This window comes from Equus przewalskii, chromosome 13 (genome assembly GCF_037783145.1).
Source record: "Equus przewalskii isolate Varuska chromosome 13, EquPr2, whole genome shotgun sequence".
Taxonomy (NCBI): domain Eukaryota; kingdom Metazoa; phylum Chordata; class Mammalia; order Perissodactyla; family Equidae; genus Equus; species Equus przewalskii.
In genome coordinates this window covers 25,561,273-25,631,778 of record NC_091843.1, presented here as the reverse complement: position 1 = coordinate 25,631,778, position 70,506 = coordinate 25,561,273, and the positions used below count along the sequence as shown (strand labels likewise).

The window sequence follows — 70,506 nt, the reverse complement described above, 5'->3', positions numbered from 1 at the left end:
ATGCACTCTGTATGTACCACGGCCCCTGGATGAGACCTTCCTCCTCCATCACCTCCCACCAGACACCCCCCCCCCACCCACCCACCCACCGGCCTTCTTTCTACTCCTGGAAGATGACACACTCGTTCCTTTCTCTGTGCTTCTGAAATTGCTGCTCCTTCTTGGAATGTTTGTCCCGGCTCACTATCATTCAGGTTCAACTCAAAGTCACCTCCTCAAAGAGGCCTTCCTTGACTACTCTAACCAAATCCCCCTCCCCCCCCCCCGTTGCTCACCTCTCCATCACATTCCCTTTTTTTTTTTATCATCACAGCACTTACTAGTAACTGAAATTATCTTAATTATTTGTTTTTATGTCACTTGCCTGTCAATCTCCTCCCACTGGAATATATGCACCTTGAGGGCAGGCTCTCTATATTGTTTTTTTTGCCACTATCCACCTAACCCCTAGAACCCAGTGCACAGTAGGGTCTCCAAAAATTTGGGGGGCCTCATTAATTAATCAGCACAGTGTTCAGACATAGAGGCATGGAGAGGAATGTAGAACTTGAATCCATCTACCCATTTATCAGATGGGGAAATGGAGATGCAGAGAGAGACCAAAGTCATACAATGAGTTTGTCCAAAATCATACAATCCATTGAGTCATTCACATAAGCTGATACATGGATAAAAAGAGGTAGCCATGGGAGGATATGAAAGGAACGGCTAGTGCAAAGGGCCTGTGGTAGGACCTGCACAGGAAAGCAGGTAGGAGACCACTGGGACTAAAGCAGACTAAGGAGAGACCTGTGAGGTGAGGAGGCCAGGCAGGCAGAAGCCAGGCCATGCATATGCAGCTTGGATTTTATTCTCCCTCAAACAGGGATACTAATTATTCTGCCCACTTGCATAGGATGCTCAGAGAGCATGGAATCTGGGAGACCAATCAGGCACCCGCGAGAAGCCCAGCCTGAAGATTCCGGGTTGAGCGTGTCCCACCGGGTATGTTTGCCTGCACATGGAAAGGGCAGTGGGCAGTGGCCGCCTGTCAGAGCTCCATTACCACGGGGGGACCCCCCCTCCCCGAGCCCATTAGCGCAAGCACTGCGTCCGCTGTGCAGTCACGCTCCGCGGCCGGCTCACCACATGCCAAATCGCCACACAGTTACTCTTGCCACAGGCTTTGAACCAATTAAGTGAGCAAAGAGGGTGGTTAACGAGGAGTAAACAGTCCAAATGCCCGTAATTACACTGAGGCTTTGTGCTCATACATCTGAGCCAAGAGGTGGGAGCAGGGCCGGAGGGAGCACGGTCTCCTCCTCTTTGTTCTGTGTGGTCTGCCTGCTGAAACCCCTTCCACCCAGCCCACCCATCCCATACTCTGATGCGGATGTCTGCTGAGTTTCTCGTCGTTTTCCACAGTGGAGAGGGGCGTGCATGCTAGGTTCTAAGTATTAGGATTAGAACGGAGCAAGGCAAAGTCCTGATCTCATGGAACTGACATTTTAAGGTCAGGTAATCAACAGGTAACAACCATAAATGCATACGTGCTAAGAGGAACATTGATGTGGGGTCAGGGCAGCAGAGAGCTACTGGGGGTGGGACTTTAATCCATACGGTGTGAGAGGCCTCTGATAAGGTGACGTCTGCGCAGAGACAGGGAGTCAGCCAGGCAGCTACCTGAGGCAAGAACCTTCGGTGCACAGGGCGTGGCAGGTATGGAGGCCCTGAGACAGACTTGCAGGGGCAGGCCAGCGTGGCTGGAGCAGAACGAGCATAACCTAGGACCATTCGGGGTTACACAGCTGCACGGAAGGGTCAGAGCACTGTCTGGGTATGGGGAACAGCGTGTGCAAAGGCCTCAGGAGAGAGACAAGTGCTTTCTGTTTTTCAGTGTTTTACCTTGTTTGACCCTCAAAACAAAGCTGTAAGGGTGAGAAGGGTAGATTTCTTTTTCCATTTGACAGCTGAGGACTGGAGCTCTAGAATGTCGAACAGCTTAGCCAGGATCACAGGAATATCCTGATTCAGGAGCAGAAATCTGTGGTCTGTGCCTCCCTTTCAGGTCAGGTCTGAAGCTCGTTCCTTTTGAGGCGGAGCCATTGTGAGCTTCCAAAACAAGATCGGCTCTCAGGCAAGCCTCTGAATGGGTCACAAAGTTCAGAGTGGAGCCAAGGAAAGCCAAGTTGCCAAGCGTGATAGAATGCTCTGTGGTGAGTGGGTGCAGAGAATTAACCCCCGCCCCCACGGCTGTAGTAATTTAACCAGTGCAGCTGAAATACCCAGCTCTCATCTTTTGAAGAAACCTTTATGGAATCACTGAAAGTTAGAATCATGTTCGTGTCCGATCGTAACTTAATATTTCTGGAATAAAATTCATCTCCAATGTATGTCCTTCGGAATTCCTCTAAGAAGCTTACAGAATTCCAGAGAAAGAGAACAACCTAAAAGATCACGTGAAAGGTGACGCGCCGTCCAGAAGACCCCCTGTAAAGGACACTTACACAGATGATGTGGACATTGTCACAATTTTCTCCAGATCTGCCATGGTTTGGCATTTGACTCCATGCCGTCCATGTTCACCGAATTCCTGCTATCACTGTTAGCGTCGTTTTCATTATTCAGTTTCTATTTGTCACCGTATCAAGTGAAAGTGACCAGGTGGATCATCCCCAGACTGGAAGGGACCGTTTGTGAGCATCGTGTGTGAAATGCGGGCTTTGTTGGGGGTGCTGATCAAGAGGGACACGCTGTAGCGCTCAGGAAGCTGTAGAAAGAGAAAAGCAGAGCAGGATTTAAACTTTAACTCCCACATTGCGGGTCACAGGGCGACGCTCTGAATCACAGGGGCTGAACTGTGACTGTGCTGGTTCTCACAGGGGCCGCCCCATGGAGCGTGATCCAGGCATCTGCTTCTTAATGCCAATGAGCCCAGGGGCAAGGCCAGGACCGCACCTCCCACAGGCCTCTCTTGGGGTGTTATCCCCGTGTGACATTTCTGCTCACCATTGTACAGTGGTTCTCAAGCTTTTTGGTCTCCGGTCCCCTTTACTCTCTTACCTTATTGGAAATTAAAACTGAGAAGAACGTTCTAAATATTTATGTGGCAATTTATGTTTAAAATAACAATAAACCTATCGCCTATTCACATAAAATATTCTTATGAAAAGTATTCTCAAAATAACAAAATAGAAGAGTGTCATTGGTCTATATTTTTGCGTATGTCTGTGAGAGACACCTGGATTCTCCTGGCTGATCGTTGTGATGTCACAAGTCATGGGGCTTCTGGAAAACTCCATGTGCACTCGTGGGAAAATGAGAGTAAAAAAGGCAGGTGAGTTCTTAGTACCCTCGCAGAAAGTTATTTTAACCTCACGGACCAGGTACAGGGTCCCCAGACCTCTCTGTGAGAAGCACTGGTGTGGTGACTGAAGCTGAATTGCTGGAGCCCTTGGGCATGTCAGTTAACCCTCCATGCCTCCATTTTCTTGCCCATAAAATGTGGATAACAATAATTGTCATCATAAGACTCATGTCAATAAAGTGACTAAATATGGGTAAAGTGCTGGAAACATAGTAACAGCTCAATAAATACTGGCTGTTGTTATGAGCCTTCAACAGCAGGACTCATGGGTTTGTCGTTCCCCAGGTACAGACCACGGAGAAGGCACTCAAGGAGTCTTTCACAAATAAATGAAGGCACACATGAACAATTCCGTCATGTGAGAGGACTCTGTAACCCTTTCCAGGATGGAGGAAAGTCAGTTTTCTTGCCCCTGTTAAATAAGTGAAACAGATCAGAGAGGCCAAGTGACTCGCTTGAGTCACTCAGCAAATCCCACTCGCAGCTGCTGCAGTAGATGAGCTGGGCCTCCCCCACCTCGCACACCCGGCTACCTCTGAAGGCCCCTGAGCACGCGTGGGATGGAGCTCCCTGTGGTGTCTGATTTTGTCCTGAGTGAAATGCACTCCATCTGCAGTCTCGTGGCCAAACCGTGCCCCCAGAGGACCCCTGTCTCAGGTGCCTGAGCTCTCGCCTCCCTCTGCCGTGCCATCCAGAGAGCACTCAGGTTATCCGGACACAGGAACTTCTCTGATTATTCACTGCCTCCCCACCCGGGTCGGGGCCCTCTTGGTCTTTGTTTTGACGGCTGCCACGCCTGGGATGTGGTAGGAGCTGTGCACACATTCGGTTGTTTGTTGAAGGAGAGAAGGCAGGAATAAAACCGTGTCTTTTCATTGACCAAAAAAACAAAAGAGACAACTTGGACAGTTTTTCTAGATAATAGATGTCAGGGGAGGAGAGACTGGTAAAATGCTAAAACAGAAAATCAAGCAAAGACATAGGGTCTTAAGAGTGAGGGTGTTGTCACCCAGAGCCCTGTTTCCACTTAGCTTTTCAAACGATAGCCACCAGGATGACTGCAGGAATGGCTCGCCGTCACTGCGAGATCCCCGCTGGCCGGGCCTGAGCCAAGCACCCTGCATGGAGCATCTCGCAGCAGCCTCGTAGCAATCCTCATCAGCAGATGATGATGTCACTTCCAGTTTACACCTGGGGAGTCCGTGTGCTTGAGGGACTTGCCTGAGTGCCGCAGCCAGCGAGTGCACCACATCATGACGGTGTTCCATTGTCCCGCAGGGCTTGGCGAGCAGAATGCACACTGGAGAGGGGGGAGGAGGCTAGGAGGAGACTGCGGCAGGTTGGGGCGCCAGGCAGCAGGGGAGGCCCCAGTGCAGGTGCTGGAATTCCATGTCTCTGGGGCTGGGCACGGGAGAACCAAGGGAAAATGCTGCTGACTTGTTTGTTCAGGGACTCCAGACGGACTCAGGGGATCAGGCGCAGAACCTGAGCAGGCCTCATTTTACAAAAGGGAGCCATGAGGCTCAGAGAGGGGAGAGGTCTTACCCAAGGTCACACAGCAAGTTAGAGCCCAGCCCAGTCCCTGTTCCCAGCCCAACAATTTTGGTGCTCTGCCAAATGCTCCTCCTCTGACTAACAGACTCACACACTCCACCAGCCACAGGGCAGCTCTCCTGAGTCCCTGGCTCCCTGCAGAGCAGGTGGCGTGGGAAGGAGCAAAGTATGGCCTTTACTCCAGGCTTCCCCTCCTGGGCAGGAAGGAGAGAGCAGTGGGGGCATGACCAGGCCTGCACCCCACCCCCCAGAGCAAAGTGCAGTTAAGAGAGCAAATTACAAGGGCTCTGAGAGTGGAAGGGGCCTTTGATGGTGGGGGTGAGGGCTGGCATGGGACGGGGCCCTTCTCTGTCCTCTTGTGCAACCTCCTTCACCATGGAACAAGCTGGCACAAGATGGTGCCCGTAGAAGCATCCGTCACTGTGGTCGATGCTGGGGCTCTGGGTCGGGTTTCTACCCCAGTTCTCCACCCCCAGTACCAGAAAAGTGAAGATTTCTGATGGCCAGGCAGCTTGGCAAAATTCCCTAGCCATTCCACCCTTGGCGCTTAAAGGAGATTTTTGTGAATTTCTCTGAGTCACAGAGCTGGTTAGTGGCAGAGCTGGGATTTGAACCTACATCTGTGGAACTCAAGAACCCAGTTATATTATAATATATAATAATATACATTATAAATATATAAAATAAATCATAACTTCCTCCAAAGAGAGTCGGGAGTATTAAATGAACATATATATGGAATATGTATATCTATGGAGGAAGTTATGGTTTTTCCCCTTTACAGATAAGGAAGTCTAGGCCCAGAGAGGTTAAGTCACTTGCCCAAGTTCACACAGCCAAAGCATGGCCAACCGGAAAGGGAATCACTAGAAAGGATGAATGAACACTGTAGTTCCAAGTTCCCAGCAGTAGAAGACTCCTCCTCGATCAGCTAGAGGGGAAAGGCTGTGACTTCCACGTTTGTAAAGGCAGGGACAGTGTTTATCCTGTCGGCTGTGGGGCAAGGGAGGCCGTGGGATAAGCAAGAAGCTCAGAAGGAGGCAGCTGAGATACAGATGAAGGCCAGTGGATTAGCCATCAGGGGACCTGGGTTCTAGTCTCAGCTCTGCCTTTTCCTAGCTGTGTGGTGTGGACAGGCCACTTTACCTTCCTGACCCTCAGGGTCTTCATCTATAAATAGCAGGATTACAGTGGGACCCAAATGACAGTGCATGATAAAGCATGCTGCAAAATAGGTAAAGCATGCTGTTAGTATGGGGAGTTACTGAGGACACACACAGTGCTGGTGACAAACCGTGCCTGCTGACAACTTGTCTGCTGCTCTTTTCATCCCAAATGCAGTGTGGGGCCGAATCCATGCAGGTCGCCCTTGCCTATTAAAGGGGAATTAACTGTGCCATCTCCTTGCGAGGCTTTTGCTGACCTCTCTTCCCCAGGGCAGCACTTCCCGCGTTCCTCTCCCACTAACAGCTCATCGAGGGCAGTGACCAGGCAGTGTTTGTGCCTTCATCCTGAAACCTAGGACACAGTGGTCACGGTGGACGCATGGACACATGGACGCATGGACAGTTGAATGTTTTCAGACCCCAGAGGAAAGATACTTGTGATTTTAAGAGAACGCGTCTGAGAGAAGATAGGTGTGAACGCAGGCTTTCAGGGTGGCTAGGATTTCAGCACAGAAAGAACGAGACATCAGAGAGGAGGAGGTGCTGGGGAGGTGAGAACAAAGGCAGGGGCGGGGACGCTACAGATGCTCGGCACTAGTTGCAAGTCGTCTGGGGTTCATGGTGCACGAAGACGACTGTGGCCCAAGCCGCAACTGGGAAAGCGGAACCAGGCCGTGGCGGGCCTTGAAAGTTGGGCCAAAGTGTCTGGACTCCTCCGTCCTGCAGGCAACTAGGCACCATGGAAGGTTTTGTAAGGGAGGGGTGACCTGCTGTGCCCTGTGCTGCCCAAGGCATGTGACAGGACCGCCCCAGGCCAGAGCCGGGCCCCGGGAGGAGGCCTCCCTACTTCCCGCTGTCTGCTGGCCCTTCTTTAGAGCCACCTGGGACCTGGGTCAGCAGGGTTCCCAGTGGGGCTGTCCCGTTGCACATGGGCCCCTCTGCCTCCCAGCTGTGCTCTGGGACCAGGTGTAGGCGCTGTGGACCCTCCTGCAGACAGGCCTCCTCTAACGAACAGCTGGAGTGGACCCCAGACCTCCTGGGGCTGCCTGCTGGGCCTGTACCCATCCAACGAGACTTCCCCTGTCCCCTCCCCAAAGCCCCCCGACAGCGCTGCCTGGGCTCTCGGTTCAGGTCCTGACTCCTGCAGGGACACAGGCTGGTCCCTGCCTGTCTTGCGTGGGCCGTGTATTTCACAACTCCAGGAAGTGACATTCACATGGAATGTAAGGAAATGATGTCCCAGGGTTGTACAGCCCTGCGGCCCCGCCTCCATCCTCGTTTCCTCAGCTGTACAAGCGAGGATGAAGGTTGGTGGGGACGGTGTCTGAGGGCTCTGCCAGGCCTCCCCTTGCAGCTGTCTGAGCAGAGTGTGGGGCTCTGGGCAGGACGAGAGATGGAGCCGAGGCCTTTGCCTGGTGCCAGAGATGGAGACAACGGTGAGGAGCTGCCGGATAACCATCCCCCAAAGCAGCGGGACCTCCCCCTCCCAGAGCCAGACCCAGATTTGCATCCCTGACCCCATCCCTACTCCTCTTTCCAACTGTGTATGCAGCCGTGCGTCACACAAGGACGTTTCAGTCAACGACAGGCCGGGGTCGGCCCGGTGGCACTGCGGTTAACTTCGCACGTTCCACTCGGGTGCGGACATGGCACCGCTTGGCAAAAGCCATGCTGTGGTAGGTGTCCCACATATAAAGTAGAGGAAGGTGGGCATGGATGTTAGCTCAGGGCCAGTCTTCCTCAGCAAAAAGAGGAGGATTGGCAGTAGTTAGCTCAGGGCTAATCTTCTTCTTCTTCAAAAAAAAGACAGGCCTCATATACGACAGTGGTCCCGTAAGCTTAGTACCATACAGCCTAGGTGTGTATCGGGCTATACCACCTAGGTGTGTGTGAGTGCACTCTGTGATGTTCGCACAGCAACACAATCAGCCAACGACGCATTTCTCAGAACTTATCCTGTTGTTAAGTGGCTCATGCCTGTAGTCTAACCTCTCTAGCCAGGTTTTCTGCAGGAATAAGCCCAGGTGAAGAAAATATATACCTCGTTGGGTCGCTGTGAGCATTAAAAGAAGGAATGCCTGTCGAGCACTTAGCAGAGTGCCTCGCCCCAAATAACGGCTCAATAAACATCAGGTTCATCACCGCTGTATTTTTGTTTTATTTTGTAAAACAACTTAACTGTATCTGCCCCCAGGCTTGTCACCTTGACCTACCTCACAATCAGGCCCAGCAGGGATGACCCCAGAGCAGAACTCAGAAGTCCACTTGAGAAAAGCATGGAAAGGGTTCTGGGGAGTGAGCCAGAGAAAAGCAGGATACCTTCTAGCCCCACAAACAGAATCAATCTTCTAATGAACTCCAGAGGTGGATGGGAGGACCCAAGGAATTTGGCCAAAGCTTAAGTTAAAGGAATGAAGCACTAACTGTGAAATTTCAGGTAGGACAAGGCACAGATGGTTTATCATCCAGGCCCCGCAAAGTCTGGCTCTGAGAGTGGCATGTATAGCCCCTGGTCCTGGGGCTAGCCTCAACTCGACTTTCCATGGGGGATGAGAAGGAACTAGCAGGGAAGGCTCAGAGCCTGAGTGTTTTGCTGACTGTCATCTGGGAGTCACTAACGCCTGCTGAGGAGCGAAGTCAAGCCCGGCCCTGCCCTGCCTGCCCTGCCCAGGCTGCTAGATGGAACGAAGGGCCAAGTGTGGGGCCCAAAGGCAGAGAGGAGAGCTCCATGTGGCCTCTGGAAGATTCCTAGAACAGGAAAACCAGCACGCAAGCCCACCAGGCGCGCCTCCTCAGGCTTTTCTGTATGTTCAATGTTATATATTTCTTACATAAGTAGAAAGAATAACATTATATAGTAAAACCCAATATTGGGCTGGTCTGAAATCCACACCTCATAGTCTCTAATCCTGACCCTGCCACCAGGGGGCATCTATGGGCCCCCTCTCTGGGCCTCAGCTTCCCCAGCTGGATAGTAAGTGAGGATTCCTTCCTTGTTTGACAGCCTGGACCTGTCAGGTCGGTGCCAACATTAGGGCATTGTTGATGCCTTTGCTATTTGCTGGTCATTTCCCTATTTTCCATACTTATAATTTTTCTGTTACTTTAAATTTAGGAGAAAGGCAACCCTTGGAAAACCACCACCTCCCTCCTTTCTCCCCAGCGGGAAGCAAACCCCATACACCAGACGGTCTCATAAAAATGAGAAGGTTAAGCTAGAGGGACCTCACACTTCTCAGGCACCCATGGGTCACCTGGGTAACCCTGCGATCCCACAAACCCAGACCACTAGGTTTCCAGGAAGCCAGAGCAGATCTGGCTCACCAAGGCCATCTGGCGCGGGTCTCCTCCCCTGCACGGTCGGTCAGTAGAGCCTAAGGACCAAAGGGAGACAGGAAGCTGCCAGAAATCATAAGGCTCACCAGCGTCAGAGCCGACACATCTGAGGCCCAGGCAAGTCTCAGGAACAATTACATCCTGTCACTTTGTACCAGGTTGTAATTTCAAATTTATTCCAAAAAAGTTGAAAGAATACTACAGGGAACTTGCATAAACCCTTCACCCAGACTCGTCATTTGTTTACATCTCGCCCCGTTTTCTCTACCATTCTCTTCTCTCCATAAATATGTATATATTTTGATCTCAACCATTTGAGAGTCAGTGAAAGACAGCCTCCCTCAGTGCTTCAGTGTGTATTGCCTAAGTAAGGACGTTTGCTTGCATAACCACAGAACAATGACCAAAATCAGGAAATTTATCTTTGATACAATACCATTATTTAATCCACGGTTCTGATTAAAATTTCCTCAGTCGTCCCCCCGCCCCCACCTCAGAACTGGATATTATTTTTACTCATTACCCCCATGCTCAGGCACCCCTCCCTCCCACCCAGGCAAAGTGAGCAAGGCCTTTCGTCCTTTCCCTTCCACCCCTGCCTCTTGCCTAGTGCCCCTTTCCACTGCCCTCTCCCCGGGGCATGCCCAGACCAGACAGACTCGGGAGCAGCTGCTGTGAGGAGCGCTTAAGTTCTCTTCTTCTCTGACCTAGGGTGCAGGACACTGAAGCCTTTGCCTCCAGCAGCCCAGGGAGGGTAGGGAGAGGGGAAGGGCCCATGGGCACACTCCTGGTCCTCAGTCACGCCCACTGGCCTGCCCTGCCCCAAGGGGCAAGGAGCTCAAGTCCTGTCTAGTCCTAGAGACAAGACTCGCTCCTGTGAAAAATCCACACACTCTTGGGGCTGGCCCGGTGGCGCAGCAGTTAAGTTCGCACATTCCACTTGTCAGCGGCCCTGGGTTGGCCGGTTCAGATCCCGGGTGCAGACATGGCACTGCTTGGCATGCCATGCTGTGGTAGGTGTCCCACATATAAAGTAGAGGAAGATGGGCACGGATGTTAGCTCAGGGCCAGGCTTCCTCAGCAAAAAGAGGAGGACTGGCAGTAGTTAGCAGAGGGCTAATCTTCCTCAAAACAAAAACAAAAACAAACAGGAAAAAAAAAAATCCACACACTCCAAAATACATTTCAGTTAAGAGGGATCTATGACTGGGAAAGGGCAAAAGGAACTTTCTAGGGACACCAGAAATGTTCTCTAGTGAGTGGTTACAGGGATGCATCCAGATGGAAAAGTTCACAGAGCTATGCTCATGAGGTGTTGACCGCTCACCCTGCATGTATCTCAATAAACAATCACGTCTACATAAGTCATGGATGTGTCTGTGTGTGCACAGGTGTGTATGTGTGTATGCAGTGAAGAGTCCACAGGGTAGAACACAGTGCAGGGGAGAAATGCTGTGAGCTCCAAGAGGAAGGGACGGCTTCTGGTTTTTCCCAACCTGCCTGGAGTAATTCACACCTGTCACTTCTTAGACATCAGACAAACTGTTGAATAAACGAATTAATTAATTTGAAGGAGTGACCATATTCCTTACCATAGGAAGATGTTCACGAGACCTTGCTAAATGGAATAAACAGGTTCTAGAAGAGTATGTGAGAATGATCCCATTTTTGTAAACATTTATATTTGTGTAATTCTTATATCTAGTCTGGAAGAACCCACCAACTTCCTAACAAGGGTTCTTGCTGGTGAAAAGATAAGGACAATTTCTTTTTTATTCTTTTCTTCTGCTTTGTACTTAAAAAAAGGGTTTTTTTTTTTCACAACGAATATTAACTGTTTGGGTAAAAAAAGCAAATACTTTCTTAAAAAATATTATCTATAAAAAGTGCCAGGGAAGCAGTGCAGGTCTTAAGCACGTGGGGGTTGAATGTGAATCTCTGAAAAGGAGTTACAGTGTGTAGTGTGTCCCAAATTTATCTGACCAAGGGTCTTGGGGAAATGCTCCCCTAGAAAAAAAAGATAGAAGGATTCTGGGTCCCCAATAATTGCATGGTGCTATCACATCAACCAAGGGCTCCCCATGTCCGAACTTCTTTTATCCACAAGGAAAGCAAGCCTTCCCACGTGCAAGCTATGGTTGTTTGGTTTTCTTGTTATGCCGTTGGGCTGGATTCTAGTTAATCCCAGAGCTTCGCACAGTGCCAGGCATTCAGCAAGTGATCAGAGACTGAACGGATGATATTTTCGGCTCTCCAGTGGCGTGCCAGGATCTTATCCCCAAGACAGAAGCTGCTTTCCCGAGCCTTCCACGCAGGATTCCTGAGGTGGTTACTGAGCACATACCAACTCCTCTGCTCGCTAAGCTCCAGCTGGACAAGTTAGGGATGGAGTCAACTCTGGGGCTGCAAGTGTGATCCCAGGCCGGGTGTGTCGGAACCCAAATGTGTGTGGACTTGATGGATCCTGGAGAGTTTATGAAACCACAGGTGCCCTACCCGCATGGGGATGGCTCTCCCCAAAGGGTGAGGCCCACTGGCTCTTGGAGTAAGGAGAGACCTTAAAAGGCAACCACTTCAACCTCCAAGTTAATGTATGTCCCCTTCATGGCATCCCGTCCAAGTGGTCCTCCACTCCCTACCCGAGAACCTCAGTGAGGGACGCTCAGAACCTCCCCAGGCAGCCTGGCCCTTCTTCAAAGGCTCCAGAGAAACTTATTCCTCATGTTGAACTATGGTTTCTACCCTTTGGCCCTGGTTCTGACCTACGCCATCATATGAAGCAAGTCGTCTCCTCAAAATCTTTCATGAGGTAAAGGTATTTCTCCTTAATTACAATAATAATAATGGCTACCATTGATGTGGTAGTTTCTATGTGCTGGACACTGTGCTAAGCATGTTGCATGCCTGATCTCATTTTATCCTCACAATGGTCCCACAGGGTAGGGATTGCTATCGTCCCCATTGTACAGAGGAAAAGTCTGAGTCTTAGGAGAGGTGAAGGACTTTACCTAAGGTCTCTGAGCTAGTGAGTGGTGGAGCTGAGAAAAGGGACACAGACTTTTCAGAGCTTAACCACTGCGCTCTGCTACCTGCTATGCACACACACACACACACTGAATCTTCTCTTCTCCAGCAGTGTCCACACTCCAACTCTGCAACGTAGCAACAAAAATCTCCTTGTGATTCCAGAGGGTCCAGAACTTTCAGGCAATTCTATCAGCCCCTGCTCCGGTTCACCCACCTCTCCCTCCATCGTCCACTCCTCACATCCCTCTCCAAATATCCCCTACTGTAGGGCACATGTGCTATTTTTCATCTGTCCAGCAGGCCTTCCTCTCTCTGTTCCAGGTGATTCTGAGGGGCCCATTGACTGCAGTGTCCCCAACCAAAATGCCACCACAGGCAGGCCACCCAGGTTGCACCGGCTTTCTCACTCCCCTGTGCTGGCACCTGTCATTGGTGGCACAACAGACAGTCCGTGACCCGATTGTGGCCAAAGGGAATCTTTCTCTGGGAGTCCCGTGGGGCCTTAGGGAGAAAGAAACTTCCTCCTCCCCCATGGACTCCTGGATCAGTACACGAGAAGGTATAAACGTGGAAAGGTCATTCCACTGTATTAGTTTCCTATTGCTGTGGTAACAAACTGCCACAAACCTAGTGGCTTAAAAGGACATAAATTTACTACCTTACAGTTCTGGAGATCAGAAGTCCTAAAGTCAAGGTGTTGGCTGGGTCGCATTCCTTCTGAAAGCTCTAGGGGAAAATACATTTCCTTGACTTTTCCAGCTTCTAGAGGCCATCTCCATTCCTCGGCTCATGGCTCCTTCTTCTGTCTTCAAGGCCAACAGGGTAGCATCTTCAAAGCGTCTCTTTCTCTGACCTCTGCTTCTGTCATCACATCTCCTTCTTCTGCTCTGACACTTCTACCTCCCTCGCATCAGGACCCTTGAGATTACATTGGGCTCACCTGGATAATTCATGATAATCTCCTCATCTCAAGATCCTTAACGTACTCACGTATGCAAAATCACTTTTACCACGTAAGGTAACATATTCACAAGTTGAGTATTAGGACATGGACATCCTTAGGGCCCATTATCCAGCCCACCACACCCATCCAATAGAGGAAGCTCAGCAGTAGCAAAAGAGAGACCAAAAGGCAGAGACAGGAGAGCTGAGAGATGGAGAGAAGAAAGCCCTTGATCCAGCCATGCCTGAAGTCTCAACTTATTGGTTACATGAGCCAATGAATTCCCTTTTTGCTTAAGCTCATTTGATCTCACTATCTGTCACTTGCACCTTAATTGGTTCTGACTGCTACACATACCTGCTGGCCAGGAGTTCCCTAGCCAAGTTTGCTCTCCAAGCACAGGCTCTCTGAGTTATTGCCGCAATGACTTTTTTCACAAACACAGAATTCACACCCATAGCACAACAAGAACATGTGTATGTTTGAGGAGTAAATGGGACAGAATAAGAAACTTTGGATTCTCCTGGGAACGCAAGTGGAATAGAACAAAGACACTGCACTGGGAGTCAGGAAACTTGGGTTCAATCTGAGGTCCGGTGGGAGGGATCCCAGGAAAGTGCACAGCCGCTCTGCTCTTCCCCACGGTCGTGCGTGCAAAGGGCCCGGTGGTGGAACACTAGCACTGCATCCTCTCTAACTGTCCGTGTTTTCTAGTACACAATCCTGTTTACCACGACCTCAGTGCTGGGAATAGTCCTGTGCTCTGCGTTTCCACCCCACAGAGACACCACACCAAAAGCGAATGGGGAGGCCGGGCTTCTGTGCAACATGGCCAGGGACAATCACTCTACCCTCTTCCCATCTCCTCCTTGTCCAGCTTTTGGCAGCAAAACAATGACTTTGAGAGAAAGCCAAGGAGGAGGGAAGGAAAAGAAGGAGCTCTCTCCTCTAGCTGTTAAACAAATTACACACATACACACGCATAAAGCCCATTCTCCGAGCAGCCACCTGTACCCCTGGCTAATGCACAATCCGGGCAAGCGAATATTCTGTGCTTGCTTCGTAGGTTTCTATATTTTTAGAATTTTTTGCAATAACAACCTACTAATTTAGGGAACTTTAAGAATAAAGTTTTGTGGTTTTCTTCTTTCTTTCTTTCTTTTTAAAGCAAACCATAAGATGGTAGGATCTCCAAGGGTCCTTCCGGCACAATCTTGTTAAGCTTCTTAGGAGTGTGCGGTTGGGGGAGTCAGTATGGAACCCCGACCAGGGTGTAGGAACCGTCTGGCAAAGGGCAGATGCAGACCTTGCCCCGATGCCCCGCCCACGTCCTCGGGGTGGAGGGGAGTCAGGGGCCAGAATGTTCTTCTCCGCAGGAGCCTGTGGCCGCAGTGTGCTGGGCTGTGTTCTGTGCAGGAGTCTTTGCACTTCCAAGGCTACAAAGCAGCACCTGGAACTTTCTCCTCTCGGGACAGTCATTTTCCCTGTTGAGCCTTTATTTTCTCCTCTGCAAAATGAAGATATGGGATCAGAAATCAAGGAGAGTCTTTCCAGGCGACACGGAGGGGCTTCTGGAGAGCTAGTAATGTTGCTTCTAGAACTGGGTACTGGTGACACGGACATGTTCGATTTGCAAAAATTCATTGAGTTGTGCATTTATGATTTGTACACTTTTCTGTATGTATACTTTGCTGCAACGAAAAGTTGACAAACTATAAAAAAGATAGGAGGGGGAGTGGGTGTGGGCAGAGATGAAACAAAATTGGATATGAGTTGATAGTTGCTGAAGCTGGAGGCTGGGTCGGGGGTTCATTCTGCCTTCTTGCATACTTTGTTTATGCTTGAAATTTTCCATACTGGAAGTTAAAATACAAGCTCTTCTTTCTCTAAAATGTCCTCCTTAACTCCCACTATAGTGCAAGAACGTAAAGAAAGGGTAAAGGCGAGTCACAGCTCCCCACTTCTGGGGCCGAGCAGGTTAGAGAAGAGAAGGAACCCAACCCAACACGGTCATCACAGAGGAGCTGTGACAGAAGTGAGGTGTGTTGTGCCTCTCAGACATAGTTATTTGCCTTGTTTTGTCCTAGTTTCAGAAATCACTCGATACATTCATGTCTGACAGAGCGAACTTTTTCTGTAAAGGAACAGATAGTAAATACTTTGGACTCCTAGGGCCAGTCTCTGTCGTGACTCCTCCTCTGCCGTTGAGACAAGAAAGCAGCCACAGGCAACACATATAACCAAACGGGTGTGGCTGTGTTCCAATAAAGCTTTATTTACAAAAACAAGCAGTGGGCTGCGGTTTGCGGACCTCTGTTCTGAATCAATAGGGTGTGGCCTGAAGGTGTGGTAGTGTTCTCCACTTCGCCCCCGACTTCTGGTGATAGCACCCTGATTTCCTTTAGCTGAGCTGCCTGTCTCCCCCTTGTGTGTGATTTTGATAGAAGCATCAGTCAAGGTAACCTGGCTGGCCCTGGCCAAGAGCTGGGCACATGGCCCAAGCTGGGCCTTTCTACCTGGGGACTTTCTCTCTTAAAGCAAGGACAAATGTTGGAGCTAATCAAACCTGTGGTCCTTGGTGACCCTCTTGACAGGCTCCTCCTCCCTGGATCCCCAAAGCCAGCCAGTTCCCAGCTCTCTTCTATCCTGGGGTCTCAATTCTTCCTTCTATTCTGCAAGCGACCCCACATCCCTCCAGTAAATTTCCCTCCAGCTACATTACCTGGCGTCAGTTTCTGCTGCTTGCAGCCAAAGAATCCAGACCAATCATTGACTGTTAAGGAAAAACATCCTATATAATTTCTTTAACTACAATACTCCCAGACAGCTAAAAGGATTTGATTTCTTAAAATGCAGTTTATCCAGAAGTTGAAGGACAGCTCAGACTCATCAGCTGACATTCTGCCTTCCACGTCTGCTAATGTGGACACACCACACGGAACACCGTTGTCCTTGTTTCTTAGTTCAACACATGCCTCAGCCCTACCTGGCTCTCCCTTGTGCAAGCCCCTTGCCCTCTCTGGGCCTCAGTTTCTCCATCTATAACATGAGGGTAGTGGACCATCATGGTGACTCAGGTTCCACCCAGCTGCAGGCTTTTATCGGGGATCCTACTGTGTGCTCAGCACTGTCCCTTCAAGGAGCTTGAGGATAAGTTTGGAGAGATGCCAGGCATCCAATAAGCCATGGTGACACGGGGCTGCCTGCGCAAAGTGCCAGGTGAGGACAGCAGCCATTAGAGCTCAGAGGGAAGAGAGCCGCCACGGAAAGAACTTCAGCTGAGCCTTCAAGAGCAGATAGGCTGTGCAGAGGGAGAGAAGAAGGAAAAACTGTGCACTTTGGAGGCTTGTCCAGCAGCCCTCAAACCAAGCTCCGGGGGCAGTTCCTGGCCTCATCTCACTCCCTGGAGCAGCAGAGGATGAACCGACAGGACCAGCGGGTGCTCAGGTCCAGTTCTTGGTGACGTTATTCGTTACATTGAGTTTCTTGTAGGTATTTCTAGTTGTTGACCGCCGGGAGCAGGGTGTGGACGGTTCTGAGCTTTTCGGCTAGAATATCAGAGTCTTGCTGAACTTGCTTGTTTTCTGCCCTTTCCAGCTGTCCAAGCACTAGAGACGGTCCCCTGGGTCCCCCAGCCCCACCCTCCGGGAGGGCAGGACCAATGAACGGGGACTCAGATTGTGTGGGCCAGCCCCCGGAGGTGCCTCTGCTGCAGATGCTCCTTCGCCACAGGGGCGATGGGCAGGGAGGCACACGGAGCTGGGGACAGCCCCCTCTCTCCTCAGCTTTCTAAATGCCATCTGTTCCAAACCCGAGCCTCGCTTTCCGCTACGCCCAAACCTCCATGGGGCGGCCTCTCCCGGCACAAACAGCTCCTTGTTTGTGCTTGTGTTTGTTTGTTGGCATTGAACTGTTCTCTACGGTTCAAGTTGGAGGCCAGCCTGAGGCAAAATGAGATTGGCAGAGGGTGGTGGGGGGCCACACCTCTCTTCCACTCTCCTGCCGCCAAGCCTAGACCCCCAAACCTCCCACTTTGTACCAAACACCATCACCCCACTCTTGGAATTTCCTCCTCTCTCAGGGCCCCATTCTTTGCTTTTTCACATGGGCTTATCTGAGAAACAAATCTCTTGAGGGGTGAGATTTTGATAAAGTATTTCTGTCTTAAAAGGAGTCTTCTAGAGACACAATACCTTGACTCAGACAAAAGAAAAATGGTTGGGAATTTTAGGCATTGCGACAGGTTTCTCAGGGCAGACCAGGCTGCCCCTCGAAGTACGCCGCCCCCTCTGTCGTCTGTACAACGGACACTGCGGTACACTGACCCAGCAGGAAGGGGACCCGCGTCCCCTCAGTCTTAGTCTCAGCTCAGCTATTAATGTCTGTCTCTTCCTCCGCTTTGGGAGAGCCTCAGCTTCCTCATCGGTACAGCAAAGGGATTGGACCGAATTATTACCACCAGCCCCACCATTCATAAGCCTGTGCAGGCAGGGAGGCAGAAAATGACACGCCGACCGCAAAGAAAAGTTCTCTGCTTTTTAAGAACAGCTCATGAAACTGGGGGACACCGAGCTTTCTCTGACTCTAACACTCTTTGTTTCTTGGCTACTTGGGATGGCTGTCACCAAGGCACAGCACTTTACAGTTTCCAAGGTGCCATCACTTCCCTGACTCAATTCAGTGTTTGCTCAACAAATAATTGTGAGCATCAATAAGGTGCCAGGCACTGTGCTGGCTCTCTGGATACAAGCATGAATGAGGTAAATGTTTTGGAAATAATGTGTTAGGAAAAAGGAAGAGCGTGTTGAAAAGGAGCGATGGCTGCTTGTGGAGGGAACTTTGAATGTAAGATGGGAGAGAATAGAAATAGCTCTTGTCTGAAAGCAAGATAAGCATTCAATAACAAGAAGCAGCCTACTTTGGGAAGGTCTAGAGGCAGCTTGTGCAAAGGCCCTGAGGCAGAACCTAAGTAGGCCACTGAGCCTGTTCCCGGATCAGAAAGAAGGTCAATGTGTTTGGAACTTATTAAGCCAGGGTGATGGTAGGACATGAGATTGGAGAGGAAAATGGGGCTGGATCATACAGAGAGATTTATGGACTTTATTTTGAGTGCAACAAGAAATCATTAGAGTTTTTTTCATTTTAAAAAGATGACTCAGGCTCCTGTGTTACTTCACCAGCACCGCTTTGTACCTCTCCAGGGCACCATTCACTGTGTAGGCAATGTAAATGGAGCCCCCTGGAGTCGTGCAAGGTGAAGCAGCCCTGGTTGTCCTCGCCAATCTCGCTGAGCCTTCAGGCTCTGAGAATCCCATGCTGAGTGACCCTGGGGTGGAAAGGGTCCGAGTCTTCCTCAGGGGCTCCGATGATGCCAATCCTCTGTGGTCCTGCAGAAGCCGAGGGCAGGTCTGGCCGCCCTGAGGGTGTCTGCCCTGAAGCCTGTAGACACTCCCCTCTCCCAAACTCTGTCAACAGAGAGGCCCCGTCTCCTCCCTTCAAGCTGACACCCTCAAAGCCTTTAAGTAGCTTGTAACTCCATCATCTCAGCGCCCCTTGGAGGGGAGCAGCCGGCAGATTAAGTGATTCTGGGATCCAGGCGCTGAGGAATTTGGGGCCTCTCGGCTTTCTTGGCAGGAGTTACAAGTACACGCAGAGACTGTTCTTCAGAACAAGTGAAAATAATTCCTTCCAGGGGCAGAAAAAGGCATGCTTTTGGCAAAGGACTTCGTAAGATGTTATCTCAAGAGACCTGCATGGGAGCCCTGGGAGGGAAGGCAGAAGTTGCTACAGCAGGTGGGGAAATGGACGGGCAGGCAGGGAAGGACTGAGGAGGCCTCCCACAGCCCTTCAGGAACTGAGTCTGCTCACCTGCTAACCGGTGCCTCCTGCATTTTCCACTCTCCTGGGACTGGAGGGGGAGAGAAATGGGGAGGGGGAGGGAGGGACGAGGAGGGCTGAGGAAGAGAGACCTGCTGCTGAAGTCTCATGCCCAGTCTCCCTCCCCAAGCCGGACATCTTGGAGGAAAAAGTCACAGATCCGGAAAGTCAGGGCTGGAAGGGACCCTGGGGATCATCCGATCCAACCTTCTTATTCCGTGGATGAAAAGATCAAGGCCTCAAAGATGAGTCCTTCCCCTTGCTGGCCAGCCAGGGAGATGACCTACTGCTATGCCAGAGGAGAAAGTTGGAACTGACACATTTTGGAGGACATCTTGGTAATATCTGTCTATGTTTCAAACACACATATTTTCTTGGACCCAGCAATGCCACTTCTAGAAATTTCTCCTACAGAAATCCTTGCACACGCGCACAGAGCTGTGTGTACAGGCTTGTTCCCTGTAGCGTGCTTTGTCAGTGCAAGAAACCTCAAGAGATAACACAGGGTATGGTTATCAGTAGGTACAGCATTAAACGGTGGGACATTTGTGTTATGGAATACAGGGCAGGCACTGGAAGGAAGGAGGCAAATATACATCCTTGGTTGGGAAGATTACTAGTGATATTTTAAATTAAAAGCACAGCACATAGTAAAATGTATAGCATAATCCAATGTGTATAACAAAAAGTGTTGTTGTTGGTGCTGCCAAGTTGATTCTGATTCCTAGCAACCCTGTGTACAGCAGAGCACCTGCCCGGTGTTTTTGTGCCATCCTCTTGCCTTCCAGCACTCTATGAGACAATGCCCCACTGCTGTTCGCAGGGTTTTCATGGCCAGTTTTCTCAGAAATGGGTGGCCATGTCCTTCTTCCCAGTCTGTCTTAGTCTGAAAACTCTGCTGAAACCTCTCCACCACAGGTGACCCTGCTGGTATTTGAAATACCGCTGGCATAGCTTTCAGCATCACAGCGACACGCAGCCTCCACAGTATGACAATCAACAGATGGGTGGTGTGGTTGCACGATCGGAAAACAAACCTGGGCCTTGGCGGTGAGAGTGCAGAATCTTAACCACTAGACCACCGGGTCAAAATATATACAAAAAGTATATATACATATATATGTACACACATATATCTTTATATATTATAATAATATATTTCCAGAAAAGTATATCTAGAATATTAACAGTTAATTTACTTTAGGAAATGAAATGGGAGCTGAAGAGGAGGGATTTCCACTTCATTTTACACCCTTATGCACAGTTTGGAGTTTTATATTTGGTAAGATTTTACCATGTATATAATACTTGCATTACAGAAGGAAAATTGCGGGGGGCCAGCCCCATGGCTAAGTGGTTAAGTTTGCGTGCTCTGCTTTGGCGGCCCAGGGTTTCGTGGGTTCGGATCCTGGGCGCAGACATGGCACCGCTCATCAGGCCATGCTGAGGCGGCATCCCACATGCCACAACCAGAAGGACCCACAACTACAATATACAACTATGTACTGAGGGGATTTGGGGAGAAGAAGAAGGAAAAAAGGAAGATTGGCAACAGTTGTGAGCTCAGGTGCCAATCTTAAAAAAAAAGAAAAGAAAAGAAAATTGGGGGCTCAGAGAGGGGAAGTCGTTTGGCTGGGACCATGCAGTCTCCTAGCCATTGCCAGGGTTGGGACTGGTTGGGGCAGGTCTGCTGGCTTCTCTTTTTCTCCTCCAGCACACTGCCTTCTCTGCTGAGCCCAGGAGGCAGCCCTGGGCCACTCGAGGGCTGTAGCCCCTGTCCGTCTGTCCCATGGCTGAGAACTGGGGATATGAAGATAACGTTTCTCCGGGCGCAGGGATGATGACGCTGTACGTCTTCCGGCTTCTGCTTCTTGAATTCCTTTTCTGACTGTGCCACTAAGAATAGATATAGAGCAAATCTCAACTCCCTTCTCCTCTCTGAGACTCAGTTTCCCCCACCTGTAAAATCGTGTGTGTTGCGGGGCGAATGTGGTGGAGAAGTTGATCCCTCAAAGTCCTTCTGAGAACGGACGGGCCAGGCTGCTCGGCCACCCCCGGAGGTGGGGCGCATGTTCCCATTTCTTGCGTCATGCTGCCCCCTGCTGGTCTCTCAGGCGGCGCTTCCTGACCTTCCAAGAAAGAGGTTCTCCACCGAGGCTGTACCCCGCCCTGGGGATCCTCTTGGAGACATGTGGAGTTCTTTGGGGCTGTGGGGGCACATCCGGCGTTTAGTGCGCAGGGGCTGACAGACCCTAGCCGTCCTGCAATATATGAGACAGTCCTGCGCAGAGAACTGTCTCATATCCCGTATGGCTTTTGAATGAACAAATGATGAAACCCTGTTCACAATTATCTGAGCCTAGAATGGAACTCACCTTTGCAAACGTTGACAAAGTTCTTTGGTTTTTTGTTTGTTGTTGTTTTGTTTTGCGCTGCTTTAAGATATGGGGAACTGCGATGACCCTGTAGATGGATGAATGCTTCACTTTGCTTTGTCTGGAACTTTACCAAGAGTTTCTCACCAGCTCATAAAAGCAGGACACCCAGTGGCGCGTGTGTGGTCATCAGTTTGACCCATTTGTGTGGCCTGCATTTGTAGCCATATCCCATGGCAAATGTGTCCCCAAAGAGATCTGAGACTTCTTTCAACAGATGAAGAACAAAACATTACTAAACTAGCAACAACATATGAAATGCAGAGGTTTTATTCTTTGGTCTTTTGTGTTTTATTTTTTTCCAGCTTTATTGAGATATTATAGACATGATCTATTTAAGTTTAAGGTGCACGATGTGATTATTTAATACATGTATATATTGCAAAATGCTTACCACAATAAGATTAGTTAATAGCTCCATCCCCTCACAAAATTACCTCTTTTGTGTGTGTGTGGGGGGATAGCATTTAAGATCTCTCGTAACAGCTTTCAGGTATATGACGCTGTATTGTTAATTATAGTCACCAAGCTGTAGATTAAAACTTGCTCGTTTTATTTATTTATTTTTGAGGAAGATCAGCCCTGAGCTAACATCTGCTGCCAATCCTCCTCTTTTTGCTGAGGAAGACTGGCCCTGAGCTAACATCTGTCCTTGTCTTCCTCCACTTTATATGTGGGATGCTTACCACAGCATGGCTTTTGCCAAGCGGTGCCATGTCTGCACCCGGGATCCGGGCCGGCAGACCCAGGCTGCTGAAGCGGAACGTGCGAACCTAACCACTGTGCCACCGGGCCGGCCCCTAAAACTTACTTGTTTTATAACTAGAAGTTTGTACCCTTTAACCAACATCTCCCCATTTCCCACAGCCCGAGCCCCTGGCAACCACCATTCTACTCTCTATTTCTGAGGTCAGCTTTTTTAGATTCCAGATATGAGTGAGAACATACAGTGTTTGTCTTTTTCTGTCAGATTTATTTCACTTAGCATAATGCCCTCAGGGTCCATCCGAGTTACTGCAAAAGGCAAGATTTCCTTCTTTTTATCACTGAATAATATTCCATTGTATGTATGTATGTATACATATATTTTCTTTTTTTTCCAATTGTTTTATTGAGATCATAATGGTTTATAATGTCGTATAATTTCAGGTATGTGTTATTATTTATCAGTTTCTATATAGCCTACATCGTGCTCACCACCAATAGTCTAATTTTTATCCGTCACCATATATAGTGCCCCTCTACCCCTTTTGCCCACACCCCAACCCGCTTCCCTCTGGTAACCACTAATCTCTTGTCTTTGACCACGTGTTTGTTTATCTTCCACATATGAGTGAGATCATGCAGTGTTTGTTTTTCTCTGTCTGACTTATTTCCTTTAACATAATACCCTCAGGGTCCAGCCATGTTGTTGCAAATGGTAAGATTTTGTCTTTTTTATGGCTGAGTAGTATTCCATCGTGTATATATACCACATCTTCTTTATCCCTTCTTCAATTGATGGGCACTTGGGTTGCTTCCACATCTTGGCTATTGTGAATAATGCTGCAATGAACATAGGGGTGCATAAGTCTCTTTGAATTATTGATTTCAAGTTCTTTGGATAAATATCCAGTACTGGGGTAGCTGGATCATATGATATTGCTATTTTTAAGTTTTGGGGAAATCTCCATACTGTTTTCCATTGTGGCTGCATTTCCACCAGCAGTGTATGAGGATTTCCTTTTCTCCACATCCTCTTCAATATTTGTTATTTTTTGTCTTGGTAATTATGGCCATTCTAACAAGCGAGGGGTGATATCTCATTGCAGTTTTGATTTGCATTTCCCTAATGATTAGTGATGTTGAACATCTTTTCATGTACCTGTTTGCCATCTGTATATCTTCTTTGGAAAAATGTCTGTTCAAATCCTCTGCCTAATTTTTGATTGGGGTATTTTGTTGTTGTTGAGTTGTATTAGTTCTTTATATATTTTGGAAATTAACACCTTGTTGGATATATGATTTTCAAATATTTTCTCCCACTTGGTGGGTTGTCTTTGTTTTGTTCATGGTTTCCTTTGCCTTGCAGAAGTTTTTAGTCTGATGTAGTCCCATTTGTTTATTTTTTCTTTTGTTTCCCATGACTGAGTAGACACGGTGTTTGAAAAGATGCCAATAAGACCCATGTCAAAGAGTGTGCTGCCTTTATTTTCTTCTAGGAGTTTGGTGGTTTCAGAAATTACGTTCAAGTCTCTACTCCACTTTGAGTTAATTTTTGTGTATGGTGTACGATTATGGTCTACTTTCATTCTTTTGCATGTGGCTGTCCAGTTTTCCCAACATAATTTATTGAAGAGAGTTTCCTTTCTCCGTTGTATGTTTTTGGCTCCTTTGTCAAAGATTAGCTGTGCACAGATGTGTGGTTTTATTTCTGGGCTTTCAATTCTGTTCCATTGTACTGTGTGTCTCTTTTTGTACCAGTACAAGGCTGTTTTGATTACTATAGCTTTGTCATATATTTTGAAGTCAGGGATTGTGATGCCTCCAGCTGTGTTCTTTTTTCTCAGGATTGCTTTAGCTATTCAGAGTCTTTTGTTGTTCTGTATATTTTAGGATTCCCTGTTCTATTTCCAAGAAGAATGTCATTGGGATTCTGACTGGGATTGCATTGAATATGTAGATTGCTTTAGGTAATAGGGACATTTTAACTATGTTTATTCTTCCAATCCATGTGCATGGAATATCTTTCCATTTCTTTATGTCATCTACGATTTCTTCCAATAATGTCTCATAGTTTTCAGTGTATAGGTCTTTCACCTACATGATTAAACTTAATCCTAGATATTTTATTCTTTTTGTTGCAATTGTAAATGGAATTGTATTCTTGACTTCTATTTCTTCTAATTCATTATTAGTGTATAGAAATGCAACTGAATTTTGTAAGTTGATTTTTGTACCCTGCAACTTTGCTGTAATTGTTGGTTATCTCTAATAGTTTCCTGGTGGATTCTTTAGGGTTTTCTGTATATAGGATCATGTTGCCCACAAACAGCAAAAGTTTCACTTATTCCTTTCCAATTTGGATACCTTTTATTTCTTTTTCTTGCCTAGTTGCTCTGGCCAAAACTTCCAGTACTGTGTTGAATAGGAGTGGCGAGAGTGGGCACCCTAATCTTGTTCCTGTTCTCAGAGGGATGGCTTTCAGTTTTTCACTGTTGAGTATGATGTTGGCTGTGGGTTTTTCATACATGGGCTTTATTATGTTGAGGTACTTTCCTTCTATACCCATTTTATTGAGAGTTTTTATCATAAATGGATGTTGGATCTTGTCAGATACATCCTCTGCATCTATTGAGATGATCATGTGGTTTTTATTCCTCATTTTGTTAATGTGGTGTATCACGTTGATTGATTTGTGGGCATTGAACCATCGGTGCATCCCTGGTGTAAATCCCACTTGATCATGGGAGGAGGGGCAGGAGCTCTTCCACAGTTTCTTTATCCATTCATCCTTTGACAGACACTTAGCTTGTTCTCATGTCTTGGCTATTGTGAATAATGCTGCAATGAACATGGGGATGCAGATATCTCTTCAAATAGTGTCTTCATTTCCTTCAGATATATACCCAGTAGTGGAATAGCTGGATCCTAGGGTAGATCTATTTTTAATTTTTTGAGGAACCTCCATACTGTTTCTGCAGTAGCTGCACCAATTTTCATCCTCCCAACAGTGTACAAAGGTTCCCTTTTCTCCACACCCTCGCTAACACCTGTCATCTCTTGTCTTTTTTATAATAGCCATTATAACGGGTGAGAGGTGGTATTTCATCGTGCCTTTGATTTGCATTTCCCTCGTGATTAGTGATGTTGAGCACCTTTTTGTGTACTTGTCAGCCTTTTAAATGTTTTCTTTGGAAAAATACCTATTCAAGTCCTTTGCTCATTTTTTAATCAGGTTCTTTGGGTTTTGCTATTGAGTTGTATGGCCTTGTGTAATTTGGATATTAACTTCTTTTCAGATAGATGGTTTGCAAGTGTTTTTTGCCATTCCATAGGTTGCCCTTTTATTTTGCTGATGGTTTCCTTTGCTGTACAGAAGCTTTTTAGTTTAACGTAGTCTCACTCATTTATTTTTGCTTTTGTTGCTTGTGCTTTTGATGTCCTATGTAAAAAATGTTTGCCAAGACCAATGTCAAGGAGCTTTTCCCCTATGTTTTTTCAAACCCCAATGTCCACCTGGCCTTTTCCTTGGTTCTAGGGCTTTCCTTACTCTGGCCTTGCCTTACTTCTCATTAATTAATTAATTAATTCTCTTAACAAATGTTGACTGAGAATTATTAAGTTCCCATAAATGTGCTGAGGGCTAGGAGCACAGCAGTGAGCAGAAGAGATCAGGTCCCAGTTTTCATGGAGCTTACATTTTGCACTGGGGGGGGGGTGTCAGACTACAAAAGTGAATAAATGAGATAATAATTACAGATTGTGGTCGTTGATATGAAGGAGGGAAAATGGGAGTAAGAGGGGTAGACAGCAGAGGCCCCTGAGGAGGAGACATTTGGACTGAGACCTGAGAGTGATGAAGAGGTAGGCACTAATGAAAAGCTGCAGGAAGAGCGTAGTTCCAACAGAGGGGACAGTAAGTGCAAAGGGCCTGAGGCAGGGCAGACCTTGATATGTTTCAGGAACACAAAGGAGGCCATTGTGGCTAGAGTGTAGTGACTGAAGGGGTGGTATTAGGAGACAGGACTAGAGAGGTCATTTATTGGGTACCAGCTGTGACTAAGACACAACCCCAGTCTCCTGGTGCTCACTCTCCCATTTGCTCAGACTTCTTGCTGCCTGACTATGATACTTCCCTCTTCTTCTCTGAATCTTCCCCACCCTTCAAGACAGGTCCTGGTCATCTCTTCCGAGAAACTTCTCCATCTCTCCCAGCTCTTAGTCATAGGGGCATCCAATGTGTATGCAGAAGTGGGCAGCTCTGCCCACTCTCTTGCCTGCTAGGCCAGTGTTTCTCAAGCTATGGTCTTCAGGCCGCCTGCGTCACAGCCCCCTAAAACGTCCCTAAGGTTTAAATGTATTTTTAGTGAAATTATTAAGTTATAGCAAGTAGAAAGTTTAAGGACTTTACCATTCATCCATAGATGCTTCAGTTCTGTTTTGATTTTTTAAGAAATAAAACACATTACAAATACAGGAGAAGCCTGAATGCTTGTGAAAAGTGCAGATCCAGAGCCCTACCCTGGATCTGCTCGGTCAGAATCTCTGGAAGTGGAGCTGGGACTGTGCATTTTTAACAATCCCCCCGCCCTCCTCCTCCCTCATGCACCCTCATTCCTCTGCGTAGTGAAGACTGAGAATTACTGATATACAACAGTTAGAATGTGCCCCATCCATGCAGTCTCCTGTCCTTCCTTCCCAAAGGCTGAGGGTCTCAGTCTTTGCTGTGCTCAGAATCACCCAGGGAACTTTTAGCAATGCAGAGGCCCAGGCTACCCCTGAATCCTGTCGATCAAACTGGGGCAGGGGTGTCAGGCAACTCTATTACCAAAACCTCAAACGTGGGTTTTGGATGGTAGCAGGGGTTGGGAGCTAGGGGGAGTGGGGAGGACCCATCTCCCTTCTGCCATTCGAGACACTCCTGGGATCATCAAAGTCAGGATTCAGATATCCTTCCACCTGCTGTCTCCTGGAATACTGACAACAAGCATTTCCCGTGCCCCTGCCGAGTGCTGGGCAGAGCCGCTAGCAAAAGATGTTGCTCAGACATGATGGGGAAGAGGCCCTGACCCATGTCTGGGCTGCAGTCCTAGCTCAGACGTGAACTCAGTGGGTGGACTTGGAAGTAGAGTTGCCAGATTTAGCAAAGAAAAAGACAGGACACCTGGTTAAACTTGAATTTCAGATACCTAAAGAATAATTTTCTAGTAGAAGTATGTCCTAGATGTTGCACGGGACATACTTGTACTGAAAAAAAATTCTTGCTGGGGCCGGCCTGGTGGTGCAGTGGTTAAGTTTGCACATTCTGCTTTGGCGGCCCAGGGTTCGCCAGTTCAGAGCCCAGGAGCAGAGCTACACATCACGTGTCAAGCTTTGCTCTGGTAGGTGTCCCACATATAAAGTAGAGGAAGATAGGTATGGATGTTAGCTCAGGGCCACTCTTCCTCAGCACAAAAGAGGAGGATGGGCAGCAGATGTTAGCTCAGGGCTAATCTTCCTCAGAAAATACATAAAAAATAAAATGAAATAAATGATTCCTTGTTTATCTGAAATTCAGATTTAACCAAGAGTCCGGTATTTTATCTGGCAGCCCTACCTGAGGGAGTATCTTTTGCCCCTGTGAGCCTCAGTTTCCCCATTTGGGAAGGGGGGGGCGTGGGCTGGGTGACTTCCCCGAGTCCTTGTGGCTTGGAGGCTCCAGCAGTCAGTTCAGATGCATCCCACAACTCTGGGAGCCTTTCTCCCCAGCCCCGCCAGGGGGCGCCCTGACCCTCCTCAGCGGCCTCACTGGCCTCCAGCTCAGCTCGGTCCCTCTGGCTCTGGGGGAACATCTGGAAACCAGGTTGTGAGGCCACTATGGCCCAAGGTCCTTACTCATCCCATTATAGCCTACTCAGAAGGAGAGAAGGGGAGATCTCATAGAGTCTCTGAAGATGGGACCATCTCAGCCAGCTCCCCTTCTACCATGATTCAGAAGGGGGAGACGGGACCCCTAGAGGGGAAGGCACTTGTCCAGGCGCACACTGCTGTCCTGGAAACTGGACTCCTGCCTCCCTGTTCAGGGCCCCTTTACCTCCTTACGGAGCCCTTATTGCTCTGTTTCCTGCTGGACACGTTTAACCCTTGCAGTCTTGTAGCCAAAACCAATGCAAACACCAGGCACCCCAGCACAGCCTAACAGCTGACATGCCTGAGCCCCTTGGCAAAGGGAATGTGGCACTGACGCAGGAAACCTTACAACTGAGAGAGGACCAGGGATAAAGGACCGGTCTAGGTGGTGGGGAAAGAGCAAGCCCCTCACAGTTAATTGGGAGTATCATTATTAGTATTATTATCAGCTTCCTCCATGCCAGACACAATGACCTGTGAAGCAGGGACCACTAGCATCAGAGGATATGAGAACAGATGAGGAAACAAGCTCAGTGTTGGGTCATTGGATTGAGTGGGGCTCAGTCTAGTTTTGCAGCGGATGTTGGGAGGGAGGGAGACCTCTGACCCCAGGGACCTCGATGGTCTCCAAAGAACCCACAGCCCCTTCAGAGTAAAGAGGAATTGCCCAAAGGGAGGGATACCCACCACTTCAGAGCAGGAGATGACTTTAGGAGAGCACAGATTTGGCATGAACTCACAGTGAATTAGGTGTAATTTGATTCTCTTTTGGACAGTCTGGTTATCAAACAGAAAGTCACAGATTTCTTGTTTTCACAAGGAACAGAGCATCCTTTGAGCACAGGGCACATTCGTAATTGCATAACGTTGCTTTTTCACTGAATTTAGATTTTTTTGTTGTATTTATCTTTAAGGCTTATCTCTATTTATGGTAAATGACATTGATTTTCCGCCCAAAGTAATGAGATCATTCTCTTTAAAGGTTAAGTTGTTTTTTCTTTTAAGTGATTTGATTTAAAGGGACGGAAAGCACAGAGAGGAGGATAGGCAAACACTGCCTTTAAGGATTCTGGACTCTGAGGGCGCCTGTCAGCTCAGTGGATCAGTTTTGCTGCAGCCGGCGGGATATGCAGCCCTGCCCTGTCCTCCAGGCCCCTGGGCTGATTCCTGCTTCGTGCCAGGTATGGGGGAGAAAGCTCTGGGTTCCAGGTCCTTCCTTTTTTCATTGTCTCATCACATGACTGAGTCACTCAGCTTCCCTGAACCTCAGTTTCCTCATCTGTAAGTTGATGGCAGAGCTGTTGTAACAGTGAGTTTGTGCATCACATGGATTGTCTGCCCCAGGCTGACCAAGGCGTGAGATTACACCCTGCCGTCCTCAGGGCAGATGTCCTATCTCCTTCTCTACCTGAAGGAACACCCCATCTGAGCCGCGTTCCATAAAGCGCTCTGCTTTATTTCCTTTATAGCAAGTGTTTCTACTCGAAACGGTATTAACTTATACATTGTCTGCCCAGCCAGACAAAGCCTCCAGGGCAGAGGGACCGTGCTGGCCTTCCTCATGAGAACATAGGACATGCCGAGCATCCTGCAGGCACCTGATAAACATTGCGAACAAATAAACGAGCCAATACTGAAATAGACCCCGTCAGCCTCTCTGCCTAGCTTGCCGGAGATTATGAGACTAGCACTGGGCTCTCATTCCTCAGACGGCTGGGACCAAGCCGGCCAGCCTTTCCCTCCTCTTGTGTAGGAAAGAGAACACCAGGACACAGTTTGATTTTTTATGAGTTTGTATTATTTTAGTAATTTGAAAATAATTTAAAATAAGAGGGAAACAAAACAACTCTGGGCTTGGCACCTGAAGACCAGCTCTGTGGCCCGTGACACTGGAGCACACTTCTGGGGCTGTTTCTCTGTCTCGAAGGGGAGTCTCGGAACACCGCCTGAAATAGCACGCTAGCATGAGGGACGTGCATGAGCTCTGAAAAGTGCTCTGTGGACTTATGATGACATTATCTTTCCAAAATCAGAATGTCCATTTTAAAGAAAGTCCAGTCCTCTCTCTCTCTACCTCTCTCTCTCTCTCTCTCTCTGGTTTAAAACCCAACAACTTCTCATTGCACAAAAAATGGAATTCAAACTCCTTACCATGGCCTACCAGCCCAGATGGTCTGGCCTCTGCCCACCTCCTCAGCTCCATCCAGTAGGACCTCCCCTTCATTTTGTTCACAAGCCATGCTGGCTTGGAACTCATCATGCTCCCCATTTGCCTCAAGGCCTTTGCACATGCTCTTCCCCTTGCCTGGAATGTTCTTTTCCTGTTCTCTCTCCTCCCCATAACACACTCTTAATTCCTTCTCTTCCTTCGGAACCCGGCTCACATTTTCTCCAGGAAGCCTAGAACAGCCCTATTCTATTCTATTCTATTGTCCAATAGAATTTTCTGTGATGATGAGAAAATTCTAGATCTGTCCTGTTCAATAGGATAACCACTAGCCACAGGTGGCTATGGAGCACTTGAAAAGTGTCTAGTGTGACTGAGGAACTGAGTTTTCCATTATGATTAATTTAAATTTAAATCTAAACAGTCATGCATGGGCAGTGGCTACCACAACGGACAGTTCGACTCTAGAATAATGCTGTGTCCTCCTGCTACACACATTTATGGTTTCTTATACTCTTCCTTCATTGCACCCATCACATCTCGTGATTTATATGTAATTGTGCAATTGTTTAATCTATTCCTCGCGAGACTGTACATTCCAAAAAAACAAATGCTTTGTCTGCTTTGCCACAATTGCGTCTCCAGCACCTGGCTTAGGACCTGGTACATAGCAGGTACATCATAAACATTTATTGAATAAATGGAGGAATGAATGAATGATTCGTGAAAGGAGATAGTTGCTCAGCCTGGTGCTTCTGATAATGAAGCACAGTAATGAAAAACGGTCAGCCCACAGGTCAGAAAATTAAAAGTGAGCTAGATTCGTGTTTATAGGATATATATTCCCTGTGTATAAATAAGCCTGTGGATGTGCAGGTGTGTGTACAAAAGTATAATAGTGTGCTTGCCAAGGTTTGCATTTGTGCAGTTGTGTGTAGACACGTATGTCGCGTGTCTGCGTGTCAGGGTAATGAGGTGACTAAGACAAAGACACAGGCAAAATCACTCAGGAAGGCAGTTTCTAAGTCCTTACTTTTTATTTTGAAAGATTTGTCAAACTCTTCACATCATGGCGAGAGTTTGCATGATTAATAAGAAGCAGCTTTTTCATGAAATGCTTGGAGGTGAACGAGTTCTCAGCCTGTGAGATCCGACCATCCCATTGACTTTGAAGTTTCTCTTGATTAATAAAAGAAAAAGGGGCAGAGGGAGAAAAGGAGGAGGAACATGCTAGAAACTGAGGGAAAGACCCCTCAGGACAGCCATCCAAACGGGAAAAAAAAAGAAAAACCCAAAAAACAAAACCAGTTCACCAACTCCACTTTTTCTATTTTACAACTTTCTATGCTTCACCCTTGATTTTGGCCTTCCTGGCTGAAACAGCCCAGCCAGCATCTCCCAAGGACGGTTCGGAGGAGAGAAGCCCTGTAGAATGTGCGGATCCACCCCCCAGAGTCCTGGAGATTCCCAGCTTCCAGAGAACTGTGGCCACAGCTCCCAAAAGTTTGAACAAACAGCCTAATGCGAAAAGAAATGGCCCTGGAAAGTGAGGGAGGAAACGGTGAGGGGCTGGGTTCCTGTGAGAGTTTACAGATTTTCCTAACACAGCCCCAGGTTCTTTCTCTCAGTTACAGCCCCAGGCAAACAGACGTGTTATCTGTGGTTCTGGTTGATGGCATCTGCAGGGATTTCTACACCACAGGTTCTCTGGTCCCAGAAATGTCCTTGCCAACGTCACGTATCTGTTACTTCCCTTTGCCCAACTTCAAGTCACGTGAGGAAGACCCACCCCACCCCCTGGCAGCCAATACCCTAAATAAAATTAACACAAAGTCTGACTTGGTGAGTATTAGTTTCAAAGAGAGAAATAGAGAGAAAATCTGAAGATGCAGTATGTGTTGAAGGCGGACTTGAGCAGATCAGTTCCCACCCATAGGCCACCAAGACGATGAGCAATGCTGCAAGAGGCAAGAGAAAAATGGGACCATTAGTGGGTGAGCAAGAGGCCTTGATAGCCGAGCTACAACTAAGAGTGTCATGACTTGGGTTAAAATTTCCGTATTTAGCACCGTTAATGTATTCATTTAAATCTATGTTAGCACCTTGTCCCCAGGCAGAACAACAAACCATCCAAACATTTTAAACATTGGGGGAAACAGGAAGGGGAAGGTCAGAGAGGGAGAATTCTCCGGTCCTGCGGAAGGAGGCAGGAGGTTAGATCACCAGGTCCTTGTCGATATCCTCTGCAAAGCAAGAAGAGAGAGCAGAGTTAGAAACGAGGCCGTGTGCCCGTGAAGACCTGCTTCCCGAGGAGGCGGTGGGTCCCACCCATCCCCAGGAGCAGGCCCAGGGGACCAGGCCAAGGTCACCCAGGCAGTCAGGGACTGAGAACTTTGGTTTCCTGTCCCGTGTCCCTGTCACACACGCTGCCAAGTTACACTTCCTGTTTCCTCTCTAAGTGCCTCCCAGTTCCCAAAATAGTGCCTGACAGAGTGAGTGCTAATGCTTGAGGAAGGGAGAGAGAGACAGCCAGATGGGACAGAGAAGGATCAAGAAGTCGCCTGAGAGAAAGGCCCACCCAGACAGGGGAGAGCAGACAGGAGTTAACTAGGCACAGAGAGCAGAATCAAGCAGAAAGGATACACAGACAACAGAGAGAACAGAGAGGAGGAAGAGAGAGGACACGGCCCCTTGGCTCAGACACTCACGCTCCTTGATGCCGAAGCAGCCGGCCCACTCATCAAGGGCGATGTACTTGTCATGGTCCAGGTCACAGGTCTCGAAAAAGCGGGTGGTGCAGTGCTCCATGGGGATGAGGGGTGCACGCAGTGGGGCCAGCTCCGTGTGGGACAGGTACCTGCGGGGAGGAGGCGGGAGGGCCTGAGGCATGGAAAAGTCCCACGCCCCAGCATGGGGAGACAGTGGGGAGTGAGCCTGGACCACAGGGCGGAAGGAGACGATGTGCAATGCAGGACCTCAGGACAGGAAGCCAGGACCCTGGGTCTACCCCCAGCTCTGCCACTGACCTGCCGTGGGACTTGGAGCACAGCGCTGCCCCACTCTAGCCTCAGCTTCCCTCTCCACTAAAGGCAGAGGAGTTGGCATAATGTCCAAGGACACTTCTAGTTCTGAGGTCCCATGGGTTCACAACAAAGGTCTCTTGCTGCATTTAATTATTTCCTAATTGACTGAGAGTTGAGGGCACAGAAACTTAGAATGAAAATATTCAGCACTTCTGCTCTTGGTAGCTCAACATCTGATATGAAACAACAATGCATGTTTTCTAGGGACACACATTTATGCAGTTGCAAATGCATAGAAGAGACTAAAAAGATGCATCGAAAGGATGATGCTTCTGGGGAGGAGCGTGGGAAGTACAGGACGGGCAGTGAGTGTCAAGGGAATGCTAACCTTCAAAGAGCTCTGGTTTTTTGTAGCCCATGCAGTGTGTGCGAGGGAGGCCTTCTGATTTCTCTCCCACTGTGCTCCCTTCCTACTCTTCCAGCTGACCTTGACTCCAGAGCACGTGTATGATTTTTTTCCCTTGTTCCCCAGAGCCCTCAACTAGTTGTCCTCAAGACACTCTTCCCCAAGAGGCTGCAGTGTGACTCCAATTTTCTCTCTGATGGCCAGACCCCCCTCGCCCCACCCAACTCGTGGAAGGAATCACACAATGGTGGAACTGGAAGGAACACCCCCCTCCCCTTTCCTTGTAGACTGCTGGGAAAACTGAGGCCCAGGGAGGGGCAGGGACCCAGACAAGGTCACCCCATAGCTCTGGGACAGAAGAGGGGGAGGATGGATCCCTTGTCCCAGGCCGGAGCGCCTTCCCACATGCCCTGTCCTTGCAGCCCCATCTGGGCGCCTCCCTCCTGGCCCCTTCATTGTGGTGGGATCCAGCTGCTCAGTCTAAGCTCCAGATGTCCCCTGAATTTTCCCTCCCCTCCACAGTGATGACTCCGTTGGATTCCAGCCACAGAAGGAGCCTGGGAGAGAAGCAGCAGAGAGTTTCCCAGAGCTCAGGAGACCCCAGCACCCAGGATCCTGACAGGATGGGCAGGCTCCAGGCACACGGGCTAAACCAAGAGCGGGAGGCAAGCCTTCTGGAGAGGAGTGTGCCCGGGTACAGCGTGCTCGCCCAGGCACGTGAGCAGCGTGGTCCTCCTTTCCAGGCTCCTCCAGGAACACACAGCAAGAGAAGGCCAGAAGGTGGTGGTGAGGGGCACAGCCCCTGCTCAGCCACAGACACTGCAAGCCACCACCTGCAACTTCTGACAGCCTGTTCTACTTTTTCCTTCTAGTGTGAGCAGCAGATCACCACCCAGAGTGTGAGTTCCATGGGACAAGGACCAAGTTCAATCCGTTGCCTGGAATAGCGCTGGGCACATCATAGACAGTAAGTGTTTGCTCACAGACCAGAGACCTGCCTACTCTTCAGGGCATTGCACAGCACTTCATGACCCATCTATCAAACCAAGGGCTTGTGATGTGGATGGAATTGGCTCTGTGAATTTTTTAAGAACTTCCAGGGCTAGGTTGCCCTGTTGGGCCGGGTCTCAGGGTCTTGCTGAAGGACTGTGAGCATGCAGGCTTCCCCACCTGGGCGCCTGCCACCCCATGGGGTCTACACTCATTCCTGGCTCAGTCTCCCTCAGCTAATGGATACGCAAGGCCTGTACTCCCAGGGTTAATGAGGGATTTTCCATTCCAGCTGACTTCCGCCTCTTCTGGCAGGACAGTGTCTAATGGCTTTCTTCCGCCCAGTTCTGCATCCTTTCTCCGGATGCCTGTTCCTTCCTGCCCCAGCCCCTAGGCAAACCGTGGGCTCCAGGGCTGGGAGCAGTGAAGGCTGCTGAGAGATTTTCTGACCATATCCAGTGAGCCTACCAGCCCTGACTCATGAATGTCTCCATGGACTCCAGGACCAAGCCAGAGCAGCCCCCCGAGATCCTGAGGGCCTGGGGTCTTACCCATCAATGGGGTGCTGGTCCAGCTGGCCAAACTGCCAGTGCACGGGGAAGATGTACATGTTGTAGTTCTTCTCGAAGTCCCGGGCCAGCAGCTCCACCGGGTGGTCTCCAGCCTCCAGGCGCTTCTCATTCTCGTGGATCTTTTTCACCTGTGGGAGCAGAGATGCTCTGTGACAAAGCGTCCAGGGAGACTGTCTGGGCCAGTCCAGGCCCCTTTCACTGCTGACAGGAGGCCATAGCAGGCAGAGACCAGCCAAGACCAAGGTTCAAAATGAGGGAAGGAAGTGGTATAGAGGATTCCAGCATCTCATGCACAAAAGTGATCTCAAAGAGTTTTGCATAGAGCTGCCACCTCACAATGACCCGGGGAACATGTTAAAATGCAGCTTCCTGGGCTTGCTTCCCAGAGACACAAATTCAGTAGGCCCGAGGTAGGGCCCAGGAGGCTGCATTTCGACACACTCCAAGTGCTTGATATGTCCCTTAAAGTTTAAGATCCACAGACTCAGAAGGAAAAAGGAATAGGGTGGTTTGTGCCTCTTTTGTTTAACACTGGGCTGAACAAATGAGCAGCAGGTCTCTTCATTACAGGACTTCTCAGTGCCTTTAAGATGTGAATGTGCACTGTGAGCCTCCAAAGGCAGCGAGGGGAAGTCTGTGTCCTGGTGCCCGGGGTAAAGGCACTCGTCAGAGCAGGGATGTAGGCTTACACTTGGGGTCTAGTTCTGGGGACAGGACTGTGGATCTCAGCCAGCTCAGGGCCAGGAGCTGTCTGGCTCAGGACCAGGCAGGTGACGTGGGACAGGCTGGAAAGAGACCACTTACTCGCAGCTTCTGCTTCTCGGTCAGAAGGTTGTTGCCCTCATCCCTTTCGTACAGAGTGACCAGGACATTCTTGAGCCAGTCCCGCATGCGCAGGGGGAATTCGGTCAGCTCGGAGTCCAGGCAGGGGGGGATGTCTAGGGTCCAAAACACACGGGTCAGCACAGACCCTGACTCTCCCCGCCCAAGGTCAACATGCTGCCTGGGCCACTCTCCCCACCCCATGCCCTCTTCCTACAGCCACTTCAATCAGTGACCTTGGCACAGTGGCTCAACGTCTTGGGGCCACAGTTTCTTTACACCACATGAGCAAAGGAGAGTATGTGTGGGGAGGAGCGCTCTGCATATGGAGAAGTGCAAAGTTGTGTCTGGTGCTCCCTTGGCCTTGATCTGATCTGCTGAGGGAAATGATCCACTACAATGGTTCCTGCACTTTTCTGGGTGATGAACCCCAAGAGCAGAGGCCCGGGACCCATGCTGGTGATGTCAACCCCTGGGAGGTGGTTTGAAGCTGGGAGGCTGAAGAACAACATCTACCCACAGGCCCAGCTCAGCCGGGGTGGGAGTGGGGTCAGGAATGCTTAACCACCAGAACATTCTTTTTTTTTTTTTTTTTTTGAGTAAGATTAGCCCTAAGCTAACATCTGCTGCCAATCCTCCTCTTTTTGCTGAGGAAGACTGGCCCTGAGCTAACATCTGTGCCCATCTTCCTCTACTTTAGTCCCACCACAGCATGATTTGCCAAGCGGTGCCATGTCCACACCCAGGATCCAAACCAGCGAACCCTGGGCTGCTGAAGTGGAATGTGTGCACTTAACCACTGCGCCACCAAGCCAGCCCCCAGAACATTTTTTTTTTTTTGATGAGGAGGATTGGCCCTGAGCTAACATCTGTGCCAATCTTCCTCTATTTTGTATGTGGGAAACCTCCACAGCACAGCTTGATGAGCAGTGTGTAGGTTTGTGCCTGGGATCCAAACCTGCGAACCCCAGGCCGCCAAAGGGGAGCACTCAAACTTAACCACTGTGGCACCAGGCCAGCCCCACCACCAGAACATTCTTAGTGATAATGATTCCATCCTGGTCTTTGGAACTTAGAATCCCAGTATATTGGACCTGGAGATTTCATCCAAGTCTACCCGCTTATTGGACGAGTTAGAGAAGGGAGTGGAGAGAAGGGGCTTGCTCAAGACCACATTATCAGAGCTCATCCGACATCCAGGACATGTGCTTGCCTGGGGGCCCAGGGGTCTGTCCTTCCCTCATCCCTGGACTTCTGGAAAGCCCCCTCTGTGTTAGGACCACCACCTTCCTCGCCACCAGCCTGGGAGTGGAAGAGAATGTCTATGATGGAAACACTAAAAGATGGAGCGAGGGGGCTGTAGGCCCAAGAGGACAGCAGGAGCCACTTGGCGAAAGGCTCCTTGGCACCCTCCTCTGGCTCACTGCCCAAGACTTCCTACAGTGTTCATCCCCCGCCCACCCTCTCCAGGCCTGCGCCTTCTCATTCACACCCTGGGCCCCATAACTGGGGGATGGGGCTGACTGCAGGAGAATCTGGTTTCCCCCCCACCTCTCTGCAGTCTGCACACCTGAGGCAGGTGAGTGGCTCTCCCCAGGGCCATCTGGGGCCAGAATGTACCAGACACACAACGTGGATGCTGTCTTGAAGGGGAAGGAGATGTGGCCTTGGGTATTTCAAATGATAGGGCAGCTGCAATGCTGGAGGAGGCATCTGGGCCAGCTGAACCTGCACTTGGGATCCCTGACAAGAGGCCAGACAACACCCTGGCATCCTTTCCCCTAAACGCTTAACTCTGGTTTCTAGAAGAGGGTGGACAATCACACATTTTCAGTGGGCAGATAGGAATGTAATGGAGTAAAAGGGCTAAGGAGGTGACAATACTGAGTCATGGGGCCTAAGGGGAACTGACAGGTTTCCCCTATTTTAAAGCATTCAAATTCAAATATTTAACACGGCTTTATAGGCCCAGGTAGAACGTCATTTTTGCTTTACAGTGTTGAAGCAGGAAAGATTTGGGTTAGCTGCATAGAAGAATTTCCTCATTAGAGAAGAGAAATGAGTTGTCTTGGATGCTAGTGAGAGGCTCGAGAAGGCTTCCCTGATCTTGTGCTTCCACAACTGCTCAGCCCTTCCCGGGAGATGCCCTGAACTCAGAGCTGAGAGGAATCTACTCATAAACAATCATCTCAATTTATAAAGGGGCACCCTGAGGCTCAGAGAGTGGAAGAGATTTGCCCAAGATCGCACAGCATGGGGGCGGCACAGCCAGCATCAGCGTCAGTTCAGTGGTCTCTCCTCGAGATGGAAGCCCAGAAGGGCCCAAGGAAAGACTCACATTTGCAAGGCCCGATGTAGTCCAGGTGGAGCTTGTGGCCCTTCTTCGTGCCCTCCAGGGTGCACTTGGTGGCAAAGAAGTGGCAGGAGGAATCGAAGGTCTTGTTGTCATTGCTGCACACCTATCGGCAAAGCACAGGATTTCGCACCTTTATTCCCAAAGCCTTTCACTGATAGCACCACCCTCGCCCATTTCAGAGATGGGGACACTGACGTCCAAGCAAGGAGTGTGATTAGTCCAAGGTCATATAGTGAGCTAGTGATGGGACTGTGGCAAGAACCCACTCTTTGTGCTCCCAGGCCAATATTCAGCCCATGCTGAGAGCCGATGTGGGTCTCTGAGCAGAAGCATGACTGAGTCAGGGCTGCTGTATGGGAAACCAACCTGGAAGATTCAGAAAGGATGGACTAAAGATATGGATGGGAAAAGGCAGAGTGTACAGAAAACAGTTAACACAGCCAGCCTGGGACTGTTTTCCTTAGCAAGGCCTGCTTGTAAAGTTGGCCCTTGGCTGGCGTCTGGGAGCTCGGCTGGTACACAGTTCCCTGCCCCGTTACACACCTTTCCACATAGGATAAAGGTGGCTCACTGTGCCTAGGCTGCCTGTATAAGTAGTATGATTTATGGTAAACATCTGCTTTCCTTCTGAGAATCTGGAATTTTGCTATGTGCTAGGCAGAGGATGCCTATGTGACCAGCCCCCACTTAAAACTGGGTGCTGAGTCTCTAATGGACTCCTTGGGTAGAAACCTCACTCACATGTGACTGCATTTTTGTAGCTGGGGAAAGAGTGCACTCTTTGAGACCCCTCACGGGTGGGAAAGAGTAAGCAAGCCTGTACATGGATTCCTCCAAACTCTGCCTGTGTCTTGTTCCCTTATGATCCAGCTACCTTTCCTTAATATGTTGCTGTAATGAATCTTAACTGTGAGTAAGTGTATGCTGAGTCGTGCGAGTCCTTCTAGGGAATCTCTGCACTGGGGGATGGCCAAGCATAGCCAAGGACTGAACGAGGGCAGTGGCGATAAGTAGCTGTGTTAGGAGGAGGGGGCCTTGTGTTGAACATTCTGCGTGTGCTTACTTAGCATCACTTAGATCTCACTGCAGAGGGAGAATTGATGGGCTTCGGTGACCAATGGGATAGGGGTTAAGGAGTAAAGAGGAGGGAAGAGTTGACAATAATGCTAAAATTTGGAGCCCAGAGTATAAGTTGTGTTGGGGAGAGAGTGACAATGAAGAAGCCAGATGGGAGGTTGTGGGAATAATGCTGGTACCAGATTTGCTGCTCTGAGCTAGGTCACCACTAGCACAATGGTTGGCATGAGTGGGTACTCAATAAATATTTACTTGGATGGATGGATGGATGGATGAATGAATCCTATCATGTCGAAGTAGAATGAATAGATTTGAAAGGTTAAAAAAAAAACAGCACATACTGGGTACTTACTAAGTACTGGGCATTGTCTGACTAATCCCCACCATAGCCCTATGAGATAAAGACTATTTCTATCCCCACTTTTTGTATGAAAAAATGGAGACTTGGAAAGTTTCGGCAACTTAGCTAAGATCTCACAGCTAATGAGTGGTGGAGACGGGGTTTGAACCCTTCAGGCTAACTCAGAACCCACATGTTTGTCCCTGTTGCTTTGCTAAGCTGCCTCTACGTAGAGAAAGCCCCCATCTCAGCAGCCGATGTTGTTGATGTAGTAGTTTTTTCTGAGTCTGGCATAGAGCTTGGAACAATATGGTGCTAAGTAAATTCCTGCTGGTTGCTGGAGAGATCCCGTACAGGCAGAGCCCCCCCTGACTCATCTCCACCTTCTTTTCGTGGTCAGATCTAGTGAGGGGACTTCTGAGAGTGGAGCTGCCCCTTTCAACCGCCAAGCCACCAGTTTCCTGGGCAGACACTCTGTGTTCTGAAGAGCCTAATCCCCCCGCCACCTGCCGCTGTCCCTCAGTCCTCACCTTCTCAAACTCGCCAATGGGGGCAGGGCAGCTGGTAGGGTCCTGGCACACGCACATGGGACTGTTGTTCTCATCCAGCTCACACACCTTGCCGTGTTTGCAGTGGTGGTTCTGGCAGGGGTCTGGTAGAGTGCAAGGGCATGTCGTTAGCACCACTTGGGCTAGCATGTCCACCCCAACCCAATCCAGACCAATCCTTGGGCAGAAGTCCTCAGCTGTGGTCCCCACATGGGGCTTTGGGCAGCCCTGAGTTCTCCCTTCTCTTCTGCTGAGCCCAGCAATCAGCATTTAGGAGAGCAACTGGCTCAGACTGGGGATTAGACATTCCGTCTGAGGTCAAGGTCAGGCACATTTCAGGGGGCTGTAGGCTTAGCCTGGAACCCAGGAGCACTGGACGCCACACGGCTCCCTCGAGGATTGAAGCAACCACTGTATTCTCAGCTCTTGGTTGATTAACCACAGTGAGGCATTTCCAGATTCTAGAATAGACCTTCTAGAGTGACTTTGAAAGTTGGTCTTATCGTGGAGCCAGGAAGCTGTGAGGCCCAACAAAACAGCCTTGAGTGGCTGTAGAGGAAAAGGGAGAAGACCCTCAAGGCCCCCACCGAACAATAGAGCCCGCTGTGTCTGGTAAACACCGGATGAGGTGGGTGGGAGGGAAGGAACATGACTCAGTAGACACCCCTCCGCTCCAGCGAAAACTCTGTGCCCTCAGGACGAGAGCGTAATCTAGCCTTTTCCTCCTGATGCTTGATCTAGGATATTTTAGTCATCTTTTATTGCATGCCTGCTCTGCCAGGCACTGGGCCGAGTACTTTTATGTTTTATCTCACAATCCCCTGACAGCCCTGGGGCGAGGTTCTACCATCATCATTCCCATGTTAGAGATGAGGAAGCTGAGGCTCGGAGGAGCACAGGGAGTCAACCAGTCTAGATGCAAACCTTGGTTGGTTTGCCTTCAATGTCCATGCTGTTAACCCCTGGGGTATGAAGCCTCTCCACTCTGTGGGATGGAGATACCAACGCAATGGGCTGGAGCCAGAGGCCCTTGGTCATTTCTCCCCCTTGGCACCAACTCCATGGGTAGCATTGTATGAGTTATGTCAGGTTTCCAGGCCTTATCTCCTCATGGCTGTGTGAAAATCAAATAAGCTAATGAGTGTGAAAGCTTCTGAGGTGCTCTCAGGTCTGCTCCCATATGGGGTTTTGGTTCAGACAGAGGTCAACAAGGAGCGCAGTGACCAGATGTGACTGGTGACCTCAGCAGGAATGTGCAATCCAACTTTGGAATCAGGGCAAAGAGCTGTGAGGGGAGAAGGCCATTGCCAGCTGAGGAACTTCCCTTCCTGCCACTCACAGCACGGATGGCCTGGCTATAAATTGATGTTCCCCAGAGTCCAGGAGACTGAGTGCCAGAGAATATTCCCAACCCTTAAAGCCGTTTCTTCCCCACAGCCCACCCTGTAGGGAGGACCCTACCCTGCATTCCCTTGGGAGGAAACCTCACAGAAGTTGTCCCCACCTCCCAGGCCCAGGCAGCAGGGGACAAAGACTGGATGTGCCAAGTCACGGGGAAGGGACCTACTTTCAGCCACCACCTCCTCTTCAGCTTCCTCAGCACCTTCGTCAAATTCTCCTACTTCCACCTGGACAGGGTTGGCTCCCACAGGTACCTGGGGTGGAGGGAGAAGAATGAGTCGACTGTCCCACCCCCATCCCTGACTTGGAAGAAAGGGGTGAAGACTGAGGGGGAGGCTTGCCTGGAGCTTCGGACACCCACAAAGGGATGATGAGAGTCAAGCTGAAAAGGCGTGCTGTGCTGGGTCCAGGTCACAGAGGGCACAAATGCCAGGCCCAGCATTGAGATTAAATGTTATGGACCCACTGTGTTTGCAGTGCCCTAGATTTCTATTGAGATGCCTCAGAGGCCCCCTAGGGGCATCAGGGCAAAACGGGGTAGTACGGAGCATCCACCCCTGCTAGTTACACCAGAGCAGCTCCCCTTTCCTCTGTTTGATGTATGGGGAGACTGTGGGTGATTGTCTAAGAAAAATTGTCCAACAGCTTGAAAAAGAACAAATGTCAAAATCCTGGCTCCCAAATGTAGAGTTCTGTTGAAGGTCTGGGAATCTATCAGGAGTGTGTCAGGATTGGGGAATACGCAAGATTTATGCCCATACTGTGTGTACACGTGGAAAGAGGAAGAACGCCCCATTCCAGCATGAGACCCACAGCACCTATGTGGTTTCCCCAGGGAATGGGTGTGGACAGAGGGGGGCCGGGGGTCTGGGGTCACCACCCACGTACCTCAGACACCTCAGCCACGGTTTCCTCCACCACCTCTGTCTCATCAGGCAGGGCTTCCTGCTGCTGTTGGGGAGAGAAAATGTGGTTCAGAGAGGTCAGGGCCAAGACCAGATCCTGCCTGGAACATTAGAGCCGGGGAACTAGGAGAGCAGCTCACTGGAGATTCCCATGGCTGTGCCTCAGGGACTGCCACAGGTGGGGCCACGAGGGCAAGGAGATGCCAAACACGGGGCTCCATGGGACACCAAGAGCACCTCCCCTTTGATATATTTTGTATCTAAGGTGTCTATCTAAGATTGAACTTGGAAAACATTTCCACTGCTTTGAGTCCTATAGTCTGAAAACCACTGTTACAGATCAACTCCCCTCATCTCAGAGATGGGGAAACCGAGACTCAGAGGGGATAAACACCCAGAATTTTAATCAAATGTCGTTATCTTTCCAACAAGTGTGATATTATTATTATTATTACTATTTTTTTCTTTTTTTAGTGATTCCTTCTTGCCACGTCAACTTGGAGTAGGGAAAAGCAAGATAGCATATCACTTTGAGGCCCCCTTGCTGGCTGGTTCTGCTTCTAAAAGTAATGGTAACCTTGCCAAATCTTTTGCCCAAATCTACCTGCCTGATCAAGATGGCGAGAGGTGACCATCACTCACACCTCCAGTGAAGACAGGATGAGGGAATTACAGGTCGAAAGAAAATGTTCTTTTTGCCTGCCCCACGTTTCTTCCTCCCTCTCCTGGCAACGGCTTCCAGTCTGGCTTTGGAGGATCACTACTGGCCCTCTGCGTGCAATTCTTGGAGGCACTGTCTGTCACTCAAGGTGCCCCGCACCCCCCTGGCTAAGAAGCAGGCCCAAGACCCAAGCTCAGCAGCTCTCCTTGAACTTTTTACAATCTTCTTGACACGTTCTCTCAAGCTGTGAAAACTGTTGGAGCAGATCCATTCATATGGCAACATCTCCGAGACTGTCTGTTAGTTCTTACCTCCCAGATCCTGGAGCTGCCATTTGCTAGTTCTCCCCAAGCCCTTTGATTTTATCATCTACTCCTATATCCTTTCTCTCCCTAATTTAGTCAGATTGGAGTCTGTTGCTTGCAACCAAATAGGCCTCACTGATTCAGAAACTGACCAGTTCGCTCTCTGTGGCTCGACTCTCTCCTAACATCATCCCCACCAGCATCCCCCGCTCTTCTGGAATTCCTCATATGACACAGAGGTCAATTCCTTCCAAAGCATTCCTGGTCTATTTCTGGGAAGCTCTGACTGCTAAAAAGTTCATCTCCACGTTACATGGAAATCTCTCTTCTCTGGAATCTCCACCCAAAAGTCTGCATCTCAATTTTTCTCCTGATCTTATTAGTTTAAGAAAAAAAAATCTTTTTCAGAAATAAAACAAAAATAACTCGGGATGGGGAAGCTCCTGTCCCTTCTGAGTATCCAGGGCTGGCCGATTCGATACCCTTCAGCTGGAGATGGGAGGGAAGATCAAGCAGATATGATCTTTAGGTACTTACAGGGGCTGCCAAAGCCCTTCCGGCCAGGCAAAGGAGAAAGAAGATCCAGGCCCTCATGGTGCTGGGAACCCTGTGGGAGGAGAGTGAATGAGATTACAGTGAGTGGCAGGCTTCTTGATGGAGAGTTCCCTCTGTCTCTTCTGAATTCCTGTGATATGCAAGGTAACTTCAGATGGTACATGTTAAATGATAGTGAAAGACACGGGAGAAAGTTGCTTCTACTCAGTTCCCTTTCAATCCTGATTATATGAGGAGAAAGTCTCAGTGTGGTGCTAAGATGTCTTTAACACCTCTCTAACACTCGTCTCTTTCCCTTTCTAAGAGAGACCAGGCCTCTGGCTCAGAGCCACTACAGGAAACTACATCCAGCTGGAATTCAATACAGTTGTGTTGTCTTCTTTGTGTTTATTTTTATGGTTTCCTTCTACTTATGACAAAAGTACACAGATTTTTCCATTTATGGTAATGATATGAAGTCTCCTTTCTCAATAGGTTTATTTAAGTTTTTAAAAGTGATTCAACAAAGGCAATGGGCTAATTAATCACGTTTGGGCAATGCTGAGGCAGGTCCTCTTGAGGGCCCTTCAATCCCTGATGTTCTAGGTTCTTTTTTCCTCTATCCCCCCAAACTCTCCTCCTCCTCCTCCTTCCCACCCCCTCTGTAATGGGAGAAGTTAATGGCAGCAACCTCTTGCCAATCTGAGACAATGAGATCTACATTCTAAAACAAAGAACAATAGTCTTGGACTGTGACCAGCGGAAACTTGAAGGTGGCCATATTTTTCCCCATCCTACCCAGAAGGGACACCAATTCTCTGGATCTCCCAGGGAGACTGTCCAAATGCTTGCACATGTTCATATTATCTTCTCTTTCCACCACAGCTAAAGTATGTTAGCTGAGATCTAGAAAATTCTCCAGCCCTGGTCACTGCTAAGACCTCACTCTCTAAATGTTGAACCCTCAACACTAAGAATCTCATGACTGGAAGGGAGCTTGGAGAAGAAGTTCCTCTGATGGTTCAATACCAAAATGTCATCCCTAACAGAGGATCTGTGATGGGGAGGTTGTACTTCTTGTTCTAACTAAATGAACTTCCATTTCCAAATGGCTTTAGAAAGTTCTTCCTTACGCTGATCTAAGTTTGCCTCCCTCAAACTTCTCCTGGTCTACTCTGTTCCTCCTGGGGCCACACAGCACAAGCGTGCTTCCTCGGCCCCAAGCGGCTTTTAGTCAAGGTGAGCAGTAGCCGTGTCTTCCCTCTTTTGCGCCCTCAAACTTCCATCTTGGGCTTATCATCCCCAGTTCCTTCCAAGACTTCTCAACTGACCAAGCACCTTGGTGGGAGGCACCCTGGCATCACGGAAAAAACACTTGGTTTGGGATTAATGCCAGGGACTCTTGTTCCATTTCAATACTAGCTGGGTGCATTAGTTAAGTCCTTCATTTTCTCTAGACTTTGGTTCCCCCTTCCATTAACTGAGAGAGTTAGGCTAGGCGAAATTTGGGGTGGTAGACTGGGCCCTTAAAATGCTCTTCAAATATCACAGGCACATGCTGGTCTTGGCACATGTCGTCCCCTCTGGCATCACACATTTTCACCTGGATTATAGTATCTGGATGGCAGAGGCAGTCAGGGGAGAAGCAGACTTCATAACGGTCCTTTATTGCACTAAAATAGACGCAAAACCCCACCTCCTATTTCATGGAGTGCGCATGGAGTAAAGCTAACAGAAATTCAACGAACCGACCTGGGAGACTGGCATTGCTTCACCAGGGCCCCAACTCCCACAGGAGTCCAATCTTCCCTTTCCAGGCAGTTTTTGGAATGTTCCTCCCCTTACACAGTTGTATGCTTGTTCCTCCCAGGCATAGAGGTGGAAAAATCTCCCTTCTCGCTTCCCCATTTGGAAGTCACAAACAAAACAACTCCTGCCTGTGGCTTTGGACGAATGGAACGGGAGAGAAGGTATCAATGAAGGACTTGTCTGAGAGTAAGTCAAAGGGTCACGGGGAGTCTGGTAGCTAGAACAAAAAAAAGGTCTTGTCTGGGCTCCGATGACAGAGAAGTCATGTCATTTTAGAAACAGCCCAGCTAGGGCTGGAAATGTAATAAGCTTCAGGTGGGAGAACCAGGAAGACTGACACCTCCGGAGTGTGTGTCCTGTGTCTGAGCAGAGGCACTATGCTCCACTCCTTGGCCAGGGAAAGGTTTGTTGGTCGGTCCTTCCACCTGTCCTTCCTGGCCACTTCCCCGCGCTTCTTTCCCGGTGGCACACTCACCCTTTCTGCCCCTCCCCGTATGCCTGGTGTTGCAGCCAGAGAGAAAAATAGTTCTAAATCTTGCAGTGCCTTATGGTTTCTAAAGGAAACTTTAACACTGTCCCCTTGGAGCCTCTGATGCACCGGCAGGTAGGCAGACAGGCATGGAGGGCTCTGAGTCCCCCTGCCCCCATGAGTCTGTGCTTGAGAGGGAGGAAGTCACGCAACACTCAGGCCTCTCCCAAGTTGACAAACTCCCTTCTCATGGAGCTGGGTTGGGCCTCATAGGGATTATGTTCAGAGACTGGCATGGGAGCGGAGGAGAAATGCAGAAAGTGAGAGTGTTAAGAGAAGGACACAAAACCTTGGAGGAGGAGTTATTTCCCAAATTATGGGTTCTGCCGGTATCCAGCACTACATCACTAGCCCCAGAACCTTTCCCTCCAGATGATAGGATGGGAGGGAAGGGGACAGCTGACTGTCCTTAGATGCACAGCCATACTTCCTGCATACCCGTGAGGTCCCTCTCTGAGGTTCTCTAAAACACCACTGGCCCAAGAGGTCAGGCACCCATCCTGGGAAGCTCATGAGATGCAACAGTAACCCCAGCAAGGTCAGAACATAGGGTCACAGCCCAGCATTCAGAACTTATCAGCTGCGCACACATCCTTTGCCAATTAAACTAGATCTGGCAGGCATGGTGAAAATATAAACATCTTCATGTCAGGGACCAGTATTAAAAGAAAACTCCCCCCTTTGTATCTCTTTAGTTGGTGAAGGTACAAATGTTTATGCTTTTCAGAATGTTTTCATAATCCAGCATCCCATTAGGGTCTCGAGGCGTGTCTTTCTGCCCTCTAGTATGCGTAAGAAGACTCAGAGAGGGGAAGAAACATGCTGAGAGCCCCAGGGAGTGAGTGGCCGTGCTGATGAGGACCAGGCAGCCCCGCTCCACCACTGGCTGCTCTCCGCCTCACACACTGTTTCTCTTGGCGGCTGCTCCCTCCCAGGTGCCCACCTGAACGGGGCCCAGTTGGGCTGTGAACTGACCCGAGGTGCAGAGAAGAAGCGTGTTTCCCTTGGCTCCGTGGTCATCACATGCAGACGCCACTCACCCCCACCCACCGCCGCCTCCTGTCCGTACATTGAGTCCTTTCCTTCTGCCTTTATTTGCTCTGGAGACGGCTGAAATCCCGGCCTCGGCTGCCAGCAGGACCTGAAGCTGAGGTCACTTCTCTCTCTTTGGAGAGACTCTGGGGATGGAAAAGTACAGCCAGACCCCTAGCTCATCTCCCTCAAAACAGAAAGGGTTCCTTCGGGCTCTTTCTGAACACCAAAGAGTTACTGGGGCTGGCCCGCGGCTGAGTGGTTAACTTCAGCGCACTCCTCTTCGGTGGCCCAGGTTTTCGCTGATTCGGATCCCGGGCGTGGACCTAGCACCGCTCATCAAGCCATGCTGAGGTGGTGTCCCACATGGCACAACCAGAAGGACGTACAACTAGAATATATAACTATGTACTGGGGGACTTCAAGGAGAAGAAGGAAAAGAAAAAAAAGATTGGCAACAGATATTAGCTCAGGTGCCAATCTTTAAAAAAAAAAAAAAGTCACTGAAAGGCAAAACTGGGGGAAATCTCAGAATCATAGAATTTTAGACTGTAGGTCTTGGAATCACAGACTCTTAAGAACACGAAGCACAGAATCTGAGTCGCACTCATCAAATATGATTTGAGTAGAAAAAGTTTATGGAGCAATGCGGTCCAATAGAACTTTCTGAGAGGATGAAAATGTTCCATATCTGCGTGGTCCAATACGTAGCTATGGGCCACAAGTGGTATTGAACTCTTGAAATGCTGGTAGCACAAATGAAGAACTGAATTTTTGACTGCATTTAATTTTAATTAATTTAAATCTAAATAGCCACATGTGGCTAGTGGCTACCAGATTAGACCAAGCAGTTATAAACCTGTATAGCGTGAGTGTAACATCAACTTAAGCTCGTGTGCTCTGGAGACAGAAGGTACAGGTTCAAATCCTGACTCTGCCACTTAATCGTGTGACCTTCAGAAAGTGACTTTCCCTCTCTGGGACTCAACTCATTTCTCCGTCTGTAAAATGGAAATAACACACCTATGTTGAAAGGCTCATAGGTGACTTACATGAGAAAATACAAGAGGCAAGCAATGGTGTTTGGAAGAGCATCTTAAAATCTAAGGATCCCAGAATCTCCATCCCCCTCAAGAATCCAGGGCAAGAATCCCAGATCTTGTCTGTGGCCCAGGGAGAAAGGGTGTTGGGGCGGAACAAGGGAGACATTGCTCCTCTTGGCCTGGGGGACTCCAGCCCAGCCTCCAGAGGACACAGAAACAAAGGCCAGGCCCCAGGCTCGCCTCTTAGTTGGGCTGCTGACGCAAGCCAGATATCTTACTCCCACTGTTTGGCTTAGAAACAAGGGTTCCAAAAACACATGTTCCTGGTAAACAAGCCCAAGGAGAGGAAAATAAGTTGAGAGGCTAATAAAAGAACCCAGGAGCCAGGCTCGCCAGGGAGCTGGGACTCAGAAGGAGGGCCAAGCCAAGCCAGAGAGGTGCCACTGCAGCCGATGTGGCCACACTGGCACTCACACCCTGCGGAGCAGACGCAACCACTCAGAGGTGGTCTCGTGCTGTGGAATCAGGAGTCCTGGCCCGGGGATCGAGTCTTGGCAACATTACTCCCAGCTCACCATGCAAACTTAGGGAAGGCTCCTCTGCTCCCTGGACCTCACCTGCCCCTGCCCGTCTGCACAATGAGGAGGTTGTTTTAGATCAGTGGTATTCAAAATTATGTAAGGCAGGGAGCCCTTTCTTTCAATGAAGCGTTCTGCAGAAGTCCAATATTTGAAACAGCTAAAGGCCTCTTGAATTTGTTGAAACATGTCAATGCATTATTACCTATTCAATAAATCAGCTTGAAATTAAAAAACAAAAGCAAGTGAAAATGGAGTTGAGATGGGGGCTGGAAGTCCTACTCACTCGGACCCCCCGAGAGGCCTTGGAGCATCTCTGGATTCCTCTATGAACACAGTTGGAAAGCCCTTGAACCAGGTGGTCCCTAAAGTTCCTTTCAGCCCGGATGTTCTGAGTGACTCAGGCAGAAGCCTATCAGAGCATCACCTCTCGCAGCCTCCCCCTTGACTCTCTGCTTCTACTTCTAATATTTCTTGCTGGAAAGGAAGAAGCTAAGGGAAGGTTTTAGGGTGTTATAGGTGCTCAAGCCTAGGATCGAAGAGGTTCTGGGGCAACTCAGAAGTAGCCCCAGAGTTTGAGACTAGCATCAGCCTGACTGAGATTCCACGCATCTGATTCCAGGCATCTGAGATGCCACGTTTCACTGTGGTTAAGAGAGGCCCAGGGTGGAGCTACAGGCTCTCCTCCTTGGCTCCCCCTAGGGACCACTGCTGCATCCGGGTGACCACAAATGGAAGGGATGAGGAAGAACATCAAAGTGTCCAGGCTGCCACATTCTGAAGATAGCAAATACGTGGCATGGATGCCTCCACCTGCCTCTCCTGTGCATGTGGCAGACATTACTAATCAATCATATGGGCTTTTCCCCTAAAGTTCAGAGTGGCATCTGAATCCTGAACACAGTTCTTCTGGCAGCCACTACCAGTACGTGCTAAGTTGTATTATCTAAGCTAAGTTAGTAAGTTGTCAAGACACGTGAGACCTATTTGTCATGCTTCTGATTTGAGAGAGAGAGAAACTGAGGATCAGAGAAGGAAAACGACTTACTCGAGGTCATACAAGCTCGTGCCTCAGCTAGACTTCCAGATGTTTACCTTGTTTGGTTCTGTTTCTGTTTTCATCTGATCAGTCTGGGCTCCTGATCCCATGACTTAACACAACATGACCCAGCAGGATCCCCAGATGAGGTAGGTTAATCCCAAGTTTCTGAAAGAACCCAGCTCTGGGAAACGTGGTACCTCCATCCATATTTTCCCTAAGACATTGAGCTCTATGCCTGAGGAGTGAAGGCAGAGTTAATTTTCTGTCTAAGACACTTCATCCTGCATGAGGAGAAGGCTGTTTTTCTAAATAATTCTGTCAAGTCACTGCTTGCTGGACCTGGCCCTGCTCAGCCCAGCTGTTCCCAAGTTCAGGGTTGGGTTTAGGGTCCAGGCTCTGTGCTCTAGAGAAAAGGTAATTTCATTAATCCCCAGGGTTGGCTGAAAGCTCGGCTCCAGCATCCTTTTGCTCCTGTAAAGGAGTTTAGGGAAGGAGCCAGCAGGAAGGAAATGAGCAGACTCCCTGTTAGCCATGTCTGCTGCCCTAAAGGACAAAGTCACGTGGGCTGGGATAGGCCATCACCGGCCAGCAAAGAGGACAGAGAAAGCACTGCTCATCACTTAGTATCCACAGGGCTTGTTGTATAGCGGGAGGTGTGTAGGCATGATACCAAACTGATCAGATGAAACAAACAAGCACAAAGCAAGGTGAACATCTGGATGTTTCCGAACATCTGGAAGTTTGGCTCAGACACGTTTACTGTGTGAACTTGAGTGAGTTATTTTCCCTTCCTGAGTCTGAATTTCTCAATCTGTAAAATGTAACAGGTGGTCTGGTGCTGTATGTGTGTGTCTGTCTCTCTGTCATGACCTGTAGTCATGTCTGGCTGTGCTCATCTGTGTGTGGCTACAAATGGCAGTTGTGTTTGCACGCCTGACAGTGTGTCTGTATAAGTTACCTATGGCCTTGTGGACCTCTGTGTAAAGCTGTGTCTGTGTGTCTGACTCAGCGTCTGTCTGCTTCAGCCTGTACAAGTAAGGATCAGACTTTGCACATGCATCAAGATGTGTACCTGGAACTTGTCTATGAGTCAAGGAATCATCCAGGGAGAATTAAGTGGCCTTCTGTGTCTGCTCATGTATTCAGGCATTTATTTTTAGTTGTGCCAGTGGGTGCCTGTTGGTGAAATGCTTGTACCCTGCATCCTCAAGGGTTTGTGTCTGTCCCTGTTTATCTCTGCACGTTTAGCTACCTATTTAAATCACCTCAAAAGCCAAATATTCTCGTGTTTACAAGAGGGCTTGTTTATAAGCTCACATCCTCAGCTTTTTCCTTTCCTCCACCATCCTTCCCTATTTATAGTTTATTTTCAGCGAGGAAAGCTGCTCTTATACATAGCAAACCTCAGCCCTGCTATTGGTTAACTGTCTCTACAGATGGATAAAGATTTTAGCAGGACTGTTATGCAACCCGAGATCCCCCTGGCCCCTCCTCTCTTGTTTCTTTTTCAACTAGAGGGACAGGGTGTGTTCAAAATGTAGGCCAGCGATTGCTTCCAATGGAAGCAGCGTCTGGATTTAGGTTCACAGGACTTCAGAGCTGGGGGGGCATGTGGAGACCATCTAGCTTAGACTCCCCATTTAACAGATCAGGAAACTGAGGCCTAGAGAGGGGAAGGGTCTTTCCAAACGTCACTCACTGTGAGTTTAGGACCCACTTCTGCTCGTGCCTTGGCCAATGCTCTTTCCACACTGGAGGGTACAAACTCTTGGGAAATACTCAAGGATGTCCTCAAATTAAATTGAATTTCAACAATATTTAACTTTGTTAGACACGCCTATCAGCACTTTTAATAAAGGGAAGTTATATACAAACCCCAAGATGATGGATTTGCCAGAGAAAAAAGCTGGGATCTCACCAACTCTTTGGATGCCGTAAATCTATCCATTCTGAAAACCCATCGCATTAGGAGGGAAGGCCTCAGTTTACCAGGTGCTCCCCTGTGCATTATCCCATTTTGTCCACACAGTATCCCATTGAGGTGGCAGCTGTTATCGCTCTTTAACCAAGGAGCAAGCTAGGACTCAGAGAGGAGAAGTAAGTTGTTCAAAGTCAATGGCACTTTTGGGGCAGAGCTGGAACTAAAACTCAGGTCTTCAAACACCCTGTCCACGAAGTTTATCATAGCCCCCCCTGCTGCCCTACCATCCTGGGAGATCAGAAGGGCAGGGCCCAGAGTTTGCTGTCCTGGTATTTGGGGACTGAGTGGAGTGGGGGATAGTCAGACCGAGCCTGAAGTTCTGAGCGCTCCCAGTGTCCCCTCCCAGTCAGCAGGCAGAGACCCTGAAAAAAAGGTTGCCGTGGCAACTCGCATTCCTCCTGGAGTGAGTCATGGCAAAGAAGAGCCTTTGGGGGGGTGGCGGGGGGGGGGGGGGGGGGTGGGACTTGGAGAAAGTTTCAAAAGTTGATTCCTTCTCCAGGCACCCCCAGCCCGCCCACCCCTCCCTTCCTCCCTTTGCTCCAAACTTTGTCGATGTGGCAGCTGACGGCTGAGAGTTAACTCTCTCTTCCCCAACCACTCCCATTGCAAAATTTTTCATCCTCCCGCAAATATACATTTGCTTCTAGTCCCACTTGCTCCATCTCCCACTATGCTCTCTGGCTGTTTTGGGGGTCATGCCTCCATTTGAGAATATCCTAAGATTGAAGGCTGTGAACACCCTCTTGTATTTTCTCTCTCTCACACACACACATGCATTATCGTACATCCAATTTTAAGGGGCTTGCAGATGCCTCGAAGCCCATTCAAAGGCCAGTCCGCGGATTCTGGTTTAAGAGACTTTCCTTTGAAAGTTTCCAAGGACATCAGGCACCCTGAAGACCTTCAAGCCCAACCCTCTCAGTTCATAGGTAGGGAAACTAAGTCCAGAGGAAACACTTACCTAAGTAAGTGCGCCTTAAGTCTGCCATCCTACTTCTGATCTGCTTCTCGCTCTACCATCAGCACTTGGGTGTACAGAAATGCAACCCAAGAGAATTGCTGGTAAGAGAAATATTTTCTCTGTGTTTTCTGCCTAGAATGCTGTCCTTTCTGGAGGAAAATGTGTGCCTCTCTGTTCCATTTTGGGCAGACTGGGCTTCCTGAAAGACATGGTCATCCCAGTGCCCCCTTTTCCCTTGGTGTCCTTCAGGACTCAGGAAGTCTGCTTGTTAACCAGCCAATGGAGCCAACAAGGGTAAAGACAGCAAGGGGTTTGTTTATCTGAAGAAGAGCTAACACCCCAAAAGGCTACACACCAGTTCTTTGTAGGGTTTGGGCTTCTCAAAACAAAGAGTTGTGAGAAGGTTGGCATGGACCTCCTTGCCCCCATCAGCTCACCCCCAACCCCACCCCAGCCTCCCTTGGGCCAGCCCTTTAGTGGTATAATATCAGATGTCTGGGGTCTTCAGATCTAGAACACTAGGGGGCTATCGCTGGTGCGTTCCTGTGTTTGTACCCCAGGGAGCCCAGGATGGGAGCAACACCTAACCCAAGACTGATTATCTGATGGTGCTATTTCAGGCCAAATGGCACTGGAGTCTGTGTGTGTATGTGTGTGCGTGTGTGTGTGTGTGCGCGCGCGTGTGTGCATGTGTAAGGCGGTGGTGGATGGGGGAGAATTTGAAGGAAACAGGAACCTTCCTGGAGGTGTGGATTAGGGGTGAAGCCTCCCCCTTTGTCTGCTGGAGATCAGTTTGTCATTCCTGCAAAGTCCCTCTTGGAAAACAGAGCCCCTGACCAAGAACCCAGTCTAGGAAGTTTCTTCTCCTGGAATGGGGAGCAGGGCTGCCAGCCACTCCCTCCTGCAGCTGTGACAGGATCAGATTCCCAGGAAAGGCAGAGGCTGCCACATTGGCAAAGGGAGCGAAGAGGACAGGCAGGCAGCCTCGAAAACCAGAGAAACAGACACAGAGAGAGACAGAGAGAGAAAATACTCCCTCAGAGACACAGTGAGATTATTTTCTGCAAACCTAAAAGGGAAACCAAGTTATACTGTGAAGACACCTGGAAAGCAACAGGCTGTGAGCCCTCGGCCCTGCCCTTAAGGGGAGGAGGATGGAGCCCGAAGAACATGCGCATCCCCCATCCCTGATCCCAGAGACCTCCAGTACAGCTTCCTCTCCGATGTGCGCAAACTGGTGGAGGGAATAGGGTTTCGGGGTTGGTGCGGCCAGAGAAGGGAAAGGCAGGGCAGGGGTCGTGCATACCTCAGTGGCGGGCAGGCGGCTGGCTGGCGGAGCGTGTTCCGGGCAGTCTGAAGGTCTGCAGGAATGTGGAGGGGTTTAGAGCCGGGCAACAGGAAACCACTCAGAGCTCTGGGCTGGGTCTGCCTCCCCCGCCACCCCACGGTCCCTCCTCCTCCTCTGTCTCCTCCTTCCTCCCACCTCCTCCTTCTCCCCACAGCCAGAGCTGCGTCTGTCTTCCATTTCTTTCTCCATCTCCTTGCAGTGGGCCGTCCTGAGCAGACTCCACACCATGCCTGCCTCCTGGGTTCTGGAGCTGCTGCCTAAACAGACTCACGGAGTGCCAGGGCTGGACAGGCACACAGGAATCACCTCGAACAACGTCCTTGTTGTTCAGAGGGGAACTGAGGCCTGGAGTTCTGAGCAAGCGATTACCCAAGGGCCCCTAGTGGCAGAGCCAGGCCCACATATCTTGACTTCACCACCAGCGATCTTTACAAGAGCCCTCCCTAACATTAGGCAATGCTGAGAAGGGCAAAGCCACTCAAGGGGTACTGTGACAAAGGCAAGGCCAGGGCCGGCCTCTGTACAGACAAGAAAAGCTGCCACTGATGGCATCGTTGTTGATGATTTGGGATATGTTCTAAAAATAATCACTCTAATTGCACCACTAATAGACACATGAAAGATTAGCTTTCTAGCTGGGAGATCTGTGTCATCAGTATAGAACAGATAACGAGAGGGATGATATTGACAATAATCAGAGAAGTAACAAGAGCCAAGGGTTACTGAGGACTTAATAATCTTCACAGCAACCGCTTGACTTAGATATTGTTATTATTCCCATTTTACTAAGAAGGAAACAGGCTCAAAGAGGCTAAGTCACTTGCCCAGGATCACCTGGCTGAAACTGGCAGAGGCAGGCTGATTCTGCAGTCAACTTGCTTCATGGTTATACTATGCCCAACCAAGACAGTGCAACAGGTCTTGGTTGAATATTTATTAAATGCCTAGCACTCCCGGAGGTGCAAGAATTAATATCTGGCCCTCAAGGAACTTTGGACAAGCTGAGAGGACATGCCTTATGGATACATGCCCTCACATGAATGGTACAGACTCTGAGGTTTAGCCCCAGGGGTTCAGAGGCAGGATCCCTAGGTTGGAGCAGGCAGAGAGGGCTTCATGGAAGAGGTGGATCTTGAAGCATGGGTTGGGTTTGAATAACATGGGAAAGGGAGAAGGCAGAGAACGTTCTCACAGACCTCCACAAGATGCGGGCTCTGCCTCTTGCCATCCTCTCCTCCTGCCACTTTCCTCCTCCATCACTCTACTCCAGCCACACCAGCTTCCTTTCAGTTCCTCATCAACCCCAAAGTTACTCTCAGCCCAGGAGCTCTGCACTTGCTCTTACCTCTGCCAGCGACACTCTTCCGTCTGATTTTCCTCTGCCTGGAGTTTTCTCACCTCATTGGTCTCTGTTCCAATGTCCTCTCCTAAGAGAGGCCCTCTGACCACCCAGCTTAAATCAATCTCCTTGCCTCTCTCTTTATTTCCGTCCTAGCACTTGTCACAGTCAGAAACTTTCTCTCTCCCGCTACAGAAACTCCACGAGAGCAGGGCCTTCACACACATTGCTCACCCCAGTGTTCCAAGTGTCTAGAGCAGTCGCCAACACAAAGTTGGCTCAGTCAGTGAGCGAGCTGTCTTTTAACAGAGCTCTAGCCTGGAATAGTGCCCAACACTGGTCTTCAAGAGATCCTCAAACCTGCAAAAATTAAAGGTACCAGTTTGGGCCTCTGTGCAATTTTCTGCAGAGAAGGTCTATGGCTTCCTTCAGGTTCTCAAAGGGACTAGTCAGGAACCCAAAAAAAGATCTCTGCCCCAGATGATCCCCAAGGCCTCTCCCTGGTCCCAAAGCCAAGAGCTGATGCTCTGCCTCAGCTGTTCAATACAGGTTGCTGGCAGACTCCTCAGATATCTATTTTGCCATCTGGACAGATGTATATATTTTTTTATAGGATTGGTTGCTATAGTTCCCAGGCATTGTGAGGACTAAAATTAACTTAAACTTTGTGTTTTTCTTCATAAACTAAGATAATGATTCTGATGAGAATGAGCCAATGGAACCATTCCCTGTGTTTGGCTGGAGTTCCAATGTGGCCTTTGGTTCAGGAACTGGAAAGCTGATTGGGGCTAGGCTAAAGCTCTGGGACAGAGATCCCATCTGGAGGCCACTCCCAGGCCCCTGTGGGGAGACCCTGAGCCAGGATCCTTCAGAGGAAAACTTGATAGGTTTTATGTCCGGGGGTGAGAGCACCCTGGGAGAATAGGAGCCTCTGAAGCCAGGATGACCATGACTTAGGAAGGGAGACCACTAGGACTAAGGCTGGTCCTCCTGCCACCATCAAGGGCTTTACAGGAAGAGAGAGAAGTGCAACTGGGCCTGATGTGGCAGACCTGGGGGCCAGTCCCTGCTCTGCCACTGAGTCAATGAGTGACTTTGGGCTCATCACTGCCCCCATCTGAGCTACACCTTTTCCATTTGTAAATAGATTAGATAGCATAATAGTAGTAACAAGAGCCAGCATTTATTAAACACCTATGATGTGCAAAGCACTGAGCTGAGTCCTTGGCATATATTTTCTGATCTAACCTGTATGAAATAGGAACTGTTATTATCCCCATTTATAGATGTGCAAAATGAAGTTCAGATCAACCACTTGCCCAAGCTCATGCACCAAGTACATGGCAAATCAGAGATTCAAACCCAGGTTTAAGGGGCATCAGAGCCCAAGCACTTATCCACTACACTCTACCCACTCCTGAATTCCCCTTCAGCTCAGACATCTGTGGACTCTAGACTCCACAGTCGTTTGGTACCCGGCTCTTCAGTTCAGCGTGTTGCTGACCCAGCATCAGATTGGATCAGCTTTTCAGCCTGCAGAATGAGAAGAGAGTACCTTGGGGGCCCTGCCGCCTGCCCACCACCCCAGCCAGCCAATGTCCAGCTGTGTGCCTCAAGGCGCCACCCCCTCTACCTTGATCCTGCACTTCCTGAACTAGCACCCAGCCCATCCTTAGAATTCTGGGGTGCTCTACTGCCCACTGCCTTGGGAATGCTCACAGCTACATGGCATCCAGGCTCCCCACACCTCCCAGAAGATCAGCTACCTCATTCATTCATTCATTGACTCCATCGCACTGGGGATATAGCAATAAGTTGGACAAAGACTTTCTTCATGCGCTTTACATTCTAACAGCTGGAGGCAGATGATAAACTAGTTTCAGGTTGTGACCTATTCTATGAATGAAATAAACAGGATGAAACGAGACAGTGATGGGGGGACTACTTTAGATAGGGCAGACAGGGTAGGCTTCTTGGAGGAGGTACATTCTGAGAAAAAAGTTAAATGATGAGTCAGTGAGAAGGGCTGGGGGAGGAGTATTCCAGGCAAAGGGGAGAATAAGCGCCGAGACCCTGGGGTGGAGAGAGTGTGGCTTCTACACGTAACTGGAAGTGGGGCTAGAATTGCCAATTCGAGAGCCCCTTCTCCACCTTTTCCTCTTCTTCCTTTTCTCCTTCCTCCTCCTCTTCTCCTTTCCTACCGTTTTTATACCCTTCTGGCCATTCCAAAGTACCTCCTCACCTCGGACAGAGCAGTCCTGTGAGGGAGTCAGGGTAGGGCTTAGAACCTATACTGTAGATATGGGGAAACTGAGGCTGCAATCACCCAGTGGAGCTGGAACTCAAAACCAGGTCCCCTGAGGCAGAGCCTCAACCCCACCAAGAACCTGCTTGTCCTTCTGCTCAGTAACTCCAGGGACCCTGTCACCCAAACTGCCTGATGGGCCACCTCTGGGAGCTGGACCGGGGCTGGACAGGTGGGCAACCAGTGCTCCCAGGAACAGGCCGGAACACCTAGCCAGGGGGCGAGAGGCCCGAACTCTGGAAACAGATCGCGGAGGCTCTGTCGATTTGGCTTCTGGGGGGGAGAAAAGCAACCAAGCAGAAAGTTACATGCATAAAAGCAGCGCCAAGAAGCATCCCCTAAACCCTTACATTGGAAACAGTGTCGGGATCTCAATGCCCAGCTCTCCAGGCCATGAGTCCTGAGTGGGCCTTGCAGGTAAAACACTTGAATTTTGCCTGTGGGAACTTGAGGGCCTGTAGGGGACCAGGTCTGGTTGGAACAATTATCATTAAACCGGGAAGAGAGATAATAGTATCCAATACTACTGAGCAGACACTGGGCAAAACACTTTATGTTCACTATCTTGGTTAGTCTTTACTTAACATTCACAGTGGAGTGGTACGTTAGTTTCCCATTATTGCTCTAATAAATCACCACAAATGTGGTGACTTAAAACACACACTAATTACTTCACAGTTCCAGATGTCAGAAGTTCTAAAATCAAGGTGTCAGCAGGGTTGTGCTCCTTCTGAGGCTTAAGGAAGAATCTGTGTGCTTGCCTTTTTCAGTTTCTAGAGGCCGCTTGTACTCCTTGGCTTACGGCCCACCCTCCGTCTTCTAAGCTCACCACTCCAAGCTCTGCTTCTGACATTGTGTCTCCTTTTCCTTTTCCGTTTTTTTTTTATTTTTTGAGGAACATTACTGCTGAGCTAACATCTGCTGCCAATCCTCCTCTTTTTGTTGAGGAAGACTGGCCCTGAGCTAACATCCGTGCCCATCTTCCTCTACTTTATATGTGGGACGCCTACCACAGTATGGTGTGCCAAGCAATGTATAGGTTCACACCCAGGATCCAAACCGGTGAACCCTGGGCCGCCAAAGCAGAACATGTGAACTTAACCACTATGCTCCAGGCCAGCCCCTGTGTCTCCTTTTTCTGACTTCAACTCTCTTGCTTCCCTCTTACAAAGATTCTTGTGATTACATTGGGCCCACCCAGAAAATCTAGGCTAATCTTCCCATCTCAAAATCCTGAACTTAATCTGCAAAGTCCCCTTTGCCATGTAAAGCAGCGTGTTTACAATGATAGGGATTAGGACCTGGACATCTTTGTGGGGCTATTATTTTCTCTACCATAGGTGGGTACAATTACCATTCCCATTTTAAAGACGAGGAAACAAAGATTCAGAGAACTAATGAACTTGCTCAAAGTCCCACAGGGGTGAAGCCAGGAATCCACACAAGTAGCTCAACCCCAGACCCCCGCTCCCCATCCCTCCCTGTACACACCTCTGCCCACACCATGCTCTTGGTGAGGCTGCCTCTCTTCCCCATCGGCCCCAAACCCATCCATCCTTCAAGCTCAGGCTGAAGCTCCATGACTCTTTCAAAGATTAGAGCTTAGGCCCTACCCAATCCTGCACCCTCCTTGTACGGCTGAAGAAATTGAGGATCGTAGAGCCCAAGGTCACAGTGTGGACAGCTAGGCCTGGAGCTCTGGTCTCCCAACCCCAGGCCCAGGCTGAGGCCAGCTCTGGCTGCTCCAAGTCTCTGGAGGCAGGAATGAGACCAGCTGACCCCTTTGGGCTAAAGATTATGTATCACAGCTTTGAAATGCACCCTTTGTGTGTCTGGCTCAAAGTGAAGGCTGGCAAGCTAAGAAGGCCTGGGCACGCTGGAGACTGACTCAGCCTGTCGTCTTGTTACTGTATCTTTCCCCAGGTCCGCCCTCCCGTTGGCTGAAGGGCACAAAGACCTCATTGTCATCTGGCCCTTGGTCCCCTGGACAAAGTGATCGCTGACCGGGCAAGGCCAGAAAGGAGGATAAGATTTCACTTCTGCACCCTCCCCACTCGCAACACTCCCACTGAGCAGCTTCAGAATTTCCCCTCAGCCCTCTTACAGCTCACAAAGGACTTCTATACCCACAGTCCTACTGAGCAGCACCTTTAGTCTATTAGGTGGAAAAATCAGGATTCGCGAAGCACGTTTTGGGCTTCGGCAGACAGAGTGTCCCTCAGGGACTTGCCCAAGGTCACCTAGCTGGCCCACAGTGGAGCTGAAATGAAAACTCCACACTCTTAACACTCGGTCCAAGACTCTTTACACCAGCTGCCTCCACCCGGGGTTCCAGGCAGAGTTCACAGACATATCTCCTCACAGAGCCCCCTCTTCACTGAAGTGACAAATGGTTAACAGTGTGTTGGCTGCACCTTCTCCTGTTGACACAAACCCACCCAAGAAGCAGCATTAATTTGAGTTCTGAGTTGGGTTCCACCCTTAGTGGGACCTGTGCCCTAACATCTGTCCTCGAACACCTCACCTCTCCTCTCTACCTCAGTTTCCTTGTCTGTAAAATGAACATGTGTATAATTCTCGACCCTCCTGGGTATGAAGTCAGTGTAAGATTCAAGCGAGCGTGGGTTTTAGAGTCAGTAGATACAAGAGCAAAGTTAAAAGGCCCAGCTTTTGAGTCAGATCTCTGAGTTTGAGTCAGATCTCTGAGTTTGGGTCCTGTGGCAAGTTATTTAACTCTGAAAAACTTGGGGCACGTTATTTAACCTCCAGCGCTAGTTTCCTCAAGGGTAAAGTGGAACCCCCACTTTAGGAGGTTCTGTGAGGATTAAAGGCGATCACATTTGTAATGCATTTGGCTCACTGTTGCATATCCTAAGCTATTAGTAAATGTTAGTTATCCTACAATTAGATCATTAAATCATTCAGCATTTCCCAAAGTGTGTTCCGCAAAATATTAGTCCTCAGAAAAAAAGAGGGCCCCTAGGTTCAAGCAGTTCTGCTAATATAGCATTCGTCGCCTTCCTCATGGATATTCCTGAAGCACATTTGAACATTAAAGGCTCTGAAAAGGTCTGCAGAGAAGAAACCTGTGTAACTCCATTTAAACTTTACAGAGCCCTCTTTTTTCATGAAATTCTGAACCCATCCCACAGAACTTGTGTTCCCTGAAAAACCTTTTGGGAAATGTTTGTTTGATCCAATGCCCTTCTCTTAAGAAGAAACTAAACTCCAGGAAAGTGAAGTGACTTGTCCTGGGTCACCTGGTCAGTAAATGGCAGAGCTAGGACTTGACCCAAGCTAACAAGTTCTTTGGCCTATTGCTCTATTAAAGCTCACTGAGAAAACGCCTTTGCCCTTGATGTGGACAAGCACTCTTTAACCGCTAAAGATTTGTGTTATAGGTTTCATAGCCCTTTAGCCTTTCTCGCGGGTCCTGTATCCATGGCTGATGGTGCAGGGCTCCCTTTGGCCTGAACTGTCTCCCCATAGTCCTGGGCAGGGTTGGAGGAGCTCGGCAGTGGATTGGTTCTGTCTCCTCCCATCCCTGACTCTGTAACATTGCAGCTGCTGGTCCAGGTCCAGGGAACACTCACACGCAGGCATCAATTTTCTTCTGAAACCCCAAATGCCTGGAAATCTTTTCTGAAAGGGAGGAAGCCCAATAACCCAACCCTACAACGTGGCAGCTCTTACATGTTCCCTGACGTGGCCCGCAGACCAAACCTCTCTTCAGTTTTAGCAGCTGTGGAACCAGAAATAATGACGGCCTGGCAGCCCAGCGACGTGGCAGCCGGTGCTGTGACTCAGCTGTCCTGGGGGCCAGCCTGGAGGCTCCGGTGGTCTTCTCTGGGTCCCAGGGACGGGGCAGCTGGGGGACAAGAAGGGAGAGCTGGATTAAGCAGCTGAGCCCCTACCCCCTTCTCCAACCCAAGTCTCTTTTTCTCCACCACTTCCTGGACAAGGCAGGCTCATTGCCCTCTTCTGAGGTGGATCCAACACTGCCCCGATATGTCCTCTCCCCCCACTCCTGGCCCCTGTTCCTTTCCTCAGACGGGAACTTGTAATGGATCTTCGAGATTCTCCATGTCAGTGGTTTTCAAACTGCCTTCTGTGGAGCTCTAGGGGTTCCATTCAGGAGACTTAAGGGGACAGAAAGACGGCCAAGCGGGCAGGTTTCCAGGTCCCCAGCCCATCCCTGCTTCAACCGAGCAGAACTTCAGGGGCAGGCAGATGGCAGATGTGAGCAGCCCCTCTAAGACACGACACCAGCACTAGTGGGGCCCGAGCCAACCTGGAGGGCGTGTGCCCTACCCAGAGGCTTCTGGATCCCTCCTCCCCTTTTTATATGTTTTCTTCTCCAAACAAAACCCATCTGCTGGAGAAATCTCCTCTTGAGCCACGAGTGTCGAGTGTTGTACCTTCGCTGACAGGCGCTGGATTCACCTCTCTTTAAGGGGACTGACTGGCCCTCTCCTGTACTCTTCCAGGAGGAAGGCCAATGTCTAAGCTCCTGGTTTGGAAAACTTTAAAGAGACCCAGCCTCTTGCTTGCTTCTCTCGTCTGATCTGTTCGTCTTCTCCTCCATCTTCTCATTTCTCTTCTCTCCTTCCCTTTGGCCTGGATCTCTTCTCTTTCTGTCCTTCCCATCCTTTGGAAAAGAGCACTGGACAAGGAGTCAGGGACCTGGGTTCCTCACTCATTCCATAAATGACCTGGGCAATTCATCTCCCCTCTCTGGGCCTCAGTTTGCTCAATTGTAAAACAAGGGTGTCGGGTTAGGTCATAATTTCCAAACATCAGGTGAGGAGGACCAAGATGAGGGGGCTCAGGACCCCCCCTTGGACTCCCAGAAGCAGCTGTTGTTTGGCTATTTTAATAATGGTCCTTCATGTGAACAGAGGATTCTGCAGCTAAGAAAATGCTTGGAAGTCACTATCTCATCAACTTAGAGGCTTTCCAGCCTTTACATTCAGTGTTTCCTCTTCTTGCTCTGTTCTGTCTGCTGACTCTCTCCCTCCCCTGGTTCCCTCACTCAGACCCTCGGGTTTGCTAGCAGAGCCTTAAGATTCTCCAGGGTTGAACCCAGAGTCCACCCTGCTATCTCTCCAGAGGCCGGCTCTGTCCTTTCAGTTACAACATGGGAGAAGAAAGCGTTTCTTTCCTGAAATCCCAGAACAGTGAGGACATCCAAGGGCCACAATGAGTCATAGCCAGCCACCCATCTTAGCCCCTGGTCCCAACACAGATCCCCAACTCCTCCCCTCCCCCACTAAGCTGCCGGCTTCCCAGCCCCATCCCAAGTTGGGTTATTCTCCTGATTCAGACATTTTTGTGGTGTGAAATCATCTCTGCCCCAGCCGGCTGAAGCTGGGAGCTCGCGACAGCCCACTGCCGCTCACCGGCCCTCCCTTCCCTGCCACGTCCCACACCCTCAGCTCCTCTCCTCCAAGCGCTCAGAATTTCCATTTGATTTCCTTCCAATTCTGAAAAGAAATGCAGACATAGTGGCAGGGGCCTGTCTGTCGGAGCTGGCTTTGTCTTTTCGCCATAGCTCCCAGCACAGGTCCTGGCACACGGTTTACTCCCAGGTGAACAAAAGGACTTTGTGAAATCAAGAAACAGAGAGAGTCGAAAGAAGAGAGACAGACTCAGAGGAAGAGAGAGATAGACTGTGACGGTCTGTCATGACCAAGAGAGACAGGAAAAGACAGGTGAGTAGATAGAGAAGAAAGAGACACCGAGAAACAAATGTGGAGAAAACTTACCAAAACTTAGCAGTAAGACAAAAGGCCCACACATGTCCTTTCAACGTTCGACTGGAGCATGGTCTACAAGCCCATCCAAGGATCACCGTCTTCTCTAGGGGATGGGGTGTTATTTGATTTGCTGTTTACTGTTGATTAGGACTCTGACTCTGAAGTTACATGTTAACTCGTAGGTCTCTGTCCAGTTAAAGAAAGAACCCCGGAGGTTAAGTTTTAATGCCTGGTGGGAGGTTAACCAGTTTTGTATATGACCTAGCAGCCTTTTTCCAGCTTTCTTTCAGTGCCTATAGATACATGATCTCTCTTTGAATTCTCTTGAACCAGCTTCAGCACCTGCTTATTCCCTTATTAACGGGGTAAATCAGTTATTGACATGCGCTCATTTTTTACTTGTATGAGTGTGTTTTTAACTTTTAGAAAACTATATTTTGACAAGAGGGGCAGCAATAGAATGAGACAGATGAAGAAAGAGTGAGGGAGTGAGAGGCAGAGACAGAGAGAGAAAGGGACAGAGTTAGAGAGACAATGAGAGAAGCAGGAGAAAGAGACACAAACAGAAAAGACAGGCAGAGAGAAAGGCAGAGGGACTGAGACCCTGTGAAGCCCACACAGAGTCAGAGAGAGAGGAGAGAGACCGGAGAGGGCTCTGAGCAGAGACCAGGGTTAGCCATGCATGCACGCAAAACTGGAAGTAATGGCAGCTTCTGGAGAGGGGATGGATCGGAGTGGAAAACGGAGGTGAGGGGACCTTTATACTTACTTCTGTATACTTCTATATTGGATTTCTTATGAGCATATAATCAACTATTGTTTTATGCTTTTAAAATAGAGAATCAGACAGAGAGGGAAAGACAAAAGGATGTGAGAGAAGGACCCACCAAAGAGGAGCGACATCAAGAGTAGCAAGAGCAGAGAAAGAAGATCCTGACCGGGGGCCCTGGAGGGCGGGGGCCAAGAATGGTTCACGTCTGCTCCTTGCGCTCACTGAGCCTGGAGCCTGGCCCGGTGTGGTGATGTCAGAAGTCCATGTGGGAGCACGGAGGCACCCAGAGGAAGCAGAGGAGAGGCAAACATGGAGGAGACAGCTGGAGGCAGAAACAGAGCAGGAGCAACAGAGCCAGGGGCAGGTGGAGGGGCAAACAGGAGCCGGGGCTGGGCCTTCTCCCTCTTTCTGGAACCTGGGTGCCCAGGCCTGAAGGCTGGTGCCTTTCAGAGATACGGGGTCAAGGAGATCAGGACAGGAGAGCCACCCAGAAGAAATCTGGGAGCTGGAGATGCCAGGGTCCCTCAGGGGCATGTTGATGTCTGAAATCCTCCCTGCACACTCTGGGCAACAAGGGCTGTGGGTCCAAGCCTTGGAGGGGCTTCTCCAGGACCCGGACCAGCTCCGAGACCTGCCAGGCCCACAGGCAACCACCTCTGGTATGTTAGCTTCATAATGAGAAGGGAACAGCCAACGGAATCTGAGAAATGAGGTAACTCAGGCCCAGGCAGGGGGAGACACTTGTTCAAGGTCACGTGGTTAACTTGTGAAGCATCAGCACGGGGAGCAAGTCTGTGACTCCTCCTTTGATATTCTTTCCATTCTTGCTCCATGACAGGCCCTTTTCCACACAGTAGCTAGAATGACTCTTTTAAAATGCAGATCACATCGTGTCCCCATCCTGCTTAAACCCTGGCAGAATTCTATGCCCAGGATCCATGTTCTAGCCAGTGAGATGTGTGGAGCTTCTGAGAAGGATCCTGTCAGGAATCTGACTCAGTTGGGAAGTGTGTCTCTCTTCTTCTTTTTTTCAATCGAGTGGTTTCTATAGATAGGGGCCCCACTCCCCCTCCAAAACATGTGGCCAAGGCCATGTACACCCTAAAGGCAGCTCTGCTTGTGGCTAAACCCAAATGTCTCATGTGTCACGTCCTTTTTGTGCTCTTGACGTGGTTCCGCCTCAGATTCCTCACATGCTTGCTCTCAGCTGCACAGCAGACTGTGCTGGCCTCTTCGTCACTTCTCCTCCTCAAGGTGGTGGGGTTATATTGTCTGGCAGAGACTCGTTCCTGGTGGAATGAAAAGGGACTCCAATGGACAGAGCTATTGTTTGCAGCAATACAGACTTTGATTAGCATGTGGAAGTCCATCTTTTTTGCCCTTCCTCTTTTCCTTCTTTCCACTGTCTGGAATTGAAACATAATGGCTGGAGTGACAGCAGCCATGTTAGACCACAAAGAGACCTTAAAGATGGAAGCCATTAGCTAAAGTGATGGAGCAAAAAGATAGAAATAGCTTGGTGCCTGATGACCAAGGACCTGTTGCATCAACCCTGGAATTTTACTGAGAGAGAAATCATTTCTATCTTGTTTAAGCCACTATTATTTTTGGGCTTTCTATTATGTACACCCAAACTTAGTTCTAATTGATTCAGTCTTAATGCTTCCTATTCCATTAGAATACAATCCAAATTCTCTTGGCCCTCACAGTCCCGTGTGATCTGGGCCCAGCCTATCAGGCTTCAGCTCCAACTGCTCTCTCCCTTGCTCCTTTCCCTACCTCCACTGGCCTTCTCTCTGTCAAGCATGATCCTTGTTCACCTACCTTAGGGGCCTGGCACTTGCTGTTCCCCTGTCTGGAATGCTTTAGCCTCAGGTCTTTACAGACAAGCCACCCTCCATCCATCTGATCTCAGCTCAACTAATTCTCGAGAGAAGCCTTCACTAACTGCCTAATCTCAAAAACGTCATTACTCACCCCCCAATCTCTAGTCACTCGATTATACCACCCTGGGGCATTTTCTTTGTAGCACTTATCACAGGACAGAATTATCTTGTATGTTTATGAGTTTGTTCTCTATCTCCATCTCCCCAGAGTCTAAGTGCCACATGAGCAGGGACCTCGTCTGTCTTGTCACCGATATAGCCCTTGTGCCTCACCCGATGGTTGCATTTGTTTGAAAGTGATGATTTTTCCATTATCAAGAACTCACCATGGGGCCGGCATGGTGGCACAGCCGTTAAGTTCGCACGTTTGCTTCTCGGCGGCTCAGGGTTCGCTGGTTCAGATCCAGATCCTGGGTGCGGACATGGCACCACACAGCAAAAAGCCATGCTGTGGTAGGTGTCCCACATATAAAGTAGAGGAAGATGGGCACGGGTGTTAGCTCAGGGCCAACCTTCCTCAGAAAAAAAAAGAGGAGGATTGGCAGTAGTTAGCTCAGGGCTAATCTTCCTCAAAAAAAAAAAAAAAAAGAGAGAGAGAGAGAGAGAATGTGGGGACAAATTTGAGAGCTAGCTCTAGGGTAGTATGAAGAGTCTCCTGAGCACAAATCTGATTGCATCATTCCCTGCCTAACAACTTCATTGCCCACAGGATACGCTCCAGGCTCCTTAAGGAACCTAGAGGTGCCTGCATAGCCTGGTCCCCACCTACCCCTCCAGCCTGTTTCTCGACAACCCCCATCTGCGCACCCCCCAACACGTTCTAACAAACAGACCCACTTGTAATTGCTCTATCAGACCTCTTGAACCTCCGGCTGCCTTTGTATACATTGTTCTCCCTGCCTGGGAAGTTTCCCTGTGGACGTAAACTGCTCATTCCCAGCATCCCTCAGTTCTCAGCCTAGACATCGCTTCCTTTGGAAAGCCTCTCTGACTCCCAAGGTCTGCGTTAGGCATGTCCCCTGTGGGCTCCATAACTGTTTACTCATCTGTCTTCCTCTCTGTACTGGGAGTTTCGTGAGGGGAGAAGCGATACCTTGTCTCCATTGTGTCCCCAGCCTGTGCACACAGCCCAGCCCAGAGGATGGATGCAATTACGTATCTGAGGGAGTGACATTGTGTCTAGAGACGGAGGCAAGGAAAAGGCAGGACGGATGCTTCCTTTGAGAACCGTCTCTTTTATCCCCGGCCAGTCTCACAGCTTTCTGCCACCCAGGAACTTGGAGAGAAATAAAAGCTTCTCTGAGATCATTACCTAAGCCCTCGGGCCATGGCTGGCTTGTGAGCTAGAGCTGAGGCAGCTTGGCCTGATTACAGGCAGGGGACCCCTCCTCCCCTTAAGGTCCTTTAGTTCCCAACCCAGAGTCTCAGCCCCAAGGACAGCATCCCTGAGTGTCCAGCTTCCCTCAGCTGCTCAGCTGACCAAGGAATAAGACAGAGGCCCCTGTGCTCCCTGGGAGGGCAGCCAAGGGAGTGGGTTTGGGGGTGGGGGAGCAGGGCAGTGGAATGCCCAGGAGAGCATGGATCCATGTCAGGGGCTCTCAGACCCCTCACCCAGTGGCATCTCAGGGCCTCTCCGGCTCTTTCCAATTAAAAATATCATTTCCCAGGGCCGGCCCTGTGGCTGAGTGGTTAAGTTCGCGTGCTCCGCTGCGGCGGCCCAGGGTTCGGATCCTGGGCACAGACATGGTACCGCTCGTCAGGCCACGTTGAGGTGGCGTCCCATGTTCCACAACTAGAAGGACCAGCAACTAAGATATACAACTGTGTGTGTGTGTGGGGGGGGGGGGGGGTTGGGGAGATAAAGCAGAAAAAAAAAAAAGATTGGCTGCAGTTGTTAGCTCAGGTGCCAATCTTTAAAAAAAAAAAATCATTTCCCTAATGTTTCTCAGCAACTCTCAAAGGTCCAGAGGAAAGGCAGCCAGGCAGGGGCCAGGAGGGAGAGGAGGCCATTACCTAAAATACGAGCTGGCAGTGTGGTCCTCAGCAGGGCTTCGCAGACCTCTGTCACCTGGTGCCACCTTCACCATTTTTGCCATATCCTCGTAACACCCATAGCATTATTTGCTTTATTTCACCTGCTACAAGAAATTTTATATTTTCAGGTATATGGGGAAGCCATTCTGGTTTAAACCTGATTTGGCCTGAATTTTATTTTAACCAGAGCAGTTTGACTTATAGCCTGTCAAAGATACATTGTATATCTGCTTTAATTGTTACCCTAAAGTAAAGAATGTACTCTTTGAAGATAAAAAATTTATACCTCCCTTTGTCTGATGCCAGCCCTCTTTAAAGAGAAGACTGAACGCCTCCTTTCCTACAGCGCCAAGGCCGTGTTGACTTGCTGTGTATGTGCTAATCTGTAACAGAATATCTCCACGAACGCTTGAAAGAATGTGCCCCCGTCATGCTTGATGTCTGCCTCTTTGTTTGGAAATGGTACATAACTGTGCTGAAAACCACTCTTCCCCAGAGTGCTTGGCACTCCTGGGCTGTGGTCCTCAGTTTGGCTCAAATAAAACTTTCCACTATAGAATGACTATTATGTGTGTCAATACATCTTTTCTTTTCTTTTCTTTTTCTTTTTTGAGGAAGATTAGCCCTGAGCTAACTGCTGCCAAGCCTCCTCTTTTTGCTGAGGGAGACTGGCCCTGAGCTCACATCCATGCCCATCTTCCTCTACTTTATATATGGGACGCCTACCACAGCATGGCTTGCCAAGCGGTGCCATGTGCGCACCCGGGATCTGAGCAGGTGAACCCTGGGCCACCAAAGCGGAACGTGTGCACTTAACCTCTGCACCACCAGGCCAGCCCCACACATCTTATTTTTTAAAACCTAAACACATTTATTTTAAAGGAAAGTTTGTATCACTAGTACATAGTAAAAAAAGGGTATCCCTTGCTGTGCCAGGTGTGTTCTGATTGCCCTTTGGGTTCACTCTCAGCCCCTCCCCATCTGCTCTGGGGCACAGAGCCACATCAGTGGGCTCCTATGGCCTGTTCCCACTTGGGATTTGCCAGTGGGGAGCATCAGCAGGAGACTGGAAGAAGGAGAAAGAAGAATGCGGCTGGCATATTTATTCCCCCAGCTCCTTTCCTGGGAGATCACAACAGCCTGGCTGTGTTTCTTAGTCTAAGGTCCCATCTCCTGTCTGGCGGCGGCCCCTTTCTGGTTCTAGTAACTACTTCTGTCAAACCTCAGGCCCGTTGCAGTGGCTGGCCCTGGGGACCTGCACCATCCCTGTGGTTTACCTTCATGGGGCCCAGGTCTGTATAAAGTCCCTTAATTAATTTCTCAGATTACCCATTTTGAAAGTGCCATCTGTTTCCTGCCAGGAACCCAACTGATAAACTTGTCATAAATAGAAAGGAATTGACACAGGGCTAATATAATTATGCCATCAAATTCTAACAGTGTAAAAAGGAAGAATTTCTATATAATGCTATAAAATGGTCTCCAGGACATATTAGGTGAAAAACACACAGAAAAAAACCACAAAACAAGATGCAGAACAATGTTTACAGTGCAAGGGGGAAGGAAATAAAAATATGTAAATGTATTTGCTAATATTTTCAAAAAGAAACAGTTGACAGATAAACCAAAAATTAATAGAAATGGTTACCTTAGGGAGAGAGAAGGAGAAGTTTGTTGATAAAAGCTACTTCTCAAATATACCTTGTCAT

The 70,506-nt window shown here is 49.2% G+C and overlaps 1 protein-coding gene and 1 long non-coding RNA gene across 7 annotated transcripts; one reads left to right on the top strand and one right to left on the bottom strand.

Annotated features, from left to right (window-relative positions):
• Positions 1–29,281: 29,281 nt before the first annotated feature.
• LOC139075267 (uncharacterized) lies at positions 29,282–39,531 on the top strand. The gene is made up of 2 exons (XR_011525478.1): positions 29,282–29,456; positions 34,394–39,531. It is a non-coding gene; the product is annotated as an uncharacterized lncRNA (long non-coding RNA).
• On the bottom strand, positions 31,461–68,901 carry SPARC (secreted protein acidic and cysteine rich). Of its 6 annotated transcripts, XM_070570428.1 has the most exons (14): positions 68,777–68,901; positions 67,090–67,211; positions 64,115–66,166; positions 62,043–62,217; positions 54,664–54,718; positions 44,386–44,455; positions 42,866–42,928; positions 42,144–42,231; positions 40,559–40,680; positions 38,594–38,714; positions 36,238–36,371; positions 35,413–35,561; positions 33,151–33,299; positions 31,461–32,685 (listed from the first exon to the last, which is right to left on the bottom strand). In XM_070570428.1, exons 6-14 carry the CDS (start codon positions 44,440–44,442, stop codon positions 32,657–32,659), a joined length of 912 nt encoding a protein of 303 aa, XP_070426529.1. In that variant the 5' UTR covers positions 44,443–44,455; positions 54,664–54,718; positions 62,043–62,217; positions 64,115–66,166; positions 67,090–67,211; positions 68,777–68,901; the 3' UTR covers positions 31,461–32,656. The 6 variants fall into 6 exon arrangements, with proteins under 6 accessions (XP_070426529.1, XP_070426530.1, XP_070426528.1 ...); XM_070570429.1 differs by lacking the exons at positions 62,043–62,217; positions 64,115–66,166; positions 67,090–67,211; positions 68,777–68,901 and adding an exon at positions 56,051–56,302; XM_070570427.1 differs by lacking the exons at positions 62,043–62,217; positions 64,115–66,166; positions 67,090–67,211; positions 68,777–68,901 and adding an exon at positions 54,841–55,185.
• Positions 68,902–70,506: the final 1,605 nt, after the last annotated feature.

Coding starts and splice junctions, on each gene's coding strand:
- SPARC (XM_070570428.1), bottom strand. CDS start 44,442: ATGAGGGCCTGGATCTTCTTTCTCCTTTGCCTGGCCGGAAGGGCTTTG. Junction 35,562..36,237: donor CCGAGAAGCAGAAGCTGCGA/GTAAGTGGTCTC, acceptor CTGCTCCCACAG/GTGAAAAAGATCCACGAGAA. Junction 32,686..33,150: donor CTGCTTCGGCATCAAGGAGC/GTGAGTGTCTGA, acceptor CTTGCTTTGCAG/AGGATATCGACAAGGACCTG.